General features: G+C 37.0%; 2 long non-coding RNA genes across 3 annotated transcripts; one reads left to right on the top strand and one right to left on the bottom strand.

Moving 5' to 3' along the window:
* The first annotated feature begins 11,719 nt into the window (after positions 1-11,719).
* LOC138884186 (uncharacterized) lies at positions 11,720-12,192 on the top strand. Its single transcript, XR_011404355.1, has 3 exons — positions 11,720-11,831; positions 11,909-12,027; positions 12,109-12,192. It is a non-coding gene; the product is annotated as an uncharacterized lncRNA (long non-coding RNA).
* Positions 12,193-14,060: 1,868 nt separating this feature from the next.
* Positions 14,061-16,037, bottom strand: LOC104223839 (uncharacterized). Of its 2 annotated transcripts, XR_710228.2 has the most exons (3): positions 15,774-16,037; positions 15,140-15,268; positions 14,061-14,445 (listed from the first exon to the last, which is right to left on the bottom strand). It is a non-coding gene; the product is annotated as an uncharacterized lncRNA (long non-coding RNA). The 2 variants fall into 2 exon arrangements; XR_011404385.1 differs by lacking the exon at positions 15,140-15,268 and having other exon boundaries at positions 15,774-15,939.
* Between the last annotated feature and the right edge of the window lie 45,950 nt (positions 16,038-61,987).

The following is a 61,987-nucleotide window of genomic DNA, read 5'->3' as shown; positions in this document are numbered from 1 at the left end:
GATTTTTCCTTCCGCTTTCATGCAGAAGGTTTCCCTTACCGGCTTGAAGGAAGAATAGTTTTTCGATAGAGCATTGGTTATGGCTCTATTTGTGAAGGAATGTGTTTATGCGCTTTCTTTACTACTATGTTATTTCTCCCGTTCGAGTGATTCGTATTTGATGCTCTTATTAGATTGGGTGTTTTTTTCCATAACTGAGCTAATGATTTAGATGCATGGCCATATTAACTCTAATATCCTAATTGAAAGGTTCAAATAAGAAGCAAGTTTTAGGTATAACTGAATTCCTATCTTTTCTCATTTCGTTCTAATCTTCCTGTTAAAAGTAACATTACAAGTAGCACTTTTAACAGAATGAATCTCTATATCTCGTGTTTGGTTTCTTATAATTTTAGCAATTTCTGATTTCAAAATATTTTATAAAGAAAGAAAAAAGAAGCTCTTATCGTTCATCAACATATGTAAAAGCTTGTCCGTCTATTATTGTTTATTGATAATTCAGTTAAAATAGAACAAGCCAATTGGCACATTGTAGTCCATATATTATCATTGCACAAAACTGCACTAATTTTAGATGCTTAAGCAATACAATACGATCTTTCAAATGATCATTCAATTTAAACTGAAGTTATCTTTTCCGATTTAGTTGTCTTTTTTTTTTTGTTTTGTTTGTATGATTAGATTAAGTATTGAATTACACGAGTTATTTCATCTCTTAGAATTTCTCAACTTCGATATTTTAAAAATTTATCCAGAACAGGTACTGTTAATTAATTCAATTTTTCTTTTTTAAAGAGTAGAATAATTTTATTCCGTTGAGACCTAAGGGTAGGTTTTACAAGGTAGTGGTTAGACTGACTATGTTGTACGGGGTAGAGTGTTGGCCAGTCAAGAACTTTCATGTCCAGCAGATGAAAATAGCTGAAATGAGGATGTTGAGATGGATGTGTGGGCATACTAGGTTGGATAGAATTAGGAATCTAGTTATTCGGGACAAGGTGAGAGTGACCCCCTATGGAGGAAAAGATGCATGAGGCGAGGCTAAGATTGTTCGGGCATGTTAAAGAGGAGAAACACAGATGCCCCAGTCAGGAGGTGTGAGAGGTTGGCCTTGGGGCGTATGAGGAGGAGTAGAGGTAGGCCAAAGAAGTCTTGGGGAGAGGTGATCATGCGGGACATGACTAAGCTTGAGCTAACGAAAGACATGACCCTAGATAGAAGGGTGTGGAGGTTGAAGATTAGAGTAGAAGGTTAGTAGGTAGTCGTGCGTTTTCCTTTGTCTTCCCTAGTTTGATAGTATTAGTATTAGTATTAGTACGATACCCTTTTATCCTTAGTTTGCTATTATCACATTTCTTGTTTTGTTATTACTTGCCATCGGTACTTCTGTAGTTTGCTAACAGTACTTCATTCATATTCTCGTTGCTACCTTGGATTTTGTTTTCTAAATATATTGTCTTGCTATTACTTGCTCTCAGTATCTCTTTCATATTCTCTATTGCTATCTTCGATTTAGTTTTCTAATTATATTGTCTTGCTATTACACTACTAGAAATTCGCTAAAAACTGACCAAAATTTTTCGACCAACGTTGGTCGGTCAAAAAAAGCAACCAAAAACCGTCCAGCTTGGACGGAAATCGGAAAAAATATTTTACATTTTTAAAAAATAAATACCGACCAAAGTTGGTCTAAATTGGTCAACAAGTTGACCGAGCTGGTCAGACTTGCTTAGCCAAAGAAACTTTCACATCACTGACCAACTTTGGTCGGTAATGTGGACCCAATTTTTTAAATTTTAATAATTATATTATTATTTAAAATATTTTATAAAATTTAAAGAATTTATATTTAAAATTACCGACCAACGTTGGTCAGTTAATGCAGGGGAAGCATTTACCGACTAACTTTGGTCGGTATATTTTATTTTCTGGAAAATAACCAACCAAAGTTGGTCGGTTATTAGGTCAACATTGGTCAAAATTTTGAATATACTATCTGAATAATATAAATGTAATCTGTTAACACTTTTGTAATACAAATAATGAATACACTAACATATATTATAACATGCTATATACGTAGTTAAAGTAGTACAACAAAGCGTGTTATATATATATAGTTCAAACGTTTTGTTTTTAATATTTATCGATGCATCTAAGTAAGTTATAAGTCGATGAATCAATTTACAAATAGATATATTTGATGATAAATTATATATACTAATTAGGATCTTCACAAGTTTATCCCTAAAAGAACCCAACCATGTGGTCCTAGCGCATATATATGCACACACACTAACATATACTATATATATATATATATATATATATATATATATATATATATATATATATATATATATATATATATAGTATTACAATGAAGTGTGTGTGTGTGTGTATAGGTATAGCCATATATATATAAGAACACGAAGCGCTAGGACCACATGGTCAGGTTCTTTTAGGGATAGACGTGTGAAGATTCTAATTAGTATATAATTTATCATCAAATATATCTATTTGTAAATTGATTCATCGACTTATAACTTACTTAGATGCATCGATGAATATTAAAAACAAAACGTTTGACCTATATCGATTAATAGTAAAAACAAAACGTCTCAACCTATATCGATTAATCTATGTCATGCATTATTAGTGATGATGAATGAAAAATAGATGAGTTATATATATATATATATGTGTGTGTGTGTGTGTCACAACTTAAAGAAACGAAAAAGGTTATAGTATTAAGTAAACGAGTTAAATTAATAGGTCAAACATGGTCAAACTTTTAATTTGAATCACATTAATATTTACTATCTAAATAATATAAATGTAATCCATTAACACTTTTGCAATACAAATAATGAATACACTAACATATATTATAACATGCTATATATGTAGCTAAAGTAGTACAACGACGCGTGTTATATTTATATATATATACACACGCTAACATATACTATAACAAGCTCTATATATATAGTTAAAGTATTACAATGAAGTGTGTGTGTGTGTATATATATATAGGTATAGCCGTATATATATAAGAACACGAAGGGCTAGGACCACAGGGTCAGGTTCTTTTAAGGATAGACTTGTGAAGAAGCAATAATCTAATTAGTATATATAATTTATCATCAAATATATCTATTTGTAAATTGATTCACTGACTTATAACTTTTTTTTGGTTCAAAAGAAAATATTTATATTAAAATTACGGTGGCATAGTACAAGGAGCTAAAGTGAAACGAGGCACATGACAACACTGGCCTTCTAGAGTAGAAGAACTACGGGGACGACCTCGTGGTGGGTCGTTACAAAAAGTGGGGAGGGGTGTGGAGCTAGAACTATCTAATTCCCTTAGATGAGTTGTACAAAATGATATGTCAGGTTGGCGCAAGACATAGTCAATAGTAGGTACTCTATTTCTAACAAAAAGCATTCCTAGCCGATCTTCTTCCAAAACCGTCAGTACTGCAGATGGCGGCGTAGTGTAAGTGAGGAAGTCTTCAGAGTTATCCATGTTGCATCCAAAATTTATGAGGATATCAGCCACCTTATTTTGCTCCATGTATGTGTGATGTATGATGGGATCATCCAGCTATCGCAGAAGGTACCTGCAATCCATAATTAGATTAGTAAATAATGGATGAGAATTGTATTGTACGAGAGAGAGTATTGCTTGAGCATCTATCTTAATTTCTAGTGGTTTAATTCCATGAAGAAATGCGATATTAAGTCCATGTAGGAGTCCCAGAAGCTTAGTGTGGATACTGAAAGACGTGAAACATGAGCCCGTATAGCCGATGATCCATGAACCTTGTGAGTCTCTGATTACTCCACCAAATCCCCCGCAATGTGATTGCAATTTCGCAGCTCCACCGCAGTTTAATTTATAAAATTTTGTTGGAGTAGGGTGCCATTTAATGTGCATAGGAATGCGTGAGGGAGGTCGATTATGTGGTAAGACAACGTAATAGTATTCAGCAGCCTTGTGAAGGACAAATGTTGAGGTTAGGGGGTGCTTTGTGAGATCGATAAAGGGAGGCATTTTCGTTAAGCTAGATATGCCAAAGGCAGAAAGGTATGACAATGGAGTTTGGGATGTTGAGCATATTTTGCGTCGGAGTGTGTTTTATAAAGCGTTTTAACTAAAGTGTGGGTGAAGAAGATTGGTAATTAATTGTAGAGAGGTGGGTGTGCATGGAAAGTTCTGTCCAGAGTCGGAGGGCTGGTGCATTGGAAAAGCAAATGAGGGATAGTTTCAGAGGATGTCGCACAAATAGTGCAGGTGTCATTTGGAATGAGTCCAATGTGATTGTAGTATGCATTGGTGGGTAGTCTGTTATGACAACAGAGCCATAGGAAGTGTTTTATCTTGAGGGGAAGAGATAATTTTCCATAGCCATTTAAAGGAGGGTTTAGTAAATGGAGGGAGAATTGAAAGGTAAAGGGATTTGGTGGTAAATTTCCCGTGAGGTGTTAGGGACCAAATGAACGAGTCGTTGGGTTGAGTAAATGAGGGTATATATTGTGTGTGGATACGTTTGATGATGTTGTTAGGTAATTCAAAAGGTAGAGTTGAGAAGTCCCAGTGATGTGAAGAGAGGTAGTTGCTAACTTTGGTAGAAAGTGATGGTTGTGGGAGAGGGCCTGATATGAGATGTCGTAGTGGTATATTTGTTGCGAGTCAGGAGTCCGTCCAAAAATTAATACGCTGACCGTCCCCTATGATCCATTGAAGCCCATTTTGACAGAGAAACCAACCTGTAGTTAGATTTTTCCAAATAAATGAAGTATATGAACGGGGAGGTGCGCCCGAAGGTAGATATTTGGACAATAGCGTGTGTGCCCAAAGGGATGAGGGATTTTGCAGCAGTCGCCAAGCTTGACTAGCGAAGAGTGAGTTATTTTTTAGGTGTATGGACTGTATTCCCAATCCACTCTGAGTTTTAGGGGTGGTGACCTTGCTCCATTTCAGCAGGTGCATTTTGTTTTCCAGTGGTTCCCCAAAGGAAATTGTGTTGATAACGTTCTAATTGCTTAACCACAGATTTTGGTAATTGTATATATTGCATGAGTTGATTAGGCAGGCTATTAAGGGTAGAATTAATTAAAGTAGTGCAACCCGCAGTTGTCAGAAATATAAAAAACAAAATAGTTTGACCTATATAGATTAATATAAAAAACAAAAAGTCTCGATCTAAAATAGAATAATATTATATTGGTTTATCAATTGATAAATTTTTCGTACGTAGTAATGTATAAGATTGATCATCAATTACATTATAGTGTATGTGTGTGTGTGTGAAATTACTCATATACTTAATTATAACTTAGAAAATTTACTTAGATAGATGCTATTATAATTTATTAAAAGTAACCTAGTTAATATAATTATTTGTAAAGATTATGCTTATAGTTTATAATTATTTATAATAATTGTATAGTTAAATAAAATAAATGCTTATAGTTAATAATAATTTTTTTATAGTTTATAATAATATTTTTTATAGTTTATAATATTTTAAGAAATAAAAACAAAAAAATTAATTTGGCTTTTTTAAAAATAACCGACTAAAGTTGGTCGATTTTTGGTCAAACGGTCAATACTTAATGTACCGACTAAAATTACCGACCAACTTTGGTCGGTAATTCTGAACACAGATTCGAAATATACGGGATTCCCCCCATTTTTCATACCTCTCTTCTCTAAATTTTCTTAACTCCTCACTCAATACCTTTGTCTCTCCTTCTCTATTTCCCTCACACAAATTCCATTCTCCACCCCGCGTCGCCACCGCCTAGCTGCTATTGTCGCCGCGCCGTCGCCACTGCCACGCCACTATCACTTCCACTGCCATTTTCTTCTCCACCTCCTAAAAATTCTAAGTTTGAATTACAACTTATTTTTTGTGTGTATAAATCTAATGTTTTGTTAATTAGCTATGAATTAGTTTCAATTGATTAATGTTTCAATTGATTATTTAACATTGTATTTTATAGAAATCTAGGGTTTAGGTTTTGTTTTAATTGAATTTATTACATATGGTAAAATTGAATGTTTGAGTTTGTATTGTCTTGAATAGTTTAGTTAGAATTGAATTATTAACTTTGTATTGTCTTGAATAGTTTAGTTAGAATCTAAGGTTTAGGATTTGTTCTTGTGAATCGAACTTTTAAGGTATGAGTTGAATTTTTAGGATATAAATTGAACTTTTAGTTTATGTTTAAACTCGTAGGATACAAATTGAAATTTTAGTTTATGTTTAAACTCATAGGATATAAATTGAACTTTTAATTTATGTTTAAACTCGTAGGATATGAATTGAACATTTAGTTTTTAGGATTTGTTCTTGTGAATTGAACTTTTAGGATATGAATTGAACCTTTTGGATATGAATTGAACTTTTTAGGATATAAATTGAACTTTTAGTTTATGTTTAAACTCGTAGAATATAAACTGAAATTTTGGTTTATGTTTAAACTCATAGGATATGAATTGAACTTTTAGTTTTTAGGATTTGTTCTTGTGAATTGAACTTTTAGGATATAAATCGAACCTTTTTTTAGTTTATGTTTAAACTCGTAGAATATAAACTGAAATTTTAGTTTATGTTTAAACTCATAGGATATGAATTGAACTTTTAGTTTTTAGGATTTGTTCTTGTGAATTGAACTTTTAGGATATAAATCGAACCTTTTGGATATAAACTGAACTTTTAAGGATATAAATTGTACTTTTAGTTTATAATTAATTATATTTAATATAATTTAATTTATTTTTTCCGATGGTCTCCTGGAAACAACCTCTTTGCCCCTCGGGGTAGGGGTAAGGTCTGCGTACATATTACCCTCCCCAGACCTCACTTGAGGGATTATACTGGGCCGTTGTTGTTGCTGTTGTATAATTTAATTTTTGGTGTAATTAGGAAAAAATAATTATCTTGAATTAACTAAAAAAAGATTTAATTAATTTATAATTGTAGAATAAATTAATTTGTTCTTGTTTTATTTGTATAGATGGAATATCGTACTTGGATGTACAATAGGAATTATCCTAATTGGCGGGGATTGCGGTAGGAATTTGTAGAAGAGGTTGATGACTTTAACATGCAATGTCACTTCCACCCTACCAAAGTGAAGGAGTAATTAGGTGCCCTTGTGTCAGGTGCGATTGTATGAAGTTTAAAAAATCGGAGGAAGTTAAGCTTCATCTTTATAAGAAGGGGTTTATAGAGAATTACTTTGTGTGGACTAATCATGGAGAGATCGATGGTAGCCGTGGGATATTTCATAACATAGTTGTTGGTGAAAGTAGTAGGTCGGTGGAGAATACAAATCTTGATTCTAGAATTCAGGATATGGTTGTGGATGCTTTTGGGATGCACTTCGGGGGTGAGACCAATGAAAATGTTGAACAAACTCCTAATGATGATGCAAAACGTTTTTATGACCAGTTAGAGGAAGCTAGTCGTCCACTACGTGACAGAAGTCTGCACTTTGAGCTGTCTGTTGCAGTTAGATTACTAAGTATCAAATCTGATTGTAATATTTCTCAAGCAGCCATAGACTCTTTCATTGACCTTATGAGTGAACTAGTTGACCCTAATATCAATTTACCTGGTGATTTCTATAAGGCAAAGAGATTGGTTTCTAAGTTAGGATTTTCGTCAATGAGAAATTAATTATTGTGAAGATGGTTGCATGTTATATTATAAAGATGATACAACTTTAGACAGTTGTAAATTTTGCAAAAAACCTCGTTTCAAGAGGCTTTCTAGTGGGAATATGGTCGTTGTCAAGGCGATGCATTATTTACCTCTTATACCTAGGTTAAAGAGGTTATATGCGTCGATGAGTTCTGCTCCTCATATGAGATGACACTTTGAAAATAGAAGACCACATGTTGTTATGTGTCATCATTCAGATGGAGAAGTTTAGAAGCACTTTGATAGGACATATCTAGATTTTGCTAGTGAACCAAGGACCATTCGGTTAGGTTTATGTGCGGATGGCTCCATGCCTTTTTCTATATCTGCGACACCATTTCCATGTTGGCCTATCTTTCTTACACCTTATAATCTACCACCTGAGTTGTGTATGACTAGTCCATATATATTCTTAAATTGTATTATCCCCGGTCCACGTAATCCCAAAAGTTTGATTGATGTATATTTGTAACCTTTGATTGATGAGCTAAAACAGTTGTGGTATAATGGTGTTGAAACATATGACATATCAACCAAGCAGAATTTTAATTTGTATGCTAATTTAATGTGGACTATTAATGATTTTTCTACGTATGGAATTTTATCTAGGTGAATGACTGCTGGGAAGCTAGCTTGTCCTTACTGCATGGAAAATGGTAAAGCGTTCACTTTGAAACATGGCTGAAAGCAATCATGGTTGATTGTCACTATCAATTCTTGCCTCATGATCATGAGTTTAGAAGGATGAAAAATGCATTCAAAAAGAATAAAATAGAATATGATTCTCCACCTCCGATACTTTCAGGTGAAGAAATTTATGAGAGGGTCCAGAACTTTAGTAAAGTTACTGAGGCTCCACCTTATAGATTCCCCGGATATGGTGTTACTCATAATTGGACGAAACAAAGTATATTTTGGGAGTTGCCTTATTGGAAGGATAATCTTCTCCGACACAACCTTGATGTCATGCATATTGAGAAGAATTATTTTGACAATTTGTTCAACACAGTGATGGATGTTAAAGGTAAGACAAAAGATAACCCAAAGGCTAGAATGGACTTACAAGAATATTGTAGGCGACCTGAGTTATACTTGCAGACAACAAATAATGGTAATGTGTTCAAGCCCAAAGCAAGTTACACATTCACTTTGGAGGAAAGATGATAAATTTGTGATTGGGTTACGAAATTGAAGATGTCTGAGGGTTATGCGTCGAATCTTGGAAAAAAGTAGATATGAAGGTAGGGAAGTTAAGCCATTTGAAAAGTCATGACTGTCATGTTTTCACGGAGACCTTAGTGCCTATTGCATTTTGTGGTTTGCCTAAAAGAATCTGAAAATCCATTACAGAGATTAGTTTGTTTTTCAAAGACTTGTGTTCTAACACATTAAGAGAAGAAAACCTACTTCGGATGGATCAGAACATTCGTGTAACTTCTAGTAAGATGGAAAAAAGATTTCCATGTGGTTTCTTTGATGTGATGGAACACCTTCCAATCCACCTTGTACACGAGGCACGACTTGGAGGGCATGTTCAATGCAGATGGATGTATCCCTTTGAGAGGTAATATTATAAATTTGATGTAATATTCTATTTTATTTGAATGTTCTTGGCTACAAGATATTATGTAGGACAATTGTCAAATACAAACAATTTGTTAAGCAGAGGAATAAGATTGAAGGATCTATATGCGAAGCCTATCTTGCAAAGGAAACTGCACATTTTTGTTCTTATTATTTTGAGAGTAATGTGTCATGTTCTAGGAATAGGCCCAATAAGCACACGATCGAATGTGTGAATGATCCATTATATCCAACAATGTCCATATTCAATCAACCGATGCTTTAAGGATGTTAGAAAGAGAAGTTTGAGTAATATGGAGTACAAGTCAGCTACACTTTATATGTTGCTTAATTGTCCCGAAGTTGTTTCTCGAGTAAGTATTAATTTATTAGTTATCAAAATGTAAAATTTACTGTGATTACATATTGATGCAACTACTAAAAATATTTGATGTGTCACAGTCACTTCGTGGGTCAATTTGGCCATGATGCTGTATATAGAGATTTGATATATGGTTCAAATAGTTTGTAAGTTTGTCCTGATAATGTTCTAACACTATGTAGGTAAATAATATTTGTAAGTTATGCTAACTTATGAATTTTTGACACTATGTAGGTAAATAATCCAAATAATGGTGTAAATCAATTTTTGAAAGATATATCTTGGGGACATGGGCTTTAGGTTACAACAATGTCTAAGTACATAGTGAATGGTTATAAGTTCCATACGGAGGATTGCTCTAAAAATAAAAATAGCAACAACAACGGGGTGTGGGTTCAAGGTGGTGATGGCAACCAAGTTGGAGATATCGATTATTATGGTGTGGTCAAAGAAATAATAGAACTAGAATATACAGGTTGGCCATATAAGAAATTGATACTCTTTAGATGCAAGTGGTTTGACCCAAATCCAACAAGAGGTACAAGAGTACACCACCAATACAACATAATTGAGGTTAATCATATGAGAGAGTATGATCGCTATGATCCTTTCATAATTGCACATAACGTTAGGCAAGTGTATTATGTTCTTTATCCATTGCGGCGGAATAAGTCTGATTGTTGGGTTATAATAAAAACTTAGCCTGTAGGTAGGGTGGAAGTCGAGAATGTATTAGATGTTGCATATCAAAACGATATCTCCAGTGTTCACCAAATAGTGGACGATCAGTTAGAAAATGATTTGGAATATCCTGAACGCATATTGGAAGAAGTTGATATAAATGAAGTAACAATTATAGAAAATAAGGACGAAGAATCGACTGATGAAGCTCAAATAGGACGAAGAATTCTCGGACGAGGAACAATATGTCGGTGAGTTTAAAGCACTCTCGTTTTACAGCTAGTTTCTTATGTGTTTCAATCTAAATATGTATTATATTATGCAGATGGCAGTTAAGGGTCAAAGTAACAATGACCCTACTAGTTCTCAGGGTCGAGAAAAGGCTAGGAAGGGAAAGAGGAGGGTAGATAATAATATTCCCTCTTTTCCGACCTCTTCAAAGATGACTATGTCTTATCCTCCACCACACGGCTATACTAAGTTGCCACAATATCACGAGCCCTACACCTTCATCCAGACACCAGGTCTTTCATCACAGGGCCATAGGACTATACGTCCCACATACAGTCTAGCTGCCTCACGGCCACGTGGATTGCAACTATCTGCATCGCAACCATCCATATCACATACCTACATATCACAGCCACATGGATCGCATCCATCCATGTCACAGCCACTCGGGTCACAACCATCAGTATCACAACCTCTTGGGGCGCATCCAGCTATGTCGCAGCCACAGGGGTCGCAACTATCTTTATTATAGACTGCATCTATTTCAGGTCTTCGCCTGCGAGGCAGTAGCTCTGACCCCCTACACTGTCTACACATGCCTCTAATACACATGCTTCGGACAATGATGACGAAGAAGTGCATTATGATCAATATGGCAGGATCATCATAGTCCCTGAGGGTGATGGGTAAGAGTTATTTGTTATTTTTGCGTCTATTGTTTTGTAATATTTTTACTAAGATATTAATGTATTTTTATTATTAAATTGAAGGTTCAAGCCGAGTAATAAGACTAAGAGGATAATCACCAATGTCATCAGAAAGCTTTATGATGGCCCTTATGCGACTTGGACTGATTTTCCATTCTTGCTGAAGGAGCAAATTTTCAATCAATTTAAAGTATAAATGTTCTTTTAAGCAGTTTAATAATTTATATTTATGATTTTTTCATATAATATTTAACTTTTGAAATACAGAACAAGTGTGTATAGGAAGACTACTATAGCGCGGAAGTGGCTGCAAATTTTCATCATAAAGCTCGCAAGAGATTGGCGGATGCTTTCTCCGATGCTAGAAAGAAGAACAAGAAGCCTAGCTAGTTACTTTAAAATTTATGGGATGATTTGCAAAGGCAATGGCTTACCGAAAAGTTCTTAGAGAAGAGCGAAAAAAGAAAGAAAGCTAGTGCACCCGAGAAGGGAGGCTCCTCGCACATTGGAGGTGCGATCAGCCTAGGGATAATTAAAAGAAGATTGGTACGTAATTGCTTAAATTATTTTACTTTTCTAAGTATATCTATTCTGTTTATTAACTAAATTAATTTGTTTTCAAGAAAAGAAGTTGGGGCGTCCAATGAGCCATGATGAGCTATTCAAGGAGATGCATATTGTAAAGAAGAAGAAAGAGAGGGATCAAGAAAGTTGGGTCGAGGACCGGGCCTCGACTGCATATGTAAGCTTTCAATTTTCTTTGAGTATCATAATTTACTTTTATAAGAATTTTGAAATAATGATTTAATTTAAAATAATATAGGGACTCTACCAAAGTAACGTGGAAGAATTCATTCGTAGTCATCCAATTGGTGAATCAGTCGAGCCAACCCAACCTTCGGACGAGGATGCTTGAAGAATATGGTTGGAGTCTGTTAGCGATCCAAAATGGGGAAGGCATACGGGCTTCCTACTAAAATATTCCATTGCTATAAGTGTGAAATGCAAGGAATAGGGACTTCCTCGCAAGGTGAGCAACTTAATGGGGATAGCCTCTTCGCTATGCAGGAGACGGTGACAAAGCTCACATTCGAGCTAGAAGCGGCCAAGGAAAGAGAAAGGGTTAGAGATGCTCAATTCCTTGGCATGCAAGTTCAGAACAGAACTTTCCAATCTACTAGAGCTTTTCCGTTGCCCCGGTCTTGTGAGTCATCGCCAGAGGGTCGACCTCCACGTGATCGTTCCTCTCGTCCTGCTCATGATCGTTCCTCCCATCCTCCCAGTGATCATTCTTCCCGTCCTCCACAAGACCGTTCTCTATACCATCTTGTAGATGAAAGTTTATCATGCAGTGATAATAATGTTGTACAAAACACCCCTTTTATGTACTTTGAACTAGACAAATAGAACCAGTTTTGAACTTGTTGTAATTAGTTTTAACTTGATTTTGGATTGTTATGTTCAACTGAACTTTAAATTGTTAGTTTTAAAGTATTTATTGAATGTTTAGTTGTTGTTGTTGTTGTGTTGTTGTTGTTGTTGTTGTTATTGTAGTTGTTGTGTTATTGTTGTGTTGTTCTTGGGGGTATTGATATGCTGGCAGGTAGTGTAGCTACCAAAACAGGTATTTTATGTTAAAATTAAACCCCAAAAAATCAACCAAAGTTGGTTGGTTTTTAATAAAAAATAATAATTGCATATAACTGACCAAAGTTGGTTGGTCTTTCAAAAAAATTAATTGCATATTACTGACCAAAATTGGTCGATTAATGAACAATGAATACTTAGAATTCAACATTACCGACCAACTTTGGTCGGTATGTTTCCTGCACCATTGAGGCTACCGACCAAAGTTGGTCGGTAATGTTTAATTTTAATTATTTTAAAAAATAAACATTTTCAGTTACCGACCAAAGTTGGTCGGTTTTTATTAATTTTAATAACAAATAAAAAACATAAATTAAATACACTGACCAACTTTGGTCGATTAAATTAAATTAATAAAATATGTTTCCGACCAAAATTGGTCGGTAAATCATTTAAATTCTTCAGATGGTCGTTTTAAGTTACCGACCAACGTTGGTCGGTAATTTCCGACCATCATTGGTCGGTAATACATTCCAACTATCAAATACCGTCCAAGCATATGTGGACGTTTTGATCGGTAATTGGCCATAACCGACCAAAGTTGGTCGGTTTTTCTGGTCAGTATTTAGCGGATTTCTAGTAGTGTTACTTGCTATCAGGGCTTCTTTCTCCTTCTTTAGCCGATGGTCTATCAGAAATAGTCTCTCTGCCCTCCAAGGTGAGGTTAAGGTTGCGTACATCCTACCTTCCTCAGACCCCACTTGTAAAATTACCTGGGTTGTTGTTGTTGTTACTGTAGAATAATTTTATTGATCTTCATCAAATGACCCAAATTTTGCTATTTCAGATGCTCCTACCTATCAGGCTTCCCTACTTAAATTAAAGTAAATTTTCGCTACAGAAATAGTAACGCAATTTGTAGCAAACCCCTTTGGGAGGCTACTACTTAAGAAACAAATCTAATTCCCTACTTACAAAATATTAAAAGAGATATTAATAAAAATATCCAAAGTAATTTAGTAACGGAAATAGGCCCATGCGAAAAGGTTCAAAGTGCAATATATTTTTTTTAACATACACCATAATTTTATTTAAAATAAAATACAATGTCAAAATATTAACACAGGGTGATATAACCCTTCTTGAGCAATCAAGAGATTAAAACAACTTTCTAACAAATTTATACACTCATTCAAAATCACTGCAAGTTTGTATTATACATAAATTTTAAACTATCGGGTATAAAGAAAGGGAAACTAGTTTTCTCCTTTTCTACATATTTACAAGACAAAGTGTAAATTCAGCATATTACAAGACCTGAGTCGTTAAAATACCCTAATACAATAAAGTAGGTTACAAATTCAAGTTACAAGATTTTTTTGGTCTTTAAAAACCAACAAGCCTCCAAATAACATAAGTGTGACATATATATATATATTCTGTATATCCTGTACATCATGTATACGTCCCAAAACTATGCAAAACCAAGGTGCATATGCAAATGTGATCTTCATAAGTTCTTCCAAAAGACTAATTCACCCTGGCCATCTTCAGATTTCATCCCGAACATTTCCTACGATAGAAAACAACTATCGCTAAGCATAAAACTTAGTGGTGCATAAACTTTAGGCTTGGAGTCATTAAATTCTCCAATTCCCTTTTTTTCAGTCATAGTTAACTCAATTTAACATAATTTAAAACAAATGAACAAGTATATCAAACATATCAATATCAAACTTTGAAGTGATTCCAAATATCAATAACACTGTTCAAGAGTCTAGAAAGTGTATACTATCAATTTAAGGAAGTATACCAAATATCCATTTTTCGCCTAGTATGTACGTCGTGCCATCACACTAAGCATAATCATATATCGAGATGGACCGAAGCCCCAAATCAAGTAGGGTCAAAACCCAATAGACAAGAGAATCAAGAACCATATTAAAAATGGCTTCCTAGTTCGTACTTAACACGGACAAGTTCCATAATTCAAGACGAACTACAAATCCAAAGTCAAGATGGCAAAAGATCCGAATCAAGAGGCATGCCAAGATGAGTGACCAAGTCACTGCCACAAGAAGGACAAAGTCCCAACAAGAATGCAAAATGATCAAACTATCCGTACGAATGGGCGATTTAGCAAATTTCTGACAAGACTTAATATAATACGAATATAACAATATAAATTGAAGACAATAAAAACAAAATATCAAGTTATTTCAACATATTTCCAGCAAACCAAAAAGAGTACAAGTTTATACACAAACCTTGATATTTTACCACAAAACAGTTCAATCACAACTTGGGGACGTTCGAATCGTCTACGCCATAAACAAACCAAATCTGTCCACTTCCTCAAACACTTCCCTTTTGATTTTTTTCAAGGATTTATATACCTTAAATACATAATCAAATATCCAAATAAGTTCAATGATTTAACAAGTCAAACTAAACATGATATTGGTAAAAATTACCCAAAAACTTTTGAAACAGAAATTCTGGACAGTATTACCATTCCGAGTTGTGACTCAGTTTTGAAGATTTATAAGGACAAACTAGACTTTATAGTCTTCACAAAAGTTGTAGATCTATGTCTTACCGTTTCAGAGCATCTTGAATCACCACCATATCAATTTTGAACAAAAAGTTATGCTAAAATTACTAATAGCAGTACATGGAATATTTCTTAAACTGGAAATCTGGTCAGCACCTGCCCTGTACGTTATGACTCTTTTTCAGGTATATAACAACAAAAATAGATTTTAATTCCTTCATAAGAGTTGTAGATTTATGAAATACCTTTCCAGAAAGTCCTAGATGACTTAAATCGGAGCTCTGTACAAAAAGATATATAGAAAATACTAGTAGATGTCTAGTATAAAAACGGGTTTAGAAACTTACCAAGAGGAGCAACTTGATCTTCACCAAAAACGAATTTTGTGCGTTGATTTAGTAGAAATCCATGTTTTTTTTTTTGATGAACCTTCAGCTTCTTGTTCTTACGGAGGAGAGAGATAGAGAGAGATAGAGATAGAGAGATAGAGTAGAAAGATAGAGATAGAAAGATAGAGATAGAAAGATAGAGAGGTAGATAGTTATTCTTCTTTGTTTCTAAAGAGTAGAAGAATAGGGAGCTTATGGATAGATATGAAATAAAATGGTTCCTCAACTACTAAATATTCTTAGATAAATACAAAAGGTTGGAAACCCAAAACTTAATTATATACTATATTTAATAAAAACTCGTCAAAATAATATTAAGTGTTACATATAGCAACACCATGGAACTTCCTTGCCAATATTAACACAGCCTAAAGTAAGAAATTTTCATATACTGACCATTTCACATTTAGGAAGTGCAAAGTAAAATATTTCCTCGTTATAAAAAATGCTCAATCAAAAATACAAATATTATAAAAAATTTGGGGTGTTACACAGTTGTGGTACTAACCTTGGTTCCTTTTTTCTCACGAATTTGTGCATAGACACACAAGTTCGTTATAATTTAAAATTGTTACATATAACGCTTTACTACGGTAGGTAGAATACCATAACTATTTATATATAATAGAAAAAGAAAAGAAGAAATAATTTAAATTCGATATCTTATTATATCCAACGCAACAATTTTATTCCAAGTTACTTATGACAGAAGGTTTGACAATGATGATAGGGTGGTATCAATGCCTGCAGAAAAAAGAAAAACCGTGACACTAGTTTTTTGGACAGTATACAGCTGGAAAGAATGACAGATATGCAATATATAGGCACTTGATTTAGTCTTTGATGTTAGACAATCTGAGCTAACAATGGAACAGTTGTGGTACTAATCTTTCTTTCTTTTTACATATTTGACAAATTTGTTCGTAGACATGTATGTGCAAGTTCGTATTAAATTAAAATCATTAGAGCGAAAAATTTCTTGATAGAAATCACTTTATATTTTACCTATTCGGCACGAACTCAAATTAATAGTCAGTGGACTTTGAATATTAAATAGTTAAATAAAAAGAGATTGTATTATATTAAATATAACTTTAGGAATAGAAAATGTCCAACACAAAGATTTATTCAACTCTATTTAAGACAGAGGCGTTTGACAATGATATTGGAATGGTATCTATCTCTGCAGAACTAAGAAAAACCTTGAGCCTTAAGACTCAAGATTTTTGTACAGTTGGAGGGAATTAATGACATATCATCTGCAAACATGGGCATTGACTAGTTTATGATGATAGAAGATCGAGTATTTACGTCAAATTATATTGCTTTATCGATAAAAATAAGAAGAAAAAAATATGTATACTACATTAATTGATAACCGTTTACATAAGAACACATAATATATTTACTATATTGAAGTAAATATTTGACGTGAGTAAATGGTTTTCGAAAATTTGAGCAATTTCTTCACGTTGTTGGCTTTAAGATTGATCAACTCCTTTTTTATTTTACTTTTTTTTTTTTTGCTTTCTTGTTTACTGTCTTTATGTTCTTTTCTTTTCTTTTTGGGTTGATGACCTGTGCTTTTAACAACACCCTGTCACCTATCTGGATGCTGAGTTACACACTTGTTTGTTAGGACATTCTTAAAGAGTTCCGTTGGTTTTTGTTTTGCTTTTTTTTATTCGTTTTTCTTTTTGGTGGTTTTAGACATCCTTAAACAATATAATGTTTATATTCCTTTGGCCATGTGCTATGCATAATTTGTTGGATTACCCAGTTTTTAGTCATTTACAAAGAAGGGTGTACGAGGTAAAATGATGAATGACAGGTGGACGCACGTCGACTTGACACGTGGCAATAAAGACAGGTAGAATATGAGTCAGCAAATAGCTGGCACCGATTACGGGCATATATCGGTGTTGTGTGAGTTTTGAAGACACTGAAACCGGGGACAAAAGTTTAAAAGGGAGATATCGGTTGAAGAAGACATCATTCAAGGAGCGGTCGTTGCAATGAATCTTTGTATTTATACTCAACCGTTATACAACGATCAAGAGAGATCTTTATTCATATTAAAGAGAAACTTGATTTAGGGATCTTGTCTCCCTGAATTTAGCTATACATATTGTCACACCTCCTTTTTCCGCGCCCGCGGGGCGCAGGGGAGTTTTTTCCAATTAAAGGACGATCGAAATGGGATTTATTTGTTTATTTCAGAGTCGCCACTTGGGAGATTTAGGGTGTCCCAAGTCACCAATTTTAATCCCGAATCGAGGAAAATAATGACTCTATATTACAGTCTGCGTACCAGAAATCTAGATAAGGAATTCTGTTAACCCGGGAGAAGGTGTTAGGCATTCCCGAGTTCCGTGGTTCTAGCACGGTCGCTCAACTGTTATATTTGGCTTATTTATCTGATTTTTAATACAATATGAACTTATGTGCAAATTTATCTTTTAACCGCTTTATCATTCACTGTTATTTTTATAGGACTTGCAATATCGTGAAAACATGTCTCGAACCACGTTACATCAATGCACCCGTGGTTATTGACATATCTCGACTCGGTTGAGATTTGGATTTGGGTCACATAAATGTGCACCCGAATTAAGAAAAATAAATTATTAAGACGCGCCTAAGGCAACTAACGCATTGTTATTTTGGGGAAGGCCGTAAAATTTGCTAAACGGCATGTCCCGAATTCTAAGTATTTTTAATATATATGCATTTAGAGGGCCCCGCAGCTTCTACATTTTTGTTTGTCGAGGCTCGTCTCATTTATTATTAAAAGGAATTTACAACGTCATGGAAATGCATCTCGGGCCACGCCACAATCAATGCGCCCGTGACTAAAGACATATTTCGACTCCGTTGAGATTTGGATTTGGGTCACATAAATGTGCACCCGAGTTTAGGGAGATAACATTATTAAAGGCGCGCCTAAAGCAACTAGCGCATTATTATTTTAGGTGGGGCCGTGAAATTTCTAAACGGCCCGTCCCGGAATCTAAGTGTTTAATACATACATTTAGAGGGCCCCGCAATTTGTGCGTTTTCATTTGGCGAGGCTCGTCTCATTTTTATTATTGTTTTTTTTTTTTTTTTTTTATATATAAAAAGGGTAAGCCTAAACCAACTACAATTCGCTAATTTGTTTGTCTCTAAAAGGAAATACTAATTCATTAATTTAACAATGGATGGCTAGTAGGATGTATGGCTACTAGAGAGTGTTTTAAGCTTGACCAACTATAATTAATTATGAGCATACGTTAGAACTAACCCATGTGGCAACCAACAGAATAATGACTAGCAAAATCATGATAGGACTTATTAAATCAATCCGGCTACAAATTCGGCAAATTAGTCACGATCATGAAAAAAACCTTTTGCACAACTTTTCGTCTAGCACGCCAATTTGAGATAGCAGTAGCATAAACACACAAAAAAACTAAAACTCGATAGATTTAAACAAAAATTTCATCATAACATGTATTCGAGCTCGGACATGATAGTAACCGATATCTACTCAAATAAAGATTAGAAACTAACCTCTAATGACAAACACTGCTGGAGGTTTACAATTCATTTATCGAACCGAAACGGAACCATAGTCAGCGAGATGACAGCAAACGAAACCAACGAACTAGAACCTCACATCGGCACTCGAACGGACTTCAAACGGGAAGCCATAGAAACAGTTATCAAAGCTCAAACGGAATAGCTCGCACCATAGACTCGAACGCGAAGGGACGGAGGATGGGTCATGGCTGCTGTTGACGTTTCCAGGTGATCGTTTGGACATGAAGGGTTGGACGACGCAATGCAGCAGCCGCGATAGCGCTGCTCGCCGGGCTGGGGTATGAACGGAGGTTTGATGGTTTCGTTTTCGACTGGTGGAGTTTGACGACGGGTGAGTAGGGGAAGCTGAACGGGATGGAGGGAGTTGGTGGCGCGACGGACAGTGACGACGCAGCAGCAACAGCTGCTGCTCGTCCGGCTGGGTTATGGCTGTTTGGACAATAGGGTGGTGGTGTTTGGACGATGAGGGGGGAGCTGTTGGTCGTGGTCAGTAGGGTCGTTGATGCTGCAGCTGTTCCGGCGAGGAAGCAACAGCTGCTGCGTGATAGCAGTGGACGTGGGGGTGTGACCGGTTCAGTTGACGACGCAGTAGGGTTTTTGGACGGGTTTTGTGAAGAAGACGGAGGAACAGTGGTCGTTTGGGCAGCTGGGAGGTTGTCGATGGTTTGGGGTCTGTTTGGTGGTGACAGGGAGATGAACGGAAGGCTGGGTGGTTGTTCACGGAGGGAGCTGCTAGGGCTTCTTCTTCTTCTCGTTGAAGAAGAAGACGATGAACAGTAGTTCCTCTTTTTCAAATCCAAAAAATCCTCCTTTCTGTTGGCTTTCGTCCGTGTTTTGTATTGGAATGCCCATGAAAATGAGCCCCACGCGTGGTGGGGTTCGAGGCATATGTCCCCCACGCGTGGTGGGGTTCCCCACGTGTCCTGGACACTGTTTATTATGGGCTAGGTCCGAAAATTAGGCCTAAAACCGGGTAGTTTAAACCCGAATATTATTCTTTTGCCCGGACCCGAGAAATAGGAACACGTTGCTTAACTAGTCCTATGTAAGCAAAATAACTACCAAAAATAAGACTAGTACTTAAACAAAACTATATCTTTTTAAATATTTTTCAAGGTTTAAAATAGCTACAAAATATTAATAAAACTATTTTTTTTTTGTAATTTTCGTTTTAAAATATTAAGATAAAATATGAGGTAATATTTTTGTATTTTTTCAAAGTTAAAAATGCCTATAAAACTTTAATAGAATTATTATTTTTGTATTTTTTCGAAATTATATAAGGTACAAAAATAAAGTGCAATTTTTGTATTTTTCAAGTTTATGGGAAATACATAAACTAAAATTTATATATATATTTTTTGAAATTTTCTTTTTGCAACGAAATAAAGTAAAAAATAGTTAAAATAGCTCTATTAGTCCTAAATTAGATATTTTAAGCTAAGAGCGTAAAAATTCCCGGGGAGGGTCAAAAATCACGTGCTTACAGCTGCCCCTCTTTGACTGGAAACACGAAGAGTTTTCCGACAAAGAACGACTAGACGTGTTTTTGACCCGACCATTACTTGGACGGACTACACTTGAGGAAAGGGAGGGAATGTGACCGAGCCCTGGTATCTGAGCTGCCTACATATCCTTGGTTATACAGGAATCAGGCCACGTGTAGTTCGGGAATGAGAGAGATAGTGAAGTGTACCGAGGTGGAGAGCCGATCGAGGTGCCGTTCCGTCGAGGTTCCGGTCCGCGGTCCTGTCATTACAACAAAAATGAAAACTGAAAAAGACTAACTAAGCCTATCAGCTACTAGTTACAAGGATTCCTATCTCTTAAGTCTTCTGAAACTTGGTCTTGAGTCTTGAATGGTGCTTCATACAGACTTTTGGACTTGAACCTTGATACTTGCTAGTTGTAGGCGCTAGTTCTTGAGCAGATCACATTTGTTCTCCACATCCGTGCTTCGGATTCATTCATTTTTCTCTTTTTTTTCTTTTTTTTTCTTTTTGTTTTTTGTGACTAGCTTTTGTTGACCCTCTCAGACTGTTGACTCGCATTCTTGGGGCGAGATTCTTGTTGCTTCTATCTTGGATTGAGTGCTGGGGATTTTTGTTGTAATCCTTCTGCTCTCCAGTGGGTCACTGCTTGATTTTGAAAAATGTTTTTTTCCGTTCTACAGGCGGGTCCCTGACAATCAAACAAACAAAACAAACAAAATTTCCTAACCCAGTTTGTACTGGGAAGGTTTGTGAGTCGTTAGCAAAATTGTAACTCACTTACACTACTGATGCAATGATGAGAGTAAACTAAAGACTAGGCTAGGATGTGCATCTCCTAGGAGTAAAACCAAAACTCTTGCTAGCAAATGTGTCTGCTAAAATAAAAACCTCAATGACTCAAACTAGAAAGTGTGTCTTCTATGGTTGAATCGGACTGAGCTAAACTAGGAAGTGCGTCTCCTAAGGGTGAAAACTTCAGTGATTAGAAACTAGGAAGTGCGTCTCCTATGAATAAAATCTCGATTAGGAAGTGCGTCTCCTACGGGTAAAACTAAACTTTGAGGAAGTGCGTCTCCTGGGGGTACAATAAACTTAGGAAGTGCGTCTCCTATGGGTACAATAAACTTAGGAAGTGCGTCTCCTATTGGGAAAAACTGTTCTTAGGAAGTGCGTCTCCTACTGGGTGAAACTTTTCTTAGGAAGTGCGTCTCCTATTGGTACAATGGATCTAGGAAGTGCGTCTCCTATTGGTAAAACTTAGCTTAGGAAGTGCGTCTCCTATTGGTGAAATCAACTTAGGAAGTGCGTCTCCTATTGGTGAACCTATTCTTAGGAAGTGCGTCTCCTAATGGTAAAACTGAACTTAGGAAGTGCGTCTCCTATTGGTAGAACTAAACTTAGGAAGTGCGTCTCCTATGGGTGAAATGAACTTAGGAAGTGCGTCTCCTATGGTGAAACTGAACTTTAGGAAGTGCGTCTCCTATGGTGAAACATATCTTAGGAAGTGCGTCTCCTATTGGTGAAACTTGCTTAGGAAGTGCGTCTCCTACTGGTGAAACTGAAACTTAGGAAGTGCGTCTCCTATTGGTGAAACTGAAACTAGGAAGTGCGTCTCCTATCGGTGAAATTAACTTAGGAAGTGCGTCTCCTATTGGTAAAACTTAGCTTAGGAAGTGCGTCTCCTATTGGTAAAACTTAGCTTAGGAAGTGCGTCTCCTATTGGTGAAATCAACTTAGGAAGTGCGTCTCCTATTGGTGAACCTATTCTTAGGAAGTGCGTCTCCTAATGGTAAAACTGAACTTAGGAAGTGCGTCTCCTATTGGTAGAACTAAACTTAGGAAGTGCGTCTCCTATGGGTGAAATGAACTTAGGAAGTGCGTCTCCTATTGGGAAAAACTGTTCTTAGGAAGTGCGTCTCCTACTGGGTAAAACTTGCTTAGGAAGTGCGTCTCCTATTGGTGAAACTGAACCTAGGAAGTGTGTCTCCTATTGGTGAAATAAACTTAGGAAGTGCGTCTCCTATCGGTGGAATTAACTTAGGAAGTGCGTCTCCTATTGGTGAAACTTGCTTAGGAAGTGCGTCTCCTATTGGTGAAACTTATCTTAGGAAGTGCGTCTCCTATTGGTGAAACTGAAACTTAGGAAGTGCGTCTCCTATTGGTGAAATAAACTTAGGAAGTGCATCTCCTGTTGGTGAAACTTGTTTAGGAAGTGCGTCTCCTATTGGTGAAACTTGCTTAGGAAGTGCGTCTCCTACTGGTGAAACTTGCTTAGGAAGTGCGTCTCCTACTGGTGAAACTTACTTAGGAAGTGCGTCTCCTACTGGTGAAACTGAAACTAGGAAGTGCGTCTCCTACCGGTGGAATTAACTTAGGAGGAAATGCATCTCCTATGGGTAAATACGTGGAATGTATGCCTCTGTTATCTGGGCGGGCTCCCAATTTCAACACTTTAAAAGTAAAGACTGAATGTATTCCTCTGTTATTATGGGCGGGCTCCCAACTTCAACACTTAAAAGTAAAAAAGACTGAATGTATGCCTCTATTATCTGGGCGGGCTCCCAATTTCAACACTTAAAAGTAAAGACTGAATGTATTCCTCTGTTATTATGGGCGGGCTCCCAATTTCAACACTTGAAAGTAAAAACTGAATGTATGCCTCTGTTATCTGGGCGGGCTCCCAATTTCAACACTTAAAAAATAAAAAGACTGAATGTATGCCTCTGTTATCTGGGCGGGCTCCCAATTTCAACACTTAAAAAATAAAAGACTGAATGTATGCCTCTATTATCTGGGCGGGCTCCCAATTTCAACACTTAAAAAATAAAAAGACTGAATGTATGCCTCTGTTATCTGGGCGGGCTCCCAATTTCAACACTTAAAATAAAAGACTGAATTTATGCCTCTGTTATCTGGGCGGGCTCCCAATTTCAACACTTGAAAGTAAAAAAAAAAAACTGAAATGTATTCCTCTCGTTATACAGGTGGGCGCCTGGTCGTAAAGATATGAAAAATGATATGCCCGCATTATACTGGTGGGTGACCTAGAATATGAAATGAACAGACACAAGCGTATTCCCGCATTATACTGGTGGGTGACCTAGAACAGAAATGAAAAGACAGAAATGTATTCCTCTCGTTATTCAGGTGGGCGCCTGTCTGTAAAACCTGAAATAAAAAGACTGAAACCAACATATCCTATTTGAGGGCGGATGAACCCGACAGATCCTATTTGAGGGCGGATGAACCCAACATATCCTATTTGAGGGCGGATGAACCCAACAATATCCTATTTGAGGGCGGATGAACCCAACAGATCCTATTTGAGGGCGGATGAACCCGACATATCCTATTTGAGGGCGGATGAACCCGACAGATCCTATTTGAGGGCGGATTAACCCAACATATCCTATTTGAGGGCGGATGAACCCAACATATCCTATTTGAGGGCGGATGAACCCAACAGATCCTATTTGAGGGCGGATGAACCCAACATATCCTATTTGAGGGCGGATGAACCCAACATATCCTATTTGAGGGCGGATGAACCCAACATATCCTATTTGAGGGCGGATGAACCCGACAGATCCTATTTGAGGGCGGATGAACCCAACATATCCTATTTGAGGGCGGATGAACCCGACAGATCCTATTTGAGGGCGGATTAACCCAAAATATCTTTAAGACTTGAAAATGTCTTACCTCGAATACTTGCTGGGGGTTGGGATGAATTTTCCTTTTCTACCTTCCCCATTTTTATTATTATTCTTTTTTTTTTTTGTTTTTGCATAGCTTCTTCCTTCAAAGACTACCTCCCTTGATTTACTTACCTGTTGGGGGGTAAAATGTTATCAGCTGGGGGTACCTGACTTCCAGAAAATTTTCTAAATGGAAGGAAAATTTTCTGCCCCAGTTTGATAATATCCCTTGTGGCATGCGTTTCTGCCTCAATGCCATTTCCCTTACCTGTTTCAAATCAAACAAAATTGTTAGTTTAAAACATGGTGGTTGGTTGTGATACTCCTACTGGGATGGCTTTCCCTTGCTCTCTTCCTTTCTCTGTGCTCCACCACTTGTTGGGGATGATATTATGTGCTGGGGATGACCCCTTCCTGCTGGGGGATATCCCTCTTCTTTTGTGGCATAGCTTGGAAACTGGCATTTCCCCGACCTTTTAGTCTAGTATGGATTTCGCCAAATCATGCTCACTGCTTTCCTCGCTTTGTTCATGGGCCTTGGCTTTGAGGTTTATAACCTTGGGTTTGACAAGTATATCTCTCTTGACGCCCGTCAATCCTTTTGTCAATTCCCTTTGCTGGGGATATCTTTTTTGACACTGGCCTCGCGCTTGTTCCTTGCTGACTATACCATTTGGATATACTAGTCAGATCTCATCTTGGAAAGCTGATGGCATATTTTTGAAGTCATTTCATACTTGTTCTGACCGGACAGACTCTATTGGGGAAATTTTTTGTGAAAGGAGAAAAACAACAGAAACAAAATAAAAGACAAAGGACACGATGACTCTTTTATAAAAGAAACTATAAATAAAAACCTATCAAACGCAGATACCGACTCTAATGGCCATGACATGCGTATGTGGCCTATCCTCTACCGTCAATCATCTTTCAAGATCTTCCATTGGCGATTCCCCCTCTGATTCTCAATCTTATTCGACTTGTAGTGCCCGAAGGGTTTTCACTATCAAGTCTCTCTCATTTTGGTTTTCTCTCAGCTTTCATCGCCTTATGGTGCCTGTGAAGGTTTTCACCAATAAGACTCTCTCATTTGTATCACTTTCCAGCTGGGAATTTGGAGTGTTGCCGGCATGACTCTTTTTGTTGGAGATTAGAGTCCTTTCTGTTGTGGAAACAGAATGTTATGTTCGCCGGTAAGAATCTTATTTGTCTGACTTGGCATCTTTTGAAGACTGGTCAGAAGGTCTTTCTTTGGACCGTAATGTGGGTTTTGGATAGGGCTAGAAAGAAAGGGTATTAAAGGCTCAAAAATGAATCGATTTCGGGTTATTAATTACAACCTTCGGAATTAGATTTATTTACAACAAACGCAACTTTTGCCCCAGTTTCTTGCTTGGGGATATTTTGATTGTTTTTTTTTCATTTTTCAAAACTATGACCGAGCCGTGAAGCGCCTACGTATCCTCTTTGAGGAATCAGGTCAAACGTAGTTCCCAATTCCTCTTTTTCATTTCTTTTTTTTCTTTTTATCAATTTTCTTTTCTTGTCTCTTTTCATTTTTTTTTCCTCTTTTTTTTTCGTTGTTGTTTTCTTTCTTTCTCTTTTTTTTTTCGTTGTTACTGATTCCGAACGAGGGGTATGAAAGAAAAATAAATAAGGCTAAAAGGGGTAACGAAGGATAAAGTGTTTAGGTAGCAGAACAAAATGCCTTCGTCATTCCAGTCTTCAAGACATGCCAAGTGCAAACAACACAATTAAACAATAGATTTATAGTCTCTTCCGATGGTGCCGGACTTGACAATTATATTCAACATCTGTTTGTTAATTTGTCAATTCTAAAGCACCGTTGGGCGACACTCTCATTCTCATTATTATGAATGACCCTCATGCCAATTTAGGCGAACCTTTCTTTAACGGTTTTCTTTGTGTTCAACTTGCCCCAGTTCCGCATGACTCGAGCTCTGAATAATCTCAACCGTCCTTATTTCCTTTAAATGGTCTGAATCGCCTTTCCAGGGTTTTATGATTAACTTTTGAGATTAGGCCCAAACTGGGTGCGCATGTCATGTCCCTAGAATCGGCATTGAATAAAAAATGATAACAGGACTAAACAAAAGAAAACTGGAAATAAAAATGACCGGATTTTGCATTAGATTACCGGTGAAAATGGTTTGAATGACCAGACAAACAAAACAACCAGAATAAAATTCTAACCCAGCCTCGACAAAACTTGAACAAACTTATATGACAAAATGGAAAGATAGGAAGGTTTGACACAAGACAATACTTGGATTACAACCCTAAGAATAATCCGAACAACCGAAATGACAACAAAATAAGCCACCAACAGCTTCTCTCTTGCTAACCAGGAACGGAGCGAGCCCCCGATTTTATCAAGAACTGGCATCTTAGCCCCTGAGCTTTGCATCAATACTGCCGAGACCATTACCAGCTTCCATATCTCCGTCAACAAGTTTCCAACAGGATTCGAATGCTTCTGTCATCAGGCCTGATCCTCGCAGAGTGTGCACCATGAGGTGCAAGTAAAGGATTCTGGGTGTCATTGTCTGGCTTACCACAAACCAACCACCTTAACTTTATTTGCAAAACAAACAGGTTAGAATGGACTCAGCCGGTCCTCATTATTGGCAACATCTTTTTTCTTTTTTTTTTTTTTTTTCGATGTTTTTCATTCTTTTTTTTTCATTCTCTTTTTTTCATTCTTTTTTCTTTTGTTGTGGTCGAATCTTATGGAGATTGCCTACGTATCATGACCCCGCATGAATCAGACCTTGCGTAGTTCGTGCCAATAAAAATAAACAATAATGAACATTTTTTCTTTTCACTTTCATATTAAAACAAACTGGGTTTCAAAGGTTTAAAGATGACCTACAAACTTGAAAATCAAACAACCCACCTATTTTAATCAAAAGGTTTACAAACTTCAAAACAAATGGCCAACTTCCTTCTTCCATTTGCTAATTTTAACCAAATGGTTATTTTTGCGAATGTGGCCCCTTCCGAATTTCACATGAATTTTGAGGCCGGGGAGGATTATTTTGACACTTTACAAACTTGTTCATTCTTTTACGAAAATAACCTTTCGACAACTGAAAGATACTCTAAGGCTATTTCGGCAAGAACGGTTTAAGACGCGGCCGAAGCTGGCTCGGCTATTTTTTTTCATTTTTTTTTTTTGACTAAACATCCAAACGGCATTCACCCGACCGTTGACTCTTTGTTTTTTTAAATTATGATAAAAACTTGGTGTTGCACAACACGGCCCTTCAGCGTTTCGGGGACGAAGCTTTCTTAAGGCTGTGTGGGTCCATATCTCAAAATGACCCAAAGGTGGCTGTTTATGCCAAGTCAGCCTTCCGGTGTCCCTTTCGGGAACATTCGGCTATTTATGACAAAACAGCATCACCTGACTTATTTATAACTCTTTTTTCATCGTTTTTCAAATTAGAAAGTCAATACTGCAAACACGACCTTTCAACGTCTCGGGGACGAAGATTTTTAGGCTGTGGGGGTCAACTGGACCAAGTCTTAAAAATGACCCAAAAGTGGCTGTTTATGCAAAGTCAGCCTTCCGGCGTCCCTTCCGGGAACATTCGGCTATGTCTTGATAAAACAGTGTCACCCGACTTCTTTATGAAATTAAAATTTGACATTACTAGACTTATTTACGACGAATTGAAAATCTTTGACATGTTTTTTGTTTTTCATTATTATTTGTTTTTGGATTTTTAGCAAAAAGGTGGGGTTGGACCCGATAAGGGTTGCCTACGTATCTCACATCCGGTGAGAATCAAACCCGCGTAGTTCGGGCTAATAAGCTATTTTTGAGAAGACCCTTTTCCATTTCCACTTTTTTTTTTATTATTATTCTTTTTTCACAACAATCAAATAGACTATTATTTTATTATTTTCATTTATAACAAACAAACGAATTAACGAAAAACATAAAACATTCCTTCTTTTTTGAGAAGGTGGGGTTGGACCCGATGAGGGTTGCCTACGTATCTCACATCCGGTGAGAATCAAACCCGCGTAGTTCGGTCAAATAAGAATAAGTAGGCAAATAATAATAAGCAGATGAACTAACCCTTTTTTTTGAATTTTCGTTTAAAAGAACTACTTTAAAAGAAGCGAGGAAATATTATTTTTGATTGATTTTCTTTTTTAAAAGAAAGACTAATATTTTTTGAATTTTCGTTTTTTTTTTATTCTAAAGAAAAGAAGAAAATATTTTTGAATTTTACCTTCAATATAAGAAATGCTTCTAAACTGTTTTTTTTTTTGAACTTTGAATTTTCTAAAGAAGAATCAAAATATTTTTGGATTTTATATTTATCTATTTTATCTTTTTGAATTTTGAACTTTCTTTTGAAATTTTTTTTTGGATTATATATATACTTATTTTTGGAACAAATAATAAAAGCACATTCAACGCCGGACTCTTTTTTATTTTACTATTTTCATTTTTATTTTGACATTTTCATAAACAGATAAACAAATAAAAACCCATTTTAAAACAAAACCCTTTTTTTTTTTTATTTTTATGGCCAAACAAATATTTTCTTTAATATTTTTTTTAAAACAGACAGAACAATGGTGATTTCTTTTTATTTTTCCTTTGCTTTTAATATAACAAACTAACAAGACATTTTTTCATTTTTAAAATTTCGGCAGAGTTTTGACTCTACTCGGACTGCTATGCTGTTATTTTCTCCTCTTTTTTCACGATTTATTTTTAATGATGACAACATACAAAATCTTTTTGATTTTTCATGCTTTGTTTTTATTTGTATTTTTTTTATTTATTTATTATTTCTTTCAAAAATGTGGCATGGGAGACATAACGATTTTCAAGACTTCTTGGATCCTGCAAATGCTCCCCATGCGCTTTTCCCAACATATGAAGCGTGGGGGACATATGGGAATTCTAAGACTTCTTGGATTCCCCAAATGTTCCCCATGTGCTTTTCCCAAAAAGCAAGCGTGGGGGACATAGGGAATTCCAAGGCTTCTTGGAATCCACAAATGTTCCCCATGCTTTGATTAATATAATAACATGCTTAATAATTAAAAAAAAATCGTGCAACTTTCTTATTTAACGTGATTAGCATGATAAGAAGTGTCATTTGTCCGCAAATATCATTGGTCCGCCAAATGACTCATTCACCCTTGAATAAATATAACATGTAGCACATAGGATGCCAAAGATGGTCTATTATTTTCAGGTTGCTTGTCCTAGACGGACCCAACCCCTGTGTTGAGTCCCCTAAGTCAAATGCACATGATGCAAATAAACGTTCCTACTAGGGATCCGGCATGTGGCTTTGTTATACTAAGTTCATAACCTGGGTATTTGTTCTAGACCTGGCTTACCCGAGCGGACAACTCGAGCCGAGGAGGGGGCAACTTACCGGGAACCAAAAGGTCGTCCGGCTTCGTAACTTATCCGTCCTCTTTCTTATTTCGGGTATTGACACTAACAGAATAGGGAGTCTCGACCAGCGAGCTTCTCCCCGGAGGTAAGAAGAGAAGGGTTTCGGCACAGTTTATATACAGTCCAAATAATATCAAAGCGGTAACAGCAGCATTTAGCACATTAGGCTCAAACATGTAAAAATCAGATAATAAATAAAGCCAAATAATAACAATTATTTTAAGCTCGAATTCTTAACCCTGAACCAGTGGTTCTGGGTCAAATAACCATCCCAGCAGGAGTCGCCAGAGCTGTCACACCTCCTTTTTCCGCGCCCGCGGGGCGCAGGGGAGTTTTTTCCAATTAAAGGACGATCGAAATGGGATTTATTTGTTTATTTCAGAGTCGCCACTTGGGAGATTTAGGGTGTCCCAAGTCACCAATTTTAATCCCGAATCGAGGAAAATAATGACTCTATATTACAGTCTGCGTACCAGAAATCTAGATAAGGAATTCTGTTAACCCGGGAGAAGGTGTTAGGCATTCCCGAGTTCCGTGGTTCTAGCACGGTCGCTCAACTGTTATATTTGGCTTATTTATCTGATTTTTAATACAATATGAACTTATGTGCAAATTTTATCTTTTAACCGCTTTTATCATTCACTGTTATTTTTATAGGACTTGCAATATCGTGAAAACATGTCTCGAACCACGTTACATCAATGCACCCGTGGTTATTGACATATCTCGACTCGGTTGAGATTTGGATTTGGGTCACATAAATGTGCACCCGAATTAAGAAAAATAAATTATTAAGACGCGCCTAAGGCAACTAACGCATTGTTATTTTGGGGAAGGCCGTAAAATTTGCTAAACGGCATGTCCCGAATTCTAAGTATTTTTAATATATATGCATTTAGAGGGCCCCGCAGCTTCTACATTTTTGTTTGTCGAGGCTCGTCTCATTTATTATTAAAAGGAATTTACAACGTCATGGAAATGCATCTCGGGCCACGCCACAATCAATGCGCCCGTGACTAAAGACATATTTCGACTCCGTTGAGATTTGGATTTGGGTCACATAAATGTGCACCCGAGTTTAGGGAGATAACATTATTAAAGGCGCGCCTAAAGCAACTAGCGCATTATTATTTTAGGTGGGGCCGTGAAATTTCTAAACGGCCCGTCCCGGAATCTAAGTGTTTAATACATACATTTAGAGGGCCCCGCAATTTGTGCGTTTTCATTTGGCGAGGCTCGTCTCATTTTTATTATTGTTTTTTTTTTTTTTTTATATATAAAAAGGGTAAGCCTAAACCAACTACAATTCGCTAATTTGTTTGTCTCTAAAAGGAAATACTAATTCATTAATTTAACAATGGATGGCTAGTAGGATGTATGGCTACTAGAGAGTGTTTTAAGCTTGACCAACTATAATTAATTATGAGCATACGTTAGAACTAACCCATGTGGCAACCAACAGAATAATGACTAGCAAAATCATGATAGGACTTATTAAATCAATCCGGCTACAAATTCGGCAAATTAGTCACGATCATGAAAAAAACCTTTTGCACAACTTTTCGTCTAGCACGCCAATTTGAGATAGCAGTAGCATAAACACAAAAAAAACTAAAACTCGATAGATTTAAACAAAAATTTCATCATAACATGTATTCGAGCTCGGACATGATAGTAACCGATATCTACTCAAATAAAGATTAGAAACTAACCTCTAATGACAAACACTGCTGGAGGTTTACAATTCATTTATCGAACCGAAACGGAACCATAGTCAGCGAGATGACAGCAAACGAAACCAACGAACTAGAACCTCACATCGGCACTCGAACGGACTTCAAACGGGAAGCCATAGAAACAGTTATCAAAGCTCAAACGGAATAGCTCGCACCATAGACTCGAACGCGAAGGGACGGAGGATGGGTCATGGCTGCTGTTGACGTTTCCAGGTGATCGTTTGGACATGAAGGGTTGGACGACGCAATGCAGCAGCCGCGATAGCGCTGCTCGCCGGGCTGGGGTATGAACGGAGGTTTGATGGTTTCGTTTTCGACTGGTGGAGTTTGACGACGGGTGAGTAGGGGAAGCTGAACGGGATGGAGGGAGTTGGTGGCGCGACGGACAGTGACGACGCAGCAGCAACAGCTGCTGCTCGTCCGGCTGGGTTATGGCTGTTTGGACAATAGGGTGGTGGTGTTTGGACGATGAGGGGGGAGCTGTTGGTCGTGGTCAGTAGGGTCGTTGATGCTGCAGCTGTTCCGGCGAGGAAGCAACAGCTGCTGCGTGATAGCAGTGGACGTGGGGGTGTGACCGGTTCAGTTGACGACGCAGTAGGGTTTTTGGACGGGTTTTGTGAAGAAGATGGAGGAACAGTGGTCGTTTGGGCAGCTGGGAGGTTGTCGATGGTTTGGGGTCTGTTTGGTGGTGACAGGGAGATGAACGGAAGGCTGGGTGGTTGTTCACGGAGGGAGCTGCTAGGGCTTCTTCTTCTTCTCGTTGAAGAAGAAGACGATGAACAGTAGTTCCTCTTTTTCAAATCCAAAAAATCCTCCTTTCTGTTGGCTTTCGTCCGTGTTTTGTATTGGAATGCCCATGAAAATGAGCCCCACGCGTGGTGGGGTTCGAGGCATATGTCCCCCACGCGTGGTGGGGTTCCCCACGTGTCCTGGACACTGTTTATTATGGGCTAGGTCCGAAAATTAGGCCTAAAACCGGGTAGTTTAAACCCGAATATTATTCTTTTGCCCGGACCCGAGAAATAGGAACACGTTGCTTAACTAGTCCTATGTAAGCAAAATAACTACCAAAAATAAGACTAGTACTTAAACAAAACTATATCTTTTTAAATATTTTTCAAGGTTTAAAATAGCTACAAAATATTAATAAAACTATTTTTTTTTGTAATTTTCGTTTTAAAATATTAAGATAAAATATGAGGTAATATTTTTGTATTTTTTCAAAGTTAAAAATGCCTATAAAACTTTAATAGAATTATTATTTTTGTATTTTTTCGAAATTATATAAGGTACAAAAATAAAGTGCAATTTTTGTATTTTTCAAGTTTATGGGAAATACATAAACTAAAATTTATATATATATTTTTTGAAATTTTCTTTTTGCAACGAAATAAAGTAAAAAATAGTTAAAATAGCTCTATTAGTCCTAAATTAGATATTTTAAGCTAAGAGCGTAAAAATTCCCGGGGAGGGTCAAAAATCACGTGCTTACAGCTGCCCCTCTTTGACTGGAAACACGAAGAGTTTTCCGACAAAGAACGACTAGACGTGTTTTTGACCCGACCATTACTTGGACTTGTTCTTGCTTCCCGAGAAGCTCACCTCACAATCAAGCTTGTATTTTCTTCAAATTTTCTTAATTAATTTATTTCTATCCTTAGTTATTTTATATTCTTGGATTAATTTAATTCTCGTGTGTATTAACAACGTTACAATTTCAACTATACCGTTTTACGGGTAAACAGTTTGGCACCCACCATGGGACATAGACGATTCTGGTATTACTTTGATCCATTCACTTGTTACTAACATGTTTTGATGCTTTTCTTTAGTAAAGTAAAAGTAGATATGTCAACTAATGATGTTAACAACTCAATCAATGCTGGGAATAACAACGAGTGTGAGAATATTTCCATGATGGGGATCAGCGTGATGATTCAACCAGTGAAACCCGTAATGACAGAGATGAGACAACTCCGGTTCTAGAAGAATGAAATCCTCAGCATGTGAGGAGTCCTACTCCTGATGATATGAATGATGAACTTGTTGTTGAAACGGTGAAAGTTTTGAGAGCGCAACAAAGGATTATCATGAATCATCTCTCAAAACAGGAGTGGATAATGACTAAGCTCTAGCAAGTACTTTTGTTTGGCTCTAATAATTCCAATGAAGGAGTTCGAGCCCCTCCCAACGTACGTGCAAATCAAACAGTGCAAACAACCAGTAATATTGTTTCGAGGGAGGAGTTTAACTTAATGATAATCAAGCAAGAGGTGCAGGCAGTAGATCTGGGAATGATAATAACACAAATGATACTCTTAAAACCGAGCTTATGAGGTTTATGAGGGAAATTAATGATCAGATAGATCAAAATGCTAAAGATTCCATGCTCGGATAGATCAGATCCTCGAGGCATCACCGCTATTGAAGGGGATAGATATAAAGAAGCATATGCAATAACCGTCAAACCAAGTATGGCCCCGGAGTTAATTCCAAAGAGATTCAAGATGCTAGATATTATAAGGTATGATGGAACTTTGAATCCACGTGTACACATCATAACTTACATTATGGCTCTAAAGGAAAATAATTTGGCTCCACATGGGATCAAATTTGTTCTGCTGAAGAAATTTGGAAAAACTCTAACAAAGGGAGCTTTAACGAGGTATTCTCTTTTACCTGAACATTCGTTGATTATTTTGAAATGCTTGCAGATTCCTTTATCAAAGCTCATGCTGGGACGAGAAAAGTCCAAGCTTGGAAGGTAGATATATTCATAATTGCTCAAGGAGAATCTGAATTGTTGCGGGAGTTCGTAATCCGATTCCAAAAGAAAAGGATGTTGTTGCTGGCAGTATCAGATGAATGGGCAGCCTAAGTGTTCACCAAAGTCCTCAATCCTTTACGCTCCGATGCCTCTAGAAAGTTGAAGGAAAACCTGTTAGAATTTCAGGCAACCACATGGGTGGATGTCCATAATCGTTATGAATTAAAAATCAAAACTGAAGATGATCAATTAAGTTCTTCGGTGTCATCCAAGGTTCGTAATCGTGATCAGAATCAAGAAAAGTTCAAAAACGATTCTGATACAGACCAGAGGTATCCATGAGTTGTTTCCAACCTTATGAAAGATGTGATAGGCGTGCAACTAAAGGTTTTCAGTCATAGGAAAGATTCAGACCGGATAGAAGGACAGATCGTGGTCGGAATAGTAGGGCTTTGCAGGATAAAGAACCATGGGGTCCCGGGATTCAGGATATCCCCGGTTATCAGATTACAACTTCAATATCAGTTTGGTAGAATTGGTTTCAGCTATGAGAAATATCAAGGAGACAAGATTTTCGAAACCAATTCAATCAGATCCTAGTCAAAGGGATCTTAGTTTGTGGTATGAATTTCATGAAACTCATGGCCACAAGGCTGAGGACTATTGGCATCTTCGTGGAAAGGTTGCATTGTTATTGAAAAACAATCACCTTAGAGAATATCTGAGTGACCGGGCCAAGAACAATTACGGTAGGAATCGAGATACAATGAAACCAGCGAAACCAGTCACAGGGTCACCCTGTTTAACAATAAACATGATTTTTGGTGAGTTGAAATAAATGGAGTGACGTTCTCGACAACGAAAAAGACAAAGATATCGGTAACTCATGGAAAGAGAATCCGAGAAGCATTAGAGCATAAGGAAATTACTTTCACGGAGGAAGATGCTAACTGCCTTATTTTACCATATAATGACGCTCTAGTAATATCATCAAATATTTTAGATTTCAAAATTAAACGTGTTTTGGTTGATCCAGGTAGTTCAACCAATATCATTCCATTGAGGGTCTTGGAACAATCAAAGTTAACTGGAAACATAGTTCCGACAATAAAGATTTTGGCTGGATTCAACTTAACGAGCGTAATGACCCGATGGGAGATCTTATTGCCTACACATACCGAGGGGGTAGCTAAAAACCACTTTATTCGAGGTGGTGGATGGCGATATGGGCTACAATATGATTCTTGGTAGACCATGGATTCATGAAATGAAGTTAGTGCCATCAACATACCATCAATTATTGAAGTTCCCTACACCGAATGGATCAAACAAATTAGAGGTGATTAACCTACTACAAGAGAAATGAATACTGTCACCCAGCAGTGGAAGGTTCCAGCAAATAGAAACTATAGGAACTGATGTCAACTTCCCTTCCATACTGGTTGAAGGCGATGGAGAGGAAGTGACATCAGATTTTTTTTAGGTGCCTAGATCCTTCCAAGTACTGGAGGAAACATATGCAACAAAGTCAACCGCAGAAGAACTTAAACAAATTGTTTTGTTCATAGAGTTCCCGGATAAAAAAGGTTTACTTGGGAACAAGGTTGAGCCCCGAACTCAGGCTTAGAATTATCAAATTTTTAAAAGCTAACTTTGATTATTTTGCATGGTGTCAATCAGATATGACAGGTATTTCACTAGAAGTGGTTGTCCACAAGTTAGGTTTGGATCTTAACCCCCCCCCCCCCCCCGATGAAGCAAAAGAAGCGACTGATAGCCGAGGTCAGAAATAGGTTCGTATAAAAAGAGATAACCAAGTTGTTAAACATTAGGTTTTATACAGGAAGTAAGTTATCCTTATTGGTGAGATAACATAGTAGTCATACTTGAAAAGAAGAATAAGTTTAGAATGTGTATAGATTATAAAAATTTAAATAAGACTTGCCCTAATGATTCTTTTCCATTGCCAAACATCAACCAAATAATCGATGTTACGGGTGGGCATGAGTTGATGAGTTTTTTTATGCATACTCTGGGTACAGTCAAATTAAAATGAACCCGAAAGATCAAGAAAAACCTTATTCGTCACAAACTTTGGCATATTGCTATAATGTGATGCCTTTTAGGCTTAAAATATCGGAGCCACTTATCAGAGGCTCGTTAATAAGATGTTCGAACATCAAATTAGTAAAAATATGGAAGTTTCAAATTAGTAAAACTATGAAAGTTTACATTGATGACACGTTGGTTAAGTCTCTTAGTGCAGGGGATAATTTATTTCATCTTCAAGAAATATTTGACATCTCGGGGAAGCACAACATGAAGCTTAACCCGGAGATATGTGCTTTTGGAGTTGGGTTAGGGAAATTCCTTGGCTCCGTGGTTTCTCAAAGAGGGATTGAAGTAAATTCTAACAAGATTAAGGCCATCGATGATATCCATGACCAACTAAAAAGTGTAAATGAGGTACAAAGGCTAACTGGTAGGTTGGCGGCACTTAACAGATTCATATCAAGGTCATCGGAGAAATGTCACCATTTATTCTCTCTATTAAATAAGAAAAATGATTTCTCTCAGACTCCGGAATGCTAACAAGAGTTGAAAGACTTGAAAAGGTACTTGACTAACCCTCATTTGATGTCAAAACCAAAGGAGGGAGAGAAATTATTAATCTATTTAGCGATATTGGAGGTTTCAGTAAGTGCAGTCCTGGTTCAGGAGGAAGAAGGTACATAATTCTCTATTTATTACGTTAGTAAGATACTTTCAGGTGAGGAAATACGATACCCGCACCTGGAGAAGTTGGCTTAAGCTCTCGTAGTTGCCTCTCGAAAGCTTAGACCCTACTTTCAGTGCCACCAAATAGCCGTTGTGACGACCTTTCTCCTGAGGAACGTCCTTTATAAACCTGAGTTATTAGGTCGATTAGCAAAATTGACAGTTGAAATTAACGAATTTGATATTGAATATAAACCGGATTGTTATTAAGTCACAAGTTCTGGCTGACTTTGTGGCTACATTAGTCCGGGAATGATGCCTTTAGCTGCTAAAAAAGCAGTTTTGGTATCAGGAATTGTCTTCGGTATATGGACCATGTTTATGGATGGAGCTTCCAATGTAAAAGGTTCCGGTCTTGGGATAATACTAATCACTCATTCGGGAGAAACCTTAAGATGGGTCATTAGAACTGTTCCACTAACTAACAACGAAGCCGAGTACAAAGCTTTGGTTGCAGGACTTGAATTAGCTTGAGGACTAGGCTCCGAGGTAATTAAAGTAAAATGTGACTCCCAGTTGGTAGTAAATCAGATATATGGAATCGTTGATACCAAAGAGAGCGCATGCACCAATACTTGAGTAAACTTCAAGTTTTAATTTGCCTGTTCAGGGACTGGTTAGTTATTCATATCCCAAGGGAAGAAAATGTGGAGGCGAATGCATTGGCCAATTTAGGGTCGTCTACGGAAATAAAGGGATCTAATTCTCATGTAGTTGTTTAGCTGTTGCATTTAGTCCTGGATGTGATGGATATTGCGAAGTTAACTCAACCAACCTAATCTGGGATTGCAGAAACAAGTTTATAGAATATTTAAGGCATGGAAAGTTGCCTAAAGATCCTAAAGCCTCATGGCACTACGAACAAAAGCTGCTTGGTATTGTCTTATTAATGAATAATTATACCAAAGGTCTTTCCAAGGACTGTTGACTTGATGTTTAGGAACATCAGAGCTGATTATGTGATGAGAGAAGTTCAGGAAGGAGTTTGTGGAAATCACTCTGTTGCAGATTCATTGGTTCTCAAATTAATTAGGGCGGTTACTATTGGCCTCGGATGAAACAAGACACAAAGATGTTTGTACAAAAATATGATAAGTGTCAGCATCATGCTTAATTAGTGCATCAGCCGGCAGAGCTTGTGCATTCGGCAGTGTCACCATAGCCATTCATGAAATGGGAGATGTATATAGTTGGTTCTTTGCTTCAAGGGCCCGGACAGGTAAAATTTCTTTTAGGTTTACTAAGTGGTCAAAACAGGTACCTTCAAAAATATTGGAGAGAGGGAAGTGATTGATTTCATTTGGGATCATATAATTTGCCAGTTTGGAGTACTAAATGAATTGGAATGTGATAATGTGCCACAATTTATAGGTTCCAAAGTTACAAAATTTCTAAAAGGATTGAAGATCAATAAGATCAGATCCTCCGAATATCATCGGAGTGCTAACAGTCAAGCGAATTCAGATAACAAGGTCATAATTCAAAAAAGAAATTAGAGGATGCTAAAGGCAGATGGCCAGAAGAGCTGTCTGGAGTGCTATGGGCATATCGAACAATAACAAAGTCAAGCACGGGAGAAACGCCTTTTTCCCTTGTATACGGTGCAGAAGCTTTGATTCCGGTGGAGATTGGGGAACCAACCATAAGGTATTCTCGAGCAAACAAGCAGGAGAACAATGAAGCAATATTGATTAAGTTGGACTTGCTTTAGGAGCTTCGTAACTTAGCTTATATGAGGATGGTGGCACAAAAACAAACGATGGAACGTTACTATAATCGCAGAGCAAATCTTCGATATTTCAAATTCGGAGATTTGGTATTTCTGGAAATTGGGTTTTTCCGGCAAGTTTTTTAATAAAGCAACAACATAAAGCATACTACGAAGAAGAATTATTAACAACAACAAGAACACCAGCGTTCGAATTCTAATACTTTGCATCCGAACACTAAGGGAGAACTATTGTATATTAGGGCATTAAAGTGTCAATAAAGCCGGAGACTGTTAGAACCAGAAGCTGTATCTTGAACTTAAAATTTTAAAATTTTAGTTGTTTTGAAAGGCCTCGAGTTAGGACCAGGGACTGAATGATCAGCCCCGTGAAATAAGTTGTACAAGTTAGCCACATGTTGGCAACTTTATTTATTTAAGTGAATTTTTTGTCATATAAATGTACTTTTGGAAATAGAAGGAATAAACTAAAGTCCTTTTGCTTTTATCTTATTTCTTGTCTAAATGATACGATATTGTCTTTTTTATTTGAATGTTACTTAAACTTCAAATGTTAGTGCCGGAATGGACAGGAGACGTCATATTCAATAACATCGTAAACATATGAGCCCTCTCCTATGAGACAGTCATAGTTAAAGGGTAAAAAATGTAAGTATGAATGCCCAATATTAAAGTTATCGGATGAAAAAAAAGTTCCCGACTTTATCAATGAAAAAGATGTATTTGCACAGAAGTTAAGTAAAAAAATATCTTTTATTTCACAAAATATTGAACTTGATAAAGGTTTTGGCATAACTATAAAAAAGGAGAAAATATATACATTAATTTCTTTGTCAGCAGAGTCTGAAGGATGAGAAATCTCCGTTGCATCCTTTGAAGATGGATTCTTTGTCTCCAGTTCAGAACCTTCGTCCTTATCCTTTTCTTCTTCATCTTCAACCCTCTCCTTGATTTCCGAGGACTCAGTGTAAGTTGTCGAAGAACTTGAACCAGAGAACCGACAGGAAAGTTCTCGAAGGAGGTTGTCTCCAATTTAAGAGCTTCAACAATGCAGTCATCTATGTTTGAAATGCCTTCTTTGGTATCCTCCAAAGTCCTCTTCCTCATATGATAAATGGCATGGGGTTTCTCAAGAAGGAAAGAATCATCTTGATCCTGTATTTTGGCTTGGAGATTTTTAATTTTGGACTGCAACCGATCATTATCAACCCTCAAGATATCATAGGTCCGACAAAGGTCAGTATTGGTCTTTGCATGTTCACGGTTTTTTGTCCATGACCCTTTCTTCATTCTTGCCCTCTTCTCCTCGGCTACATCAACTTCTTGGTTTTGGAATGTAAGTTTGCTTTTAGGTTGTTGAGTTTTTTGTGGAAGTAGACTCGCGTTCAACTGCGAAAGTCACAACATCTTTCAGCTCAGCCCACTTGATTTTCAACTCGGAAAGCTCAGCAGACAACTAAGTGGCCTCTTGGTTATGAACTATTTTTTTGTTAAGTTTGCTCCAACCGGGCTTCAAGATCGCCCATATAAGCAATCCTTGACTCTAAAGCCGGGAGGCGCTCATCAAATTGGTCCCGTTCGGCAGCAATTTGATCTCGGTCGGTAGCAAGTTCTTCTTTCACTGGGATCATCTTTTGTAAACCTTTGGGGGCGAGGATGTTAACCTGTAAAATCGATGATTAAATTTATTGAAGATAATGATTAACAAATGAGCAGGGGAAAGAAAAGAATAAGTTGGTACCTAGGCAACAAGGTGCATGATGTTATTAATCAAACGTTCCACAGAGAGAGTATCCATCTTTCTCCAGCCCTTGTTTGAAGCAAAAGGCTTCAATTAGTTGGTAATCTCTACCATCTTGGAAAGTAAGTGTCACTCATTCGAAACCGAAAAGGTAATACTGCGTTTACTATTAGGGTCATGTCAGAAAATATTTTCAATGTTTCTATGATCAGGTGACCAAGGGGAACGTACATCTTCCACTTGTTCAATTGGGGCCTACGGCGATACAGGAGCTGGTGGTGCAGTAATTTGTTTTTGAAGTAAGAGGTGAAAGAATATCAGAAGTGAAACCCCTCTGATCGAAAGCGATAACTAGAGCCCAAAAACGAGACTTAACATTTTCAATCATGTCTAACTCTGTAAAGAGTCCTTGAATGTCATCCGGTTGAGCTGGGGAAGTTCTTCTTTTCCTTCTTCTTTGAAGAGAAATCGCTTCATCATCATCCTCGATTTTCTCTTAATCAAGAACCACTGTGGCCGGTTCTATTAGGGTTTCTTCTATTGGAGGCTTCTCCTGTGTCTCAACCTTAGAGGTACGTCTTTTTTTTGGTTTTTCCCCCTTGGGTTGGAGACTCAGGGAAGATGGCCCTTCACAAGAAGCAAGAGCGTCATCATGAGCCCTCTTTTGGTCAAGGGCGGCAGGACAGAAATAAGACCCTTTGGAAGGCCTTCATATTATGAAAAAAAGTCAAAAAAAATATACTGCATAAAATTGAAGATTAAAAGGAAAAGAAAAGGTTTTACTTACCATGGTTCTTGGCCTTCCAGTTGAATCTGTGTGAAATGTCCTTCCACTTACAGGAGTCCGGAGTGGAAATGTCTAATTATTTTCACCCATTGGGTTAGGTTCTGGACCAATGGAGGAATCCAACAGGTAGCTGAAATAAGAGAAGGAAAAGTTAGCACAAGGGGGGAATTTTCTTTAACGCAATGAAAGTGGGATATTCGAAAAATTTATGAGTGTAGTTCTAGGGTTCGGGGATAGGAGGTTCTTATGCCAGTAGAATGTCCCCATTAGTAATGACAACGAACCTCTCCATCCAACCACTATCATTTTCGTCATCAACGCTGGTGACGATGGCATGGTGACTACGTTGCTGAGTTTGATCATGCCTCCACGAAAAATCTTTGAGGCGTTGAGGTTGATCAAATGAGAAAGAGTAAGGGTCACCGACCCGGGAACATAGAAACCAAGGCAGACTAACGTTCTCCAAATTGACGGAACTGCTTAAGCTAAGCAAACTCGGTACTTTTGGCAAAATTCTAAGATGATAGGATCGATTTCCTGGCCTAATCCTTAAAGTGAAAGGGTACGTGTAAATGTACATGTACTCTGGTTTACTGAAAGTGATCCTTTCGACTTCATTAGGGGCTAAAACCACAATATTGTTCCAGCCACAATCTTCTTTTACAACGGGAATACTAGCAGGATGAATGGAAGAAGGATTCTTACTAACAGTTATGTTTCTGCCGGTTTTAGGGTTAGGGGGTTCCTTTTGAACTTGGAGATCCGTCTCACAATTTAGTTGAAAAGGGATAATTGTGCTAGTAGTAGGACGACCGGCATCGGGTTCCTTAGATTTATTCTTCTTGGATGGGCCACCACCAATATAAGTGCATGACTAACCGGAGAAGGTGATAGTAGAAGACATGGTGATGGAAAATGCGAATATGAAAGTTTTACTGAGAAAGGGGGAGTTGGAGAAAAGCTCTAAAAACATTCGAAGAAGAAATGTTTGTAAAAGTGAAAAATAAAAGTGGTAAGAAGGGGAGAAGTTTACAGGCGGCAGAATGCAATGCCATCATTACCTTGGTAACTGGTGAAAGTATTTTCCGAATCACGGGATAACACGTGTTCGACTCATTAAGTGTAAGGAGACATGCATTCTTTCAAGTGTTAAAAATCATTCAAAAACTTTCCCTCCAAGAAAAAGAGTCTTATCTACTTCCCGGTAACATAAAGTATAGTCATCGGAAAGTAGGGGGACTATATGTATGGGATAAAATTGATGAATGACAGGTGAATACTTGTCGAGTTGACACATGGCAGTAAAAGAGAGGTAGGATATGAGTTAGCAAATAGCTAGCACCGATCACGAGCATGTGACCGATGTTGTGTGAGTTTCGAAGACACTAGAACCGGGACGAAAGTTTAAAACGGAGATATCGGTTGAAGAAGGCAGCATTCAAGGAGCGACTATACATCCATCAAGATAAGTCTTTATTCATATTAAAGAGAAGCTTGATTGGGGGATTATGCTCCCTGAATTTAGCTATAAATATAAGAATTTGCACTCAATGTTAGCACGAAAGACTTGTATGCAAAAAAGGCTAAACTTACTCTTGTTTTATTAACATTTTTTCTGCTCTATACTTTGTTCTTGTTCTTTCTTCCGGAGAAGTTCACTTCATAATCAGGCTTGTATTTTCTTCAAGTTTTTTAATTAATTTATTTCTGTCCTTAGTTATTTTATATTCTTGGATCGATTTAATCCACATATTTACAAATCACGTTATAAATTTGACTGTCCCGTTTTACGGGTAAACAAAAATAGCAGGACCTATACTTCCTCTTCGGGTAATCCTAATTTTATTTATAAGCCGATTTCTGGCATTTATATTACAAGAAAAAAGATTTAGCTAAAAATCACGTGAGATATGAGAAAGACAACATTAGATAAGACTTGTTTTTTTTTTTTGGGGGGGGGGGGGGTTTGAAAACAGTGGTGTCGTTAGATATTCGGATTTAATTTTGGTGCTTATATCTTTTTCACTTTATGAAAATAGTGAAAAGATAAAACGAATTATCTTTTTGAAACCGAAAGAAAATTGTATTTAGATTTAGAGGTTTTTTAATACAAAACCAAATCTCTTATTTTCTTCCACATACCAAAGCAAAATCCAATTAGTTTCCTTTTTTCTGACAACAAGCAAATTAAAGTTTACTAAAGTTTTTAGATTTAGTTTCCAATTAGTTTTATTACCATCCTTCAACAAAATATTTTTGCATGTTTGCAGGGTGGAGCTAGAGTGTAACCAGCGGGTTCGGCCGAACCCAGTAGCTTTGGTTCGAACCCTGTATTTGTCTTAGAAAATTCATTGAATATGTATAAATTATTAATTTAGAGCCCAGTAACTTAAAACAATTAGAGTTTTGAACTCATAAACTTGAAATTCTAGCTTCGCCTATGCATGTTTGACCCAACAAAATAATCAAACTCTCATTTACGCAAGGTAAGTTGCTTTTACTTAAATAATTTCAGAAAAGTATCAGACGAATATATGACTAAAAGTTGGTGGTAACTTTTTCTAGTAAGGTCCCAATATATAAAAATCATGCAAATGATACTTTTATTTAAGAAAAAATAATCGACTACAGCATGTATCTGGCAAGACGTGATGAATCACAAAAAGAATTATTCTCAATTGCTTTTTTTCCTTTTTCCAAAATTTACTTTTTATTGCACAACTTCAGTCTGAACCTAATATTGTGAGTGAAAGTGCTAATCCATTTCACAGTGGAAAAATATTAGCCTTGCCTTGAGATTCTTCAATCTCTATTGGACTATATAGCTAGCTAGCTAGCACTGTAGAATAAGCGTGCATTCCATTCTCATTACAAGGAAAACTAATCTGCTACATTTGTGTTATAACTTTATAATCAACATAACCAATTATTACAATGCCACATTGTAATTGGATTTTAGGCGTAACTGACTACCGTTTAATTTATTTTTCTCGTGAATTATTACCTGATAGCATAAAATTGAGTGTAATTAAGGGGAACAATTAGACTTTCCAATTACAGTATGTAATTACCAATTGACTTTTCAATTTTTTTTTAAAAAATATTTCTTATATACACATATCTTTGTAGCATATTAAAAACTTATCTATCTATATATTATATTAAAAGCACGAAGCCCCTTAGCGAGATGTCGTTCGCCTTTTTTACCCTTTTAAAATAGAGTTCATACTAGACAAAATAGTCATTTGATTATTTTCCTAATATTTAAGACATAGTCATTTAATAATTTTTCTAATATTTAGGACTTCTAACTCAACTAAATGTTTTATACTGAAATTTTTCTTATTTTAATTATGTAATATGCCATATTTGCAACCCAAAAAAAAAAAAGTAATAACACATACACATAAAACCACATTTTTTGGTTTAGAAGCTTTAAATTCTTTTGCAAAACACCTTAGTTTCAAGACACGTAGGAGATTTTTTTTTAAAAAAAAAAAAACTATAAATAGGGAAATAAAGACTGATTAAAAAGGGATGTTTCATAACTAACAAACCTAAAAAGACGAATGCAAACTCACATTAGGATAATTTCAAACAATTTTGTATTTTTTTAAGGTTTAGGAGTCTTTTTTCTTTTGTTACATTTTTTTTTACAGATTAATTCTTTGGAAATTCTGTCTTACAGCAATAATTAACAATTATGAAACGCAATTTATCATTATGAGCTTCTAATAAGTAAAAATTAACAAATAATTCAGTACTCTAATTCATTACTAAAAAATATTAATTAATATAATTATTAAGTTAATCACTAACATTGATTAGTAAATAATAAGTTTCATAGCCCACATATATGAAAATATTGTTATCAAATGAATAATGTAAAAAACAAGAATTTATCATTTCCAGGAATTTATATTTTTTAAAATCTTATTTTATAATGCAAACATGTTATTTATTAATATATACATGATTTTTTAAAAAGTTCTATATTCACTATATAAGTACACACGCAAAGCGTGTATCCTAAGACTAGTACCATATTAAAAGCACGAACGCCCTTAGTGAAATATCGTGATTTAAATATTTAAGATTTAAACGACAACCGAGATTTTGCCTTCTTATTTTAAAATAACATGGCCATAATTTTATGTCATAATATGACTATAATTTATTCGATTATTATGTTTAAACTCTTTTAATTTTGTACTCAAATAATATTTACTCTTATTGACTTTTTAGTATAATATTTTAAAATGACACTCTACAACAAAAATAAATATATAGAAGAGAGAGAATTAAAGAAGACAATCAGATAATTCTGATAATTGGGGAAAATACAATAATAATAAATCATATTAATTCATTTATCGAACCAGCTAAATAGGATAAGTGTTCATAACTTTTAAGAACTTATATTTTTATTATGTTAATGCAAACCTATTATTTAATAATATTTATATGATTTCATAAAAAATTGTTTACTCACTGATATAGGTACACGTACAAAGCGCGTACTATAAAATTAGTTTACATATTCATCTGAAAAAGTTTATTTAATTTGTTTATAATTAACTTTTAGTGGAGTATGTAATTACACTCTACAATCAAATATGACACTAAAAATTATATTAGAACTAGTGAATTTGTCCGCACTTCGCACAATTATATTATCGATATGATCTTTTCTCTAATAAATAAATATTAAAAATAATGAAGCGCATCCAACTGATTAAGTCGTATTTTCTTCAGAAATTAATAACTGATCAAGTCAAAAATTATTCTTAGTCTATTTGTTTGCTTCAAAATTCTACTTTGTCAAAATGACTAATTGCTACACTTAATTTTGACCCTCACATCTCAATTATTTTCTTGAGATTTCTTCTACTCCGTAGTTTTCTAGGTTAATAACATCTCCTTTCACAATTTTAGGAATTTAATAAATTTATATCCAAATTTACTTTATCTGCCCTTACTTTTATAAAAAGAAAATTTTATTCTGATTTTCTCAATAAAGAAGATGCAAAAAAGGTTTTCTATTTAATATTCTTATTACCTTGACATTTGGAAATACCCTTTTTTATTTTGTTATTTTTCTTGTTTGTCTACCTGCCATTTACGTTATTTTTTTGTAATATTCACACTCGTCATTACTTCATAAAATCAGAAATTATTACCTTTTCTTAAAAAATCAAGTTTTCGCCTCCTAATAAACTCATGAAAAATAAAAGAAAAATCACTCTCTTGATTAAGTTCTTCTTATATATTTTCATTTTACGTGCTATATTCCAAAATCACAAGTCTTAAATAATTTTAGTTATACCTTCTCTTTTCTTTTTCTTTCTCCAACATCTCATTTTTAGGTTATAAGAATCGCTGATAAAATGCATTAGCTACTTCAATATTTTTCAAGAGTTCTTCTCAATTAGAACTTTTTAAACGGTTTTGCTCTTATAATTTGATACGATGCTTTCAAGTTTCTTTGTTTATATATATTTAAATTTTTATTATCCTTCATATTCAATAAAAGTATAATTACAAAAATCAGCCTTTATAGATATAGATTATGTTACGGCAAATAAATAGGCCATTGTAATTATGAGATTGAGTAATTACTGCGCTTCCAAACAGGTTGATGATTCAACTTGTTCGACAACATCAAAAAGTTAATGTGTTACTGAAGGTGAGTCAACTTAAATTAAGTTTGACAGTCAAAATTGATTTATAAATATTATATTTTGACAAGAAAGCATAGAGCATGCATGTGAGTTGAACATATAAGGCAGTGAGAAAAATGTGTTTTTGTAGCGAAAGTTAATAAAATATCTTCTGAATGAAGTGAGAAAAAGGGAATAAAGTAAAGTCTTGGTCACTGTTGCCTCTCAACTTAGGTTCACAAATATTTAACACTTATTTAATCATCACTTACGTTCTTTTTAACATGTTATACAGATTATAGAGCCCCTAGTGCCAGAGGAACAAATAAAATTCTTTATCATTTCATAATTTTCAAAGTAAAGCCGCAAATACTTGGAATATTAATTATTATCAACAACTAAAGAAAGGGTCTGCATAGGAGGATTTGTGATATACCAAATAGATTTATATTCTTTCGGGTTCACTTTAATTGATTTTTTGAATGTTTTTATATATATTAAGGAATCCATCTTTTAATATTAATTAACAATAAAACTGATCATATTAACTTTTAATATTTCTTTAATTTGTTCACTGAAAATATAACAGATAGCCCGAGACTTTTTACTCCAGGGATAACTTTAAAAAAAAGGAGATTAATTCTTTATTGATATCTGAAAATATTATGGACTACAAGAAAAAGGCCAAAAAATCAATTAAGTAAATCGGAGGAAGTATCTTTTATATTAGAGCAACAAAAGGACATTTCGAACCATTAAACTTTTTCTATGTGCAACCTTTGAAGAAGGACCAAACCAAATTGCGTATATGGTATGCAATTTTATCTTATATTTTTGCAAGAAGTATTTTTATTACTTGAACCATAATGTTTTGGTTATATTGTGATAATTCTTACGACTCCACTTCTGCTCGCGAAACAAATTAAAAGAAAAGGTAATTTCAAAATTTCCATCCAATTGGACTTTCTTTTGGAAGAGTTTAGTTCAATTGAACGGTCTAAAAAATTGGCAGTAGATACATACATATCTTTCTAAGTCCCAATTCCTTGGATTTCACTATTTCTACTCTGTTTCCTAACTGGACTTGTTCTACAAGGCGCACCAACGCACGATTCCCCACCTTTTGACCCACTCATTATTTAATAACGCGCAACAATGAGAAGTTATTTCCAGCCCCCACTTTTGACTTTCCATAAATACCCTTATCATTCTTCCAATTATTCCTCACTTTTCCACAACCTTATATATTTCTACCATTCCAAAAACCTCACTTATATCACCAAATTACTCCAACAATTCTCTCCAAAAAATAATTCCAAGAACTCAATTGATTTGAGAAATTTATAGGAGGACGCTCCCTAGTCAGATTCAATTCCATTCCAAGGGTCGATCAAACCTCTGAAAATAGTCGTCACAGTTCAAATTCTTGTGTTACGCTCCTTCGTCAAAATTAATCCTAAGAATCATTTAAACCTTTGAAACTAGTGAAAACAGTCGTCACAGTCTTAGACATGAAAGCGGGTGGTTACCTATTCTCATTCAAGAAACTAAACAAGAAAGGAAATATTGGTGCTAAAAATCTTAATGCTAGTGATTCTAAAGGGGAAATAACAAGGGATCATGATATTTCTAAGCCAACATCATTGAGGTGGAGGTTCAAGAATTTGTCTTCTGGTTTAAGGTGGAAGAAGAAGAGTTTATATAAATTGCACCATTGGTTCGTTGACTCCTTTCTATTCAAGATTGTGTCTGTTTTTGAAGCTATTGCTTTGGTTTCCACCTTAGCTTTCTTCTTCTTCTGTTGTGGTTGCCATATCTGATTAATTCTGGTGAATTTTTCGAATATCAATGTTTATTGGTATTTGCAAAAAATGTTGATATCTAATGGGGTGTAAGGTTCTTTTTTATTTCGTTATTTTTCTTTATTGAAATTCTCAATGTTGTGCAATGTATGGAAAAGCTGTACTAATTTGCATTTCTAACTTGGAAATTCTTTACTTATGAATCTTGTTCATTAATTTCCTCCTCACATTCATATCTCTCTATATATATGTATATGTTTTAACTTTTCGTTTGGTTTAATATCGTTTTTTGTCATGACATGTTGTGGAGTTCACGAATATTGGATTGAACTTATTAGTGGTAATAATCCATTTCAGTTGGCTATGGAATGTTACACTAAAACTAAACTCACAAACTGTAAATTCTAGTTCACTTGTCCAATTTCATGAAGGGAAAAGGTACATTTCGCTGATATAAAATTTATGCAGAACAAAGAGATGCGGAAAACAAATCTGCTGCAAATTAAGTAAAGTGAAATGAATATTGAGAAAAAAGAAGAAAAAAGTTATTATAGTTATCCAAATTAATTTAGAATTGAGGCACAATAATTATTGTTGTTTTAAATTTGGACCAAACGTAGGGAGCCTAAACAATCTTCCTTTGGAGAAAACAAGGTGTAAAAGGCAAATATTGTGATGAAACTACCTGGAGTTCATTAAAAGTAGTTTCTTTTTGGTGCAAAAAAAACCCAGCTATTTTATATAATATTAAGGTTGAACGTTACAAGGGATAGGAGGTAACATACACAACATCCTAGAGGGCGACCTTTGGATTGGTCGTAACAAAAAAGGGGTGCCTGGTGTAAACTATTAGTTGGGGAAGCCATTCCTGGAGGATTACAAACAAAAAAAAACCGCCAACAGTGCTAGTCTGGCAGAGCGGTGGTAGTTGTCTTACAAAAAGTGTTCCCAAACGGTCTTCTTCTAGCGTCTTCTGTACAAAAGGCAGTGGTGTCACGACCCCAAACCACCCCGGTCATAATGGCACCTATCACAGTACTAGGCCAGCTGATTCAATACTAACAACATAAAGGTCTTTTGTAAATTCATTTTTTTATCAAATATGATCACAAATCTTTCATTTTTAATATATCAAGATCAGCGGAACACAAATACGCAAATACATCATATACTACCCGATCCTGGTGTCACTAGTCATGAGCCACTAAGATACTGTCCAACATTGTCTACTCAATACAAGATAAGACTGAAATATATAATACTAAGGATAGGATGGAGAAGGGCAGGGCTGCGGACGCCGTGCAGCTGCCTTGCTATCTCCGTAAAAAAAAAATACTCAGAAGCTGCTGGATGCTCTCACTCAGATGCCCTGGCACCTGGATCTGCACACAAGGTGCAGGGAGTAACGTGAGTACACCAACTAAGCAAGTAACCAAAGTAAATAAAGGCTGAGTGTAGAGACGAGCATTTAAATCATATACATAGTCTAACATAGATTCTCAATAGAAATATCAAAGTCAAGTCTATAGTTCAATTGCCGAACATCTCGTAAAAACTCCTGTTCAAATGAAAGTTATTTAAAATATTTGTTCAACATTTTTCAATAGAGGCTCAGTGTAAAAGAAGAGTGAAAACAGTAATTTTATAAACAAGTCCTCCGGACAAAGTATCACTCATATATATGTAGCCCCTTGGGCAAGCCTCTCAGTCACTCGTGACTCAACTCTCCTCAAACAACGCTCACACTCAACAGTCCCCCTCAATAGATATCTCATAATAATAACCGTTGCGGCGTGCAACCCGATCCATATATATATATATCGCTGCGGTGTGCACCCCGATCCATAAATATATAATCCTCACCATCTGGCCTGCGGCCTCTCTCAGTCATCAACCTCACAGCCACTCGGGCATTTCAATAAAAAATCAGGGAAGTCAGCCCAAACAGTTTTCATATATTTGAAAGTAGAGTAATGAAACTGAATCAAATAATAATCAGGTAAAAATCATGACTGAGGTTATGCTTTCAAATCAAAACAGTGTGAGGATAATAGTTTAATACCCCTAAGGGTCCAAACAGTACGCCACAAGGCCCCAAACATGGCATTTAGCCCAAGTTAACAGAATCATTTCTAAGCACATAGATTTCATATAGAGTTTATCAAAATATGCAACTCTGCAGTTGCCACGGGACATACCAAGTTGCAATCCGTACAGGTGCACGCCCACACGCCCGTCACCTAGCATGTGCGTCACCTCATTTATCAAAATAGTACACAATTCTAGGGTTTCATACCCTCAGGTCTAGATTTACAATCGTTACTTACATCGAACCAGACGAAAATCTACTCCGTGATGCCCTTGCCTCTTGACTCGGCCTCAAATAGTCCCGAATCTATCCAAAATCAGAATCATATCATCAATACATGCCAAAAGGGCAAAGCCCACGCGAAAATTATCTAATTAAACTCAAAATCCCGAAATTGGCCAAACCCGACCTCTGGGCCCACGTCTCGAAATCCGATAAAAATTACAACACTAGAATCTTTATCCTCTCACGAGTCTATAAATACCAAAATCATCAAAATCGGACCTCAAATGGCCCCTCAAATCCCCAATTTAAACTCTCCAATTTCAAGCCCTAAATTCCCAATTTTTAACCCCTAATCTCTTCAATTTGTACGTTTAATCAACTAAAATTCACCATAGATACGAGTATTAAGTTCAAAAATCTTACCTCAACAAGTTTCCCCTTGAATCCCTCTTCAAAACCCTCAAAAAGCTCTAATCTCGTCTCAAAAATGGTGGAAATGGGCAAAAATTCGTGAAAGGTTTAATTTATACCTTCTTCCTAGGCATTTCCGCACCTGCGGCCCAAATCACACTTCTGCGGATCGCACTTGCGGTCAAAATAACCGCACCTGCAGTTTTTCATTAATTCCTCAGGGCCGCATTTGCGCCCAGGCACCGCACCTGCGGTCCCGCAGATGCACTCGACACACCGCACCTGTGGTTCTTCTTCTGATGGCCAACTTCCGCATCTGCGGTCTCTTCCACGCACCTGTGACATCGCACCTGCGGTCCATAATCCGCAGGTGCGGATATGATAGAAGTAGCAAAAATCTGTTGCATCAACTTAGTTCAAATCCTTCCGTCAACCACCCAAATCCATCTCAAGGCCCTCGGGACCTCAACCAAACATACCAACAAGTCACATATCATCATTCAAACTTATACCAACCCTCAAAACACTCCAAACAACATCGAAACACCAAATCATCCTCGGATTCACGCCCAAAGATTTCAAAACTTTCGAATTCCGCAACCGATCCAAAAACTCATCAAACCTCATCCAAATGATCTGAAATTTTGCACACACATCACAAATGACACGACGGACCTACTCAAATTTCCGGAATTCCATTACGACACCGATATCAAGATTTCCACTGCCGACCGGAGAATGCCAAATTTTCAATTTCGCCAATTCAAGCCTAAATCTACCATGGACCTCAAAATTACATTCCAAACATGCTCCTAAGTCCAAGATCACCTAACGAAGCTATCCGAACCATCAGAATTCACATCCGAGAACTTCTACACATAAGTCAACATCCAGCTGACTTTTCCAACTTAAGCTTCCAAATGAGAAACTAAGTGTCTCATTGCACTCTATGACCACTCCGAACACAGAACAACCAACATGATATGATGAAATACAGCTGAACAATACATAAGGAAGCAGAAATGGGGAGAACGAGACTGTAACTCATGAAACAACTGGCCGGGTCATTACATCCTCCCCCTCTTAAACAAACGTTCGTCCTCGAACGAGTCAAGAAACATACCTGGAACCTCAAATAGGTGGGTTTATCTGCTCTGCATCTCCCGCTCGGTCTCCCAGGTGGCCTCTTCCACGGGCCGACCTCTCCATTGCACCTTCACTGAGGCTATATCCTTTGATCTCAACTTTCGGACATGCCGCTCCAAAATAGCCATTGGCTCCACATCATAGGTCAAATCACCGTCTAACTGAATCGTGTTGAAATACAAAACATGAGATGGATCGCCAATATACTTTCGGAGCATAGAAACATGAAATACCGGATGCACACTCGACAGGCTAGGTGGAAAAGCCAGCTCATAAGCCACCTCCTCAATCCTCCGAAGCACCTCAAAAGGCCCAATGAACTGAGGACTCAATTTACCCTACTTCCTAAATCTCATAACACCCTTCATGGGTGAAACCTTCAGTAGAACCTTTTCTCCAACCATGTAAGACACATCACGAACCTTCTTGTCCGCATAACTCTTCTATCTCAATTGCGCTATACGATGCTGCTCCTGAATTAATCTCACCTTGTCCAAAGCATCATGTACCAAGTCTATCCCCAAAAGACTGGCCTCGCCCAGCTCAAACCATCCTACTAGAGATCTAAACTGTCTCCCATATAAAGCCTCATATGGAGCCATCTGAATACTCGACTAATAACTGTTGTTATATGCAAACTCTGCGAGCAGTAGAAACTGATCTCATGAACCCCAAAATCAATGACACAAGAGCACAACATGTTCTCCAATGTCTGAATAGTGCGCTCGAATTACCCGTCCATCTAAGGGTGAAAAGCTATGCTCAACTAAACTTGAGTACCCAACTCTCTCTGCACGGCCCTCCAAAACTGCGACGTAAACTGAGTGCCTCTATCCGAAATGATAGAAACTAGGATACCCTGCAAGCGAACAATCTCTCGAATATAAATCCCTGCTAACCGCTCCGAAGAATAGGTAGTACACACAAGAATGAAGTGTGTGGACTTGGTGAACTGATCCACAATCACCCAAATAGCATCGAACTTTCTCAAAGTCCGTGGGAGCCCAACTACAAAATCCATGGTGATCCGCTCCCACTTCCACTCTGGAATATCTAATCGCTGAAGTAAGCCACCCGGTCTCTAATGCTCATATTTCACCTACTGACAATTGAGACACCAAGCTACAAACCCACAATATCCTTCTTCATTCTCCTCCACCAATAGTGATGTCTTAAATCCTGATACATCTTCGTGGCACCCAGATGGATGGAATATCGCGAGCTATGGGCCTCCTCTAGAATCAACTCCCGAAGCCCATCCACATTGGGCACACGTATACGGCCCTGCATCATCAATACTTTGTAATCACCAATGGTCACATCTCTGGCATCGTCGTGCTAAACTATGTCCTTGAGGATAAGAAAATAAGGAGCATCATACTAGCACTCTCTGATGTGATCCAGCAAGGAAGACTGAGAAGTCACACAAGCTAACACTCGACTGGGCTCCGAAATATCCAACCTCACGAACCGATTGTATAAGGCTTGAACATCAAATGCGAGAGGTTTCTCCCCAACAGGAATATATGCCAAACTACCTGTCACACCTCCTTTTTGCGCGCCCGCCCCCGAAGGGTAGAAATGCGCGGGTGGAGTTTTTCCAATTTAAGTGACAATATTCGAAATGGGATTATTTATTTAATTCAGAGTCGCCACTTGGGAAAGGTTTGGCTTTTGGTGTCCCAAGTCACCGGTTTATCTTGAATCCCAAATCGAGGAAATTTTCGACTTTTCCAAATGAAGTCTGCGAACCAGAAATTCTAAGTAAGGAATTCTGTTGACCCGAGGGAAGGTGTTAGGCACCCTCGAATCCCGTGGTTCTAGCACGGTCGCTTAAATTGTTATAATGGCTAAATATCTGATTTAAATACATGTTGTGATTTATGCGCTTTTATTAAGTTTAAACCGCTTTTATTATTATCATTTATTTTATGGAATTGCAACATCGTGAAAATGCATCTCGAACCACGTCACAATCAATGCACCCGTAGTTGTTAACACATTTTGACTCCGTTGAGACTTGAATTTGGGTCACATCAATGTGCACCCGATTTTAAGAATATAATTTACTTAAAGTCGCGCCTAAAGAATCTAAACGCGTTATTATCTTTGGGGAAGGCAGTGGAATTCACTAAACAGTCCGTCCCAAATTCTAAGTATTTATCATGATCAATTATTGAGGGCCCCGCAATTTGCATTTTTATTCGGCGAGGCTCGTCTCATTATTTTAGAAGGGTACCCTACAGTGACTACATTTCTACTACGTTTATCTTTAAAGAGAAGGATGATGCCGAACTTTGCTTGTTTGAACAAATACAGACTGAATCCTTATTATGTTTGCCGAACCTAAACTTGTTTGATTACCTGATTGATTGTTCATGAGGTGAGGGTCACCTCATGCTTTGCCTTCATCGAGTGGATACGCTTATTAATTTGCTAAGTGAGATTGCAACAAACTAACAACATATATTGAGTTATGTTTAACGACCTCCAAGTTCCATTTTAGCACTCTAACCTATTTGAAATTGATAAACGAAATCGGCTGTTTATTAGGAAAATTACTACTAAATGAACTCGAAATGACTATTAGTTTCTCCCAACAATCATCACATTATTTCGAAACAAAGAATCTATACCGAAACCCGATATCGAACTTATATTGGAGCACATAATCTGACAGGAAAAGCTGGCCTTCATGGCCAACTCTTAATGTGACTGCATGAGGGTTTGTTTGGGATACATTTATCCCGGACTTAATACCATAGATTTGTCAATTCAGAGGTCTGTGTAAAATACATACAAGTGCTTACCATGGCTCTATGTTATACAGTCATAACTAAACCAAACAAGTGTTATACTGAACTGAATGTATACTAAATCAAACATGCTGTCTAAGTCATACTGTCATTACTGTTGAGCCATGCTATCTAACAGTTCACTTTGAACAGAATGTATGCTAGTTTATACAGAATATTTGCAGTTTGCAGTAAAAATACAGGCCCAACTAACATTCGAACTATCTTTTACACCAATGCTATAATATAAACTGATATTCATTTCTCTATTATCTGCTTCAACTTCAAACTTTCAACAATACATGGTTCAAAGGTTGTGTACCTGGGAATATTTGCAATTGAAGAAGAGGGCAATCATTAGAGTACAATGATAACAGAATGCAGCAGCAATCACAGCACCATCAGTAGCAACAGGGCAGAATAGCAGCAGGCAAAGCAATACAGCAAGAAACAAGCTCGAGTGCAGAATTGCGACTATGGCCAATAGAAAGCAAAAGCCAAATAACAGCCACACCCAGTGGAGTAGAATCAGAACTCCAGACAGACCAAACCAGTAGTAAACCAATGAAAAACACTCGATTAATAGACACAAACTGGACTTTCCAAGAATCAGAACTGATTTGAACAATTTGAACCACTGAAACCCAATAATAAAGGAGGAAAAAGTTTCTGATTGTTGGTTGTATACCTTCTATCTCTTCACCTCTCTCTATCTATGTTTTCCTAAAATCAGCCCTATCCTTTCTCTGTGTATATCTATTTGTATGTATTTCAGCTTTCAAGGTCCAGTGTCTGTATATCTTCCTCTCTCTTTCAAAGAATTCCTCACAGTCTCCTTCTTTTTTCTTTTTCCTTCCAGGTTCCGTCTGCTCTGTATATCCCAGGTCTTCCTCTTTATAAGCCTAAACACTAACCCTTTTTAACAGCCTGTTTTAGAATATCCCAGTACCCCTCCCATGTGCCTTCCATTCTCAATTCCAACTTTAGCTAATTAAATATTAAACCCCATCAACATTCCCTGGCAGATTTAACTTTTTACAAGGTTTAAATACTTCTTTAAACTAAAGCAAAGTATGGGCATAGGATGTATCTGACAGCATATGCTGTCAAATTGTTTAAAACTTTAAAGCCTTCTTAATGCAGAAAAACAGGCTGTGCACAAGGCACATGAGGTGCACCAATGCACATGCTGTGCACGAGTGCACATGCCTTCCAATTCAGAATTTAAACATAAACAATCCTTTTTACATTAACTGATCAATTCAAACAATCTATAAGTAAGCAAAAACTGGTTCTTAATTGACTCAAGGCAAATGTTCATCAGAAGCAAATCGATTTACTTTGTTCAGACAGTTGAAACTAATTGACGACACATGTCGACTCGACTATATTAGCATTAACATACACAATCGTAGCCAAAAATCAGACATTTAAACAGTATCGATACATGGTTCGAATTATACTGACTAAGCAGAAATACACTCGAGGAGTCAACTAGTCAGTCCAAACTTGAAAATCAGCTACTTGCACAACATATACATACACATTATCAGAACAAATGGAAAGACTCATTCAAACAAACAGAAGTTCAGGCAAATGGACGGGGCACGGTTGACAAAATTCAAAGACACAAAATCAAAGCATGAACAGACTTTAACACAATCAAATGGGCCAAAACAAATAAAGAAAATAAAGAAAACTCACCTTAAACCTTGAAAAATCAAAACCTCAAACTCGGACTCGGACAAACTTTCTTAAGGCTGAACGGACTTTAATCGAAGTGTTTCTCAAATGAGAAACACTTTGATTAAAGTCCATCAGACCTTAACCTCTTTGGTTTGAACCGGTTTGAACTAGTGACGAGGGACCTTGTGGTTTCAAAACTCAGATCTAATATTCGTGCTTCCCTGGTTAGATTCGGACCAAACCAAGTATGGTTTGGTCACGAGGAGGGTCCGGGGAGTGTCTGGTATGAAGCTGGGGTTGGTTGGTGTAGATCGAGTTTTGACTCGAATCTTCAAATGAAGATTCGAGGACCTGGGGGTGATTCGAACCAAACGGTTAACAGGTCTATGTTCAGGGTGGTGAGGGGGTTCTATGGTGTTCAGGGCGAGGTCACCGGCGTTCATGCCGCCGGTTTTCATGGTGAAGAGTGCAGGGGCGGCTCTAGGGTTTGTGAGTTTGGGTGAAGACGACGAGGCTGGGGTATTGGATAGGGGGGCAGGGTAAGGATCTAGGCTTATATAGTTAGTGGGTGGGTTGATCTCAACCGTTAGATCAATCTAGATCTACAGTTTGGATCTGATGGTCTTAAATGAAACGGTGTCGTTTCGAGTGTTGAGGGTTGGGGTCGGTCCGGGTGAGACGGATCGGGTTTATTGGTGGGTTATGGGGAATTGATCTTGGTCGTTGATCACTCTGAGATCAACGGCCCAGATCAGGCACGACTCGAACGACGTCGTTTGGACACCCTGGGTATCAGGTGGTCTGGACCGGGCAGGCCTGGGTCTTGGGCTGTTTGTTTGGGCCAATTTTAATAAATTGGCCCAAGTCCGGAAAGGCAGGGTCCTTTTCTTTATTTTTTCTCTTTTTTTTCTTATTTATTTTAAAACAAAACTAAGCCAAAAAATCAAATTAAAATTAAATACACACTCAATACAATTATTTGCACACACACTAAAATATTTCAAAACAGGTAAAGTCAAACAAAATAAAATCACGGACGAAGATGCCTATTCATGATTTTCTATTTAATGACTGGATTACGGTTCGAATTATGTAGGACACATATTTTTTGAATTTTTGTTTTAATGAAGTAAATAAATAAAAACGGGCCGAAGTCACAAATAAATCAACAAGGTGCCGCACAGAAATCCAAAAATTGTATAGCAGGGCCAATTATTATTTTTTTATTTCTTTTTGGAGCGATTGTCATGCGAAACAAAAATCACGTGCTCACAGCTGCCCCTCTTTGTTCGGAAACACGAAGAGTTTTCGTGCAAAGATAAAGTGAGCGTGTATGAGCGATTTTTGCCTATGGACTACTCCGTATGAAGCATGTTTTTGAAAGATTTGACCGAATCTTGCTTCAAAGATTTCCTACATATCCTGGGCTAAACAGGAATCAGGTCAATGTAGTTCGGGAAGTTTTGGTAGCTGGGACTACCATGGGATTGCAATGCTTGCTGCTACTGCTGTTGCTGTTGTCACTGCTGCGTCACTGACCGCCTTATTACAACCAAACGAAAATTGGAAACTGAACTAACTACTTATATGCATGTCAACTGCTAGTTACAAGATTCCTATCTATGATTCTTTTACGACTTGATCTTGGGTCTTAGCTGATTCTGCTTGTAGACTCCGATCTGAATCTTGATGCTTGCGAGTTGCGGCGACTTGTTTAACCTCTGGGATACTGAGTGAGACGCGATTGGTAGGGTTCAGGGCCTTAATTAAATGCTGGAGTCAATCCGCCTTCCATTTACTCCGAATCTTGGGACATCTCTTTTTCTTCTTTTTCTTTGTTGATTCCGAGCTGGGACTCAACTCGTGGGGTCATTTCGATCCATGTGGCTCGAGGTTAGACCTGCGGGAGAAAACAAACGAACGAAATTTTCTGCCCCAGTTTCACTAGGAAAGTTTCGTTAATTATTCGCCAGGAAGTTCATAAAATTGATGAAAGAGGATATGCATGTTCAGTTCAGGGTTGGAGCCCTAATACCGACTAGCTGGGGAAAGGTTCAGTTTAGGGTTAAAAACCCTAATGATGACTAAAATGAAAATTCAGTTTAGGGTTTAAAACCCTAATACTGATTGCAGGAAAAAGCTCAGTTTAGAGTTTAAAACTCTAATGCTGGCTGAAAGGGAAAAGTTCAGTTTAGGGTTTAAAACCCTAATGCTGACTAAAAGGAAAATTCAGTTTAGGGTTTAAAACCCTAATGCTGATTGCATGGAAGAGCTCAGTTTAGAGTTTAAAACTCTAATGCTGGCTGAAAGGGAAAAGTTCAGTTTAGGGTTTAAAACCCTAATGCTGACTAAAAGGAAAATTCAGTTTAGGGTTTAAAACCCTAATGCTGATTGCATGGAAAAGCTCAGTTTAGAGTTTAAAACTCTAATGCTGGCTGGAAGGAAAATTCAGTTTAGGGTTTAAAACCCTAATGCTGATTGCATGGAAGAGCTCAGTTTAGAGTTTAAAACTCTAATGCTGGCTGAAAGGGAAAAGTTCAGTTTAGGGTTTAAAACCCTAATGCTGACTAAAAGGAAAATTCAGTTTAGGGTTTAAAACCCTAATGCTGATTAAAAGGAAAATTCAGTTTAGGGTTTAAAACCCTAATGCTGATTGCATGGAAAAGCTCAGTTTAGAGTTTAAAACTCTAATGCTGGCTGGAAGGAAAATTCAGTTTAGGGTTTAAAACCCTAATGCTGATTGCATGGAAGAGCTCAGTTTAGAGTTTAAAACTCTAATGCTGGCTGAAAGGGAAATTCAGTTTAGGGTTTAAAACCCTAATGCTGATTGCATGGAAGAGCTCAGTTTAGAGTTTAAAACTCTAATGCTGGCTGAAAGGGAAATTCAGTTTAGGGTTTAAAACCCTAATGCTGATTGCATGGAAGAGCTCAGTTTAGAGTTTAAAACTCTAATGCTGGCTGAAAGGGAAAAGTTCAGTTTAGGGTTTAAAACCCTAATGCTGACTAAAAAGAAAATTCAGTTTAGGGTTTAAAACCCTAATGCTGATTAAAAGGAAAATTCAGTTTAGGGTTTAAAACCCTAATGCTGATTGCATGGAAAAGCTCAGTTTAGAGTTTAAAACTCTAATGCTGGCTGGAAGGAAAATTCAGTTTAGGGTTTAAAACCCTAATGCTGATTGCATGGAAGAGCTCAGTTTAGAGTTTAAAACTCTAATGCTGGCTGAAAGGGAAAAGTTCAGTTTAGGGTTTAAAACCCTAATGCTGACTAAAAGGAAAATTCAGTTTAGGGTTTAAAACCCTAATGCTGATTAAAAGGAAAATTCAGTTTAGGGTTTAAAACCCTAATGCTGATTGCATGGAAAAGCTCAGTTTAGAGTTTAAAACTCTAATGCTGGCTGGAAGGAAAATTCAGTTTAGGGTTTAAAACCCTAATGCTGATTGCATGGAAGAGCTCAGTTTAGAGTTTAAAACTCTAATGCTGGCTGAAAGGGAAAAGTTCAGTTTAGGGTTTAAAACCCTAATGCTGACTAAAAGGAAAATTCAGTTTAGGGTTTAAAACCCTAATGCTGATTAAAAGGAAAATTCAGTTTAGGGTTTAAAACCCTAATGCTGATTGGCTGGGGATAAAGCTCGAGAATACTACACGATCTATCTTTGGGTTTTCTTGTTTTAATAGAAGATAAAAGGGAGTTTTGCGGGAACTTACCCTTTGAGTGAATTCCTTATTGCCAAAATGTTTCTTGTACCCGTGTACCTTCTTCTTTGGGCGACACCTGCTTCTTGCACGGTTGTCTTGGATTAACACCTGTTTCAACTTCTCAGACAAAGAACAATTGTTAGTTCGGAAATGATGGTTGGTTCGGTGACCTTGATCGTTCCCAATTGCTTCGTTGCGTCTTTACTTCTGTTGCGAAGTCCCGCCATTGATTTGATTCGAATGGCGAAACCTTTAGACTGCACAGGCTTGTATTTCCGGATTCCGTGATGACTTGCTTCGTAAGGCCCTTTTTTTTTGTGTGTCCCGTTTTGCTTGGAGGTTCTTAACGGGGATTTTATTGGAAGTATTTTGTGGGAATTTGTACAACAAAGAAAGCTCTGTGGGGAATATTTACAAAGTGGATTCTTTGTGTGGATTTTTGTACAATGGGGCTGGGGATTTATCTCAAAATGAGTTTCCCAGGGTTTGTTGGGGTAAGCTTGTTGGGGAATACTTACAAAAGGACTCGCTGGGGATGCGCCGATGAAATTCCAACGGGGAGACTTTGTGGGAGATTGTACAAAAGAGAAACTCTGTGGGGTTTTGTACAGGGGGAAACTCTATGGGGATTTGTCCGAAGGCGGACTTGCTGGGGAATATTTCAAGATTTCTCTCTTTTTTCTTTACTCCGGAACACCATCAAACGTCATGATTCATCATGCTTGGGTAATTATATCAACAAGATGAGGTGCTTTCCTTCGTGAGACGGGATTCCGTGCAAACAAACCTGCCATCTGTCCTTTCTGGTGTGTCCTGAACTCGGGGTTAAAATGCGAAAGGGATTCGAAAAGAAACAAAGAAAGGGGAAAATAAAATCAGAAAAGGAACACCCTTT

The sequence above is a fragment of the Nicotiana sylvestris genome, chromosome 12 (assembly GCF_000393655.2).
Source record: "Nicotiana sylvestris chromosome 12, ASM39365v2, whole genome shotgun sequence".
Lineage (NCBI taxonomy): Eukaryota > Viridiplantae > Streptophyta > Magnoliopsida > Solanales > Solanaceae > Nicotiana > Nicotiana sylvestris.
The sequence above is the reverse complement of the archived record's forward strand: the minus strand, read 5'-3'. Positions and strand labels throughout refer to the sequence as shown.